General features: G+C 34.5%; 1 protein-coding gene across 1 annotated transcript; it reads left to right on the top strand.

The window, feature by feature from the left end:
- Positions 1 to 24,847: 24,847 nt before the first annotated feature.
- On the top strand, positions 24,848 to 60,114 carry LOC142353249 (epithelial splicing regulatory protein 2-like). Its single transcript, XM_075405483.1, has 14 exons — positions 24,848 to 26,433; positions 27,082 to 27,210; positions 27,824 to 28,115; positions 29,215 to 29,307; positions 35,111 to 35,174; positions 41,956 to 42,069; positions 47,543 to 47,665; positions 48,104 to 48,251; positions 51,716 to 51,922; positions 52,670 to 52,984; positions 53,361 to 53,511; positions 56,771 to 56,991; positions 57,560 to 57,793; positions 59,480 to 60,114. The coding sequence occupies exons 1-14, from the start codon at positions 26,170 to 26,172 to the stop codon at positions 59,636 to 59,638; spliced, it is 2,514 nt and encodes an 837-aa protein (XP_075261598.1). The 5' UTR covers positions 24,848 to 26,169; the 3' UTR covers positions 59,639 to 60,114.
- Positions 60,115 to 62,934: the final 2,820 nt, after the last annotated feature.

Genomic DNA, 62,934 nt, shown 5'->3' on the forward strand with positions numbered 1-62,934 from the left:
TCTAGATAAAAATGGTCCCTGATCACATAATCGCAGAAGATAATGATAGCTGAGCATAACATTTTGGATTAAAGCAAATTCTGATCAACCACTCCGAGGAGAAACTGGTCAATAATAACTTTGTCACAGACAAAAATTATATCTGATCTCAGTTTTCTAGCGCAAGTGATCTCTGAGAACACGATCCCCGACAAAAATGATCTCTGAACACACAATTCAACATCAAAATTATCTCTCATCACACCACCTCAGAACAAAAATATGTGATAATCTGTTATCAAACAATTACAGACCAAAAAATCTCCCAATCAGATAATCTCTTGTCAAAATGATCTCTGATCACCCCGTGTTAGAAAAAAACTGCCAATGGTCAAACCATAGCAGACAAAAATGATCAACTAAACAGTCCCTGATCAGCCAGTCTCAAAATAAAATGACCCAAAATAATCTCTAAAAATAGCGTCTTTCAAGAGAGAATAATATGATCTGTAAATCTATGATTGAATCGTTTTAGACCAAAAAGCCAGCCAATCATACTTTTTTTTAATCAAAACGATCTTTGGTCACCCCACTCTAGACAAAAACGATCTCTGATCATACTATCGCAAACCATAATGGTCTCTGAGCATACAGTTTAAGATCAAAGCCAACTCTGATCAATCAGTGTCAGAATAAATTGGTCCCTAATTACAACATCCCAGACCAAAACTATCTCTGTCCTCAACAATCCAGGGCAAAGAGTGTCTGAAAACACCATCCCCGACAAAAGTAATCTTTGAACACACAAATCCACATCAAAATCATCTCCTATCACACCACCCTAGAGCAAATTTATGTGAGAATCTGTGATTAAACAAATTCAGACCAAAAAATCCGAATCAGATAATCTCTTGTCAAAATGATCTCTGGTCACCCCGTGTGAAAGTAAACTGCCAATGATTACACCATAGCAGACAAAAATATCAGCTAAACAATCTCTGATCAGCCGGCCTCAGAATAAAACTACCCAAAAAGAAATATCTAATTACAGCGTTTTTGATCAGAATGATCACTGCAACTCTGATCAGGCAATTTCAGACCAAATTTTTTTTATCAGATCGTCCATGGTAAAACTGATCTCTAAATAACACCAGCCCAGACAAACATGATCTCTGAACACACATATCCACATCAAATTGATCTGTGATCACAGTAACTCAGAAAAAGTGATATGTTAATCTATGATGAAACCATTTCAGACTATAAAAAAACCACCAAATCAGACCTTCCCTGGTCAAAATGATCTCTGGTCACGCCATTCTAGACAAAAAGGATCTCTGATCACAACATCGCAGAAGATAAAGATCTCTGAGAATACAGTTACTGATCGAAGTAATCTCTGATCATCCAGTCTCAGACCAAATTATCACAGCTCTCCCACAAATGATCACTCTGATCACACAACCCCAGACAAATCCACAGAATAAATTATTTTTGAATCTCTGATGGAAGCGTTCCAGGATAAATAAACTACCCAATCAGACCTCTGATCTCTGATCATGCCATTCTAGACAAAAATGGTCCCTGATCACATAATCCCAGAAGATAATGATAGCTGAGCATACCATTTTGGATAAAAGCAAATTCTGATCAACCACTCCGAGGAGAAACTGGTCAATAATAACTTTGTCACAGACAAAAATTATATCTGATCTCAGTTTTCTAGCGCAAGTGATCTCTGAGAACACGATCCCCGACAAAAATGATCTCTGAACACACAATTCAACATCAAAATTATCTCTCATCACACCACCTCAGAACAAAAATATGTGATAATCAGTTATCAAACAATTACAGACCAAAAAATCTCCCAATCAGATAATCTCTTGTCAAAATGATCTCTGATCACCCCGTGTTAGAAAAAAACTGCCAATGGTCAAACCATAGCAGACAAAAATGATCAACTAAACAGTCCCTGATCAGCCAGTCTCAAAATAAAATGACCCAAAATAATCTCTAAAAATAGCGTCTTTCAAGAGAGAATAATATGATCTGTAAATCTATGATTGAATCGTTTTAGACCAAAAAGCCATCCAATCTTACTTTTTTTAATCAAAACGATCTTTGGTCACCCCACTCTATACAAAAACGATCTCTGATCACACTATCGCAAACCATAATGGTCTCTGAGCATACAGTTTAAGATCAAAGCCAACTCTTATCAATCAGTGTCAGAATAAATTGGTCCCTAATTACAACATCCCAGACCAAAACTATCTCTGTCCTCAACAATCCAGGGCAAAGAGTGTCTGAAAACACCATCCCCGACAAAAGTAATCTTTGAACACACAAATCCACATCAAAATCATCTCCTATCACACCACCCTAGAGCAAATTTATGTGAGAATCTGTGATTAAACAAATTCAGACCAAAAAATCCGAATCAGATAATCTCTTGTCAAAATGATCTCTGGTCACCCCGTGTGAAAGTAAACTGCCAATGATTACACCATAGCAGACAAAAATATCAGCTAAACAATCTCTGATCAGCCGGCCTCAGAATAAAACTACCCAAAAAGAAATATCTAATTACAGCGTTTTTGATCAGAATGATCACTGCAACTCTGATCAGGCAATTTCAGACCAAATTTTTTTTATCAGATCGTCCATGGTAAAACTGATCTCTAAATAACACCAGCCCAGACAAACATGATCTCTGAACACACATATCCACATCAAATTGATCTGTGATCACAGTAACTCAGAGAAAGTGATATGTTAATCTATGATGAAACCATTTCAGACTATAAAAAAAAACCACCAAATCAGACCTTCCCTGGTCAAAATGATCTCTGGTCACGCCATTCTAGACAAAAAGGATCTCTGATCACAACATCGCAGAAGATAATGATCTCTGAGAATACAGTTACTGATCGAAGTAATCTCTGATCATCCAGTCTCAGACCAAATTATCACAGCTCTCCCACAAATGATCTCTGATCACACAACCCCAGACAAATACACAGAATATATTATCTTTGAATCTCTGATGGAAGCGTTCCAGGCTAAATAAACTACCCAATCAGACCTCTGATCTCTGATCATGCCATTCTTGACAAAAATGGTCCCTGATCACATGCTCGCAGAAGATAATGATAGTGAGCATACCATTTTGGATCAAACCAAAGTTTTGATCAATAACTCTGCCACTAATAACTTTGTCGCAGACCGAAATTATATCTGATCTCAGCGTTCTAGAGCAAATGATCTCTGAGAACACAATCTCCGACAAAAATGATCTCTGAACACACCTTTCGACTTCAAAATTATCTCTCATCACACCACCTCAGAACAAAAATACGTGATAATCTGTGATCAAACAATTACAGAGCAAAAAATCTCCCAATCGGATGATCTCTCGTCAAAATGATCTCTGATCACCCCGTGTCAGAACAAAACTGTCAATGATTATACCATAGCAGACAAAAAGGATCAAAAAAACATTCTCAGATCAGCCAGTCTCAAATTAAAACGACCCAAAATAATCTCTAATCATAGCGTCTTTGAACAGAGAACAATATGATCTGTGAATCTATTAATAAAGCGTTCCAGACCAAAAAGCCAGCCAATCCTACTTTTTCTTATCATAATGATCTTTGGTCACCCCACTCTAGAAAAAAGCGATCTCTGATCACACAATCGCAAACCATTATGATCTCTGAGCATACTGTTTAAGATCAAAGCCAACTCTGATCAACAAGTGTCAGAATAAACTGGTCCCTAATAACAACATCCCAAACTAAAATTATCTCTGTCCTCAACATTCCAGAGCAAAGAGTCTCTGAGAACACCACCCCCGACAAAAGTCATCTTTAAACACTCAATTAAACATTAAAATCATCTCTTATTACAACATACCAGAGCAAATTTTTTGTGAGAATCTGAGATTAAACATTTCCAGATCGAAAAATCCCAATCACATATTCTCCTGTGAAAATGATCTCTGGTCACCCCGTGTCAAAGTAAACTGTCAATGATTACACAATAGCATGAAAAAATTATCATCTAAATAGACTCTGATCAGCCAGCCTCAGAATAAAACGACCCAAAAAATATTCTCTAATCACAGCGTTTTTGATCAGAATGATCAGTGCAACTCTGATCACACAATTTCAGACCAATTTTTTAAATCAGATCGTCCATGGTAAAACAGATACCTTATCACGCTGTCACAAGAAAGTTCCATGACCATGCATATCTCAAACAAAAATATATCTGATCGGAGTTACCCAGAAAAAATTTACCTTTATTCACAATACCTTAGAATGACCTCTTATCACCCCGTGTCAGAAGACATCTGTCAATGATCACACCATAGCACACAAAAGTGATCGGCTAAACAGTCTCTGATCAACCATCCTCTGATTAAAATGACCCAAAACATAGCGTCTTTGAAAAGAAATTAATATGATCTGTGAATCTATGATTAAAGCATTCCAGACCAAAAAGTCAGCCAATCATACCTTATTTTATCAAAATGACCTTTGGTCAAACCACTCTAGACAAAAATGATCGCTGATCACACCATCGCAAACAATAATGATCTCTGAGCATACAGTTTAAGATCAAAGCCAACTCTGATCAGTTAGTGTCAGAATAAACTGGTCCCTAATTACAACATCCCTGACCAAAATTATCTCTGTCCTAAACATTCCAGAGCAAAGAGTCTTTGATAACACCATCCCCGACAAAAGTAACTTTTGAACACACAATTCCACATCAAAATCATCTCCTATCACACCACTCTAGAGCAAATTTATGTGAGAATCTGTGATTAAACAAATTCAGACCAAAAAATCCGAATCAGATAATCTCTTGTCAAAATGATCTCTGGTCACCCCGTGTGAAAGTAAACTGCCAATGATTACACCATATCAGACAAAAATATCAGCTAAGCAATCTCTGATCAGCCTGCCTTAGAATAAAACGACCCAAAAAGTAATGTCTAATTAGAGCGTTTTTGATCAGAATGATCACTGCAACTCTGATCAGACAATTTCAGACCAATTTTTTTTATCAGATCGTCCATGGTAAAACTGATCTCTGAATAACACCAGCCTAGACAAACATGATCTCTGAACACACATATCCACATCAAATTGATCTGTGATCACACCAGCTCAGAAAAAGTGATATGTTAATCTATGATGAAAACTTTTCAGACTATAAAAACCACCAAATCAGACCTTCCCTGATCAAAATGATCTCTGGTCACGCCATTCTAGACAAAAAGGATCTCTGATCACAACATCGCAGAAGATAATGATCTCTGAGAATGCAGTTACTGATCGAAGCAATCTCTGATCATCCAGTCTCAGACCAAATTATCACAGCTCTCCCACAAATGATCTCTGATCACACAACCCCAGACAAATACACAGAATAAATTATTTTTGAATCTCTTATGGAAGCGTTTCAGGCTAAATAAACTACCCAATCAGACCTCTGATCTCTGATCATGCCATTCTAGACAAAATGGTCCCTGATAACATGCTCGCAGAAGATAATGATAGTGAGCATACCATTTTGGTTCAAAACAAAATTTTGATCAACAACTCTGCCACTAATAACTTTGTCGCAGACCGAAATTATATCTGATCTCAGCGTTCTAGAGCAAATGATCTCTGAGAACACAATCTCCGACAAAAATGATCTCTGAACACACCTTTCGACTTCAAAATTATCTCTCATCACACCACCTCAGAACAAAAATACGTGATAATCTGTGATCAAACAATTACAGAGCAAAAATCTCCCAATCGGATGATCTCTCGTCAAAATGATCTCTGATCACCCCGTGTCAGAACAAAACTGTCAATGATTATACCATAGCAGACAAAAATGATCAAAAAAACATTCTCAGATCAGCCAGTCTCAAATTAAAACGACCCAAAATAATCTCTAATCATAGCGTCTTTGAACAGAGGACAATATGATCTGTGAATCTATTAATAAAGCGTTCCAGACCAAAAAGCCAGCCAATCCTACTTTTTCTTATCATAATGATCTTTGGTCACCCCACTCTAGAAAAAAGCGATCTCTGATCACACAATCGCAAACCATTATGATCTCTGAGCATACTGTTTAAGATCAAAGCCAACTCTGATCAACAAGTGTCAGAATAAACTGGTCCCTAATAACAACATCCCAGACCAAAATTATCTCTGTCCTCAACATTCCAGAGCAAAGATTCTCTGAGAACACCACCCCCGACAGAAGTCATCTTTACACACTCAATTAAACATTAAAATCATCTCTTATCACACCATACCAGAGCAAATTTTTGTGAGAATCTGAGATTAAACATTTCCAGATCGAAAAATCCCAATCACATATTCTCCTGTGAAAATGATCTCTGGTCACCCCGTGTCAAAGTAAACTGTCAATGATTACACAATAGCAAGAAAAAATTATCATCTAAATAGGCTCTGATCAGCCAGCCTCAGAATAAAACGACCCAAAAAATAATCTCTAATCACAGCGTTTTTGATCAGAATGATCAGTGCAACTCTGATCACACAATTTCAGACCAATTTTTAAATCAGATCGTCCATGGTAAAACAGATACCTTATCACGCTGTCACAAGAAAGTTCCATGACCATGCATATCTCAAACAAAAATATATCTGATCGGAGTTACCCAGAAAAAATTTACCTTTATTCACAATACCTTAGAATGACCTCTTAACACCCCGTGTCAGAAGACATCTGTCAATGATCACACCATAGCACACAAAAGTGATCGGCTAAACAGTCTCTGATCAACCATTCTCCGATTAAAATGACCCAAAACATAGCGTCTTTGAAAAGAAATTAATATGATCTGTGAATCTATGATTAAAGCATTCCAGATCAAAAAGTCAGCCAATCATACCTTATTTTATCAAAATGACCTTTGGTCAAACCACTCTAGACAAAAATGATCGCTGATCACACCATCGCAAACAATAATGATCTCTGAGCATACAGTTTAAGATCAAAGCCAACTCTGATCAGTCAGTGTCAGAATAAACTGGTCCCTAATTACAACATCCCTGACCAAAATTATCTCTGTACTCAAAACTCCAGAGCAAAGAGTCTTTGATAACACCATCCCCGACAAAAGGCATCTGTCACTGTCACAAGAATGATCCACGACCATACAGATCTAGTTCAAAAATGTATCTGATCCGAGTCACCCAAAAAATTTATTTTTTTTTAGAAAACTCTTTAGTAAAATATCTTGGAATGATCTCTGAGCACACTGTTTCACATCAAAACAATCTCCAATCAACTAGTATGAGAAAATAATGACTCCGGGCTACATCATTGCAGAACAAACTTCCTCTGATCTCTCCATCACAGAGAAAATGATCCCTGATAACACCATCCCCAACAAAAAAATACCTCCGAACATACACAATTGAACATCAAAATGATATCTGATATCACGAGCCCGGAAACAAACAATCCATCAATATATTACGACACAGTTCTGGACCAAGAATTATCCCGATTGGACCAGCTCTGGTCGAATAGATATCTGATCATACCCTCTCAAAGAATAAAAAAACTTTCTTCACATCTCAGACAAAAAAGATCACTGAGCACACGGTTCCACACCAAAACCATATATGATTAATCAGTGTCAGAGCAAGGTGCTCCCTATATGCATCGACCCTGATCTTACAATCCCAGAAAAAAAGAGCTCTGATAACAACATCACCGACAAAATGATCTCTGAACTCACACTTACGCATCCAAATGGTCTCTTATCACGCCACCCAAAAAATTATGATCTACGAATGTATTATAAAAGCGTTCCATACTAAAAAGCCAGTCGACCAGACCTTCTTTGGTCAAATTTAAATTTGGTCATCCCTTTCTAGACAAAATGATCTCTGAACACGCCATTGCAGACACAATGGTCTCGGGTCACACAGTTTTAGGTCAAAACAAACTCAAACTCAAACAAAATCAACCGGTGTCAGAATAAACTGGTCCTTAATCACATCGTCCCAGACGAAAAATATCTCTGACCTCAACATTCCAGAGCAAATGGTCTCTGAGAACACCATCGCCGACACAAATCATCTTGGAACACACAATTCAACTTCAAAATGATCTCTTATCACACCACCCCAGATTAAATTGATGTGAGAATCTCTGATCAAACAATTGCAGACCAAAATATTTCCCGATCAGATCATGGTCTCTGGTAAGCCAATCTCAGAGTAAAACGAATCAAAAATAATCTCTGCTCATAGCGTCTTCGAATAGAATAATCAGTGCAACTCCGATCACACAATTCCAGACCTAAATCTTTTTTTTGATCAGATCGTCCATGGTAAAAGTGATCTCTGATCACACTGTCACAAGAATGATACATAAGCTTACATTTCCAGATGAAATTTATTTCTGCTGAGAACGACCCACAAAAAATTAATCTTTCTTCACAATATCCTAAAATAATCTCTGAGCACACAGTTTCACATTAAAACAATCTCCGATCAACCAGTATGAGAAAAAATGACTCCTGATCAGACTAAATGTCCTCTGATCTCTCCATCAAAGAGCAAATGATCTCTGATAACACAATCCCCAACAAAAATGACATCCGAACATACACATTTGAAAATCAAAATGATATCTGATCTCACGAGCCCGGAACAAAGAAAAATCTGTCAATATCTTATGACACCGTTCCAGACCAAAATTTTTCTCGATAGGACCGGCTCTGGTCGAATAGTATCTGATCATACCCTTCCAGAGAATAATAATCTTTCTTCACACATCTCAGACGAAAATGATTCTCCACACATCTCAGACAGCACACAGTTACACATCAAAACCATATATGATTAACCAGTTTCAGAGCAAGATGCTCCCTAATTACATCGTCCCGCCCCAAAGTAGTTCTGATCTCGCCATCCCAGAAGAAGTGAGCTCTAATAACAACAGCCCCGACGAAAAATATCTCTGAACACACAGTTCAACATCAAAATAATCTATGATGGCACCGTCCCAGAAATAAATCATCTCTGAATCTGATCACAGTTCCAGAAAAAAATGATATATGATCGAAGAGAGCTAGACCAAAATGATCTCTGATTACCTGTCTCAGACCAAACAGGTCTCTGATTACACCATTCCACAACATAATAACACCGTTCCATGTCAAAATGGTTCCCGATCAGACCGTCTCTGTGCAAAAAGATCTCTGATCACACCGTCCCAGAAAATTATCTTGCTTCACAATATCGCAGAGGAAAATGATCTCTGAGTGCACAATTCCACAACAAAACAATCTCTGATCAACCAGTCTCAGAACAAAATGATTCCTGATCACAATGTTGCAGACCAAAATGATCCTTGATCACAAAATGATCGCTGAATCTGATCACACCATTCCACAAAATAATAAGCCGTAAATTTCTGAAACCTTTTGGCTGAAGGTTGGAGATAAACTATAAACAGCGCACAACGAAGTTGCCACCTCTTTTTCAAATTTTTCAGTTTTTTCTCTTCAATGGGGACTTCCGGAAATAATTTTCTATATAATGGATTTTTCTGGTTCGGCACAAAACATATCTATTGTAGGCTTATCTTTATCATTTTTAAAGGAGAATCTACTTGCTAGATTCAAACACGACAAGATGCAAACATAAACTCAGTCACACACACGCACACATCTCTTTTTTCTATTTATAGGCTCACGAACAAGCAAGAGTTGGTGTGTTATAATTATTACTTTGATAATCCAATGCAATTTTCTGTATGCCTGATTGAAAACAAAACTTTAAAAACTCTTATGACCAAAAGAGCATTAATTTGATGCTCATTATGAGGCTGTAATAATAATATGAAATTGGTTAATTTACTACACAAAAACTTCGTAGTTTTTCTTCTACTAACCAATGTTAAGCATGTTGGACGAGAGCAAAAGTTTTTGTTTATAAAACCATTGAAAATGCCATAATGACAGTACTGCGTACTTCACGTTTTCCGCCTTACAATGAAAGCTTTACAAAAACTAATATTGATCAACTTAGATATCATGAACAAACACCAAACTATTCTTCACAATGAAAAATCAAACTGAATCGGTCTGAGGCCAAAAAGTTATTCTGCCGACAACAGTTGCATAATTATCTGATCGGATTCATTCCCCTTTATTGTGAAAATTGTGATTTTTTTGTAAGACAAGTGGTCTTTAGCGGTAACAATTTTCACGGCTTAAGCATAGTCAAGAGTTTTTGCCTCTGCCACGGAAAACTGTGAAAATAATAATTAATCGGTTGGAGCAACAATTCTCAGAAAAACAACAAAAGTTTGCCAAGAACTGCTTTTGCAACGTAATTTTTGCAACCTTTAAAACGTAATTTTTGCAACCTTTAATCGCAATCTTTGCATTACTTACTTTTTAAAAAAAAGTCAGCTTTGACACCTTGACCAGAGAAAGTAGCAGTAAATCTTATGCTGTTGAACCGCGATGCGTTAACCGCTGGCATCATTTAAACAAAAAGAACCGCTCAAAACATTTATTACTTGTTCCGAACCACTTTAGTGGAGAGGAAATATTTTTTTGCCTATCAACATATTCATCGTACATAGTTGTGAGTGATATCATTAGAAAGTCTGTCAGGCGAAGAATATCAATTGAAGCTTTTTTGAATTTTGTTTTTTCCGAGGAACTGCGTAGTTTTAAGGTTTCGTAAAAGCTAGACCCACTTCAGTTCTTCGGTTTACACTTTCGTAATTTTTGCTAGAATTTTGGTCAATTTTGTAAAAAAATATGATAAAATGTTAAGGATAGTCTCACTATTTTTACGTTTCAAAACAAAAAAGAGTTGCTGAATTGTTTGAACCGGTTTCTTTGGGTAAAAGTTAACCTTAATTTTTGAGTTCAACATTTTTTAGCTTTTTTTTTCAAAAAAGCATCAAATATGCTCACTTGGTCTAAAATGACCCGTTTGTCAAAAAATGACTGGTAGTCCAGACATAAACACTGCTAACACAAGGTTGGTTTATTCAGATGACTGTTTTCAACTGAAGTTACTAAGATGTTTTTTGATCAAAAATTTGGCAGCCTCTCGTATAATAAAAAGCTATCTATATCAAAAACACGCAATTCAATTCTGTTCTTTTAATACTTATGCTTGTCAAAATATCTATTACACAATTTTTTGGAAATTTTCTGGAGCAAATGAGTTTCGTAACAGTCGTGCAGCGATAGCAGTGCCAGGGACTCATCGTTGATTTTCTGAAAAGCAAAAAATTCAGATCGAAATTTGGTTTTGTTCCTTTTGCTGTTTTTTTTTCAGAGCAATTGTACATCAGTCCGTTTTCAAGTTGACATTTAACTGTTGATGTATATCTTTAAATGAATCCTAATGAAAAAAATCCCATGTTTTTTGAGTAAAGCTCTTCTTTAATCTTCAACATATTATTTGCTTGAATTTTTATCGAGTTCTCGAGTTTTGCCGGCAATCACTGGTTGTTTTGTAGTCTTATGATTTAATCAATTTCACCATAGGTTCAATTTTTAACAAGGGAGAGGTTAATGATTAACTTACTCGTTCGCTAACAATTGGTACCAGTTTCTATATAAGAGGACGAGCAGCAAGAACAAGACTTTTTTGGTGTATTCGTGGAATTTTGCAAAATTGAAAATTTTTAAATCAAAATCGTAAGCTGTCTTGTTTATGAGCTATATTTTATGTTAATTACAGTGCACAATGAGTTCAAACCAAATTTCAATTTTTCCCAATAAATATCGTTCATATGAATGCAAATTAACTTACATTATAATTTCAGTGAAAGAGATGGTACTCAAAAAAGATTAAGGTCATTTCACATTTTGCCACTTTTTTCTTATATCTGTCACCTTGACGCAGAAATCAACAGAAAAATGTTTTCATCTCTTTTCAATCAAGTGAATTGAGCATTTTTTTTGTTTACTGTTCTATTTTTTAAATTGCGGTTTTTTTTTAGCTGAGATAAAACAAGTTGTCACAGGTTTTTTGGTTTTTGGACATTTTCGTTTCTTGAGCTCCTTTTACATTATCTTGTTAATGGACAACTTTACAGACAAGTCTAAAATCTCAATAGTGACACTTAAAACGGCCAGATTTAATACTTCTAATTGTTCTAGTGAATAGATTACAATCTTATCCTCTTCGACGCTGCTTCTCCGCAAAACTTATTTGACTTTTCATTTCTTCCAGTATCTGTTCTCTTTTTGCTGTACGACATTCAGAATTATGACAGGTCTCAATGGCTCCCTAAGGAAGCATAAGTGGAGCTATTTAATGATTTCAGTTGACAGATAAAGCTTTCCTTAGCTTTGAAGTTAAAAGTTTTCTTTAAGCATAAGCGTTTTTTATTTTTGCCTTTTTAGTTTTTCTTTTGTCTACTTGATAAAAGTTCTCAAATTCTCAATAACTATAATTCTCGAAATAAGTAAAATAGCTGGTTATAATTTTTATCTGATGCTATTTCGACTTGGTTTTTAATTTTTTGTAAAAAAAAGGCAGACACTGAGTTTTGGTCGTAGCCTATGCTTGCTTTCTGACTGGTTGCCTGAGTTTTTTAAAATCATCAATAATGGTAGGTATCATCGGCGTTCAAGTCAAGCATTATTCTATTTATTTAGCTGTTCGAATTTCCATCGATTTTTGAAATCTTTACAACAATCTTTTTTGAATAATAAGTAAATTTTTTAAAGTTTTCTACCTTTTCCTCTTGCTCATTCCTTTTCTCTACAATACCCCCCAATACCTCTTAAACTTACATCGTTTTACCCCCTGAAATTACTCCCTACATTACACCCTCTATCGGGTTAATTATGGGTGGCATAGTCTAAAATTTGGAGGGCAAAATCTAAAATTTCCCCCAATTACCCCCATTATCCCCCATTACCACCCTAATCCTACATCACTTTCCCCCCTAATATTACCCCCTAATCTTACAACTGTTTGGAAGGTATTTTTTGGGAGATAAAATTTAACCCCTCCCCCCATTATCCCCCAATAACCCTTAACATTACATCGTTTTACCACCTAAAATTACCCGCCTAACCTTACTTCTTTCTGTGGGTAATTTTTGGGGGGTGAAATACAAAAAATCCCCCACAACCCCCCTATTACCCCTCATTACCCTCCTAATCCTACACAGTTTTAACCCCCCATAGATAATTACCCACTAATCCTACATCATTTTGGGGATAAACAGAGAAGTAATATCGACAAGGGTCACATGCCTTATAGAACGTTTGGAAGTATAGAAAGTAGAAAACTTATAAGTTAGAAAGGAAAGTTATAAAGGAAGTGTAAAAAGTTGAAAACCAATTAGAAAATGGTTGATGAGATCAATAAAGAAGTCAGGAAAGTGTTCAGCGGTGGATCTGAGATGATGCTTTGGTTGCAAAGTAGTCTCACAATTTCCTGACCTGCGAATTGCTTCGATCGGATATGGTTTGGCTTGAAATGTTTAGGAGAAGATATGCGTCAAACTAAGATCTCAATTAGTCTTTGATTACAACTTTTTCTTATCGGAGGTTTTTTTTGCATCTAGGAACGAACTCAGCGGCCATTGCCAGAATCGCGCCTAATAATTTCAACTCAGATCTCCCCTTAAAAAAAGTGTATTAGGTCTAAATCTAGTCAACAGTGAAGCAAAAAAGCAATGAGCATTTTCCTTACCTTGTGGCCACACCCAATGAGAGAGGAGATTGAAGTTTACTACCAAACTACAAGATCAGACAGGTTATGCGGACCATTTGGCAGAATTGAAAACTCGATTGTGTGGGTTACAATATCAAGTTTACTCCCAATGACAAAATGATCTGTTCAGTATTTGAACTGATCAGATTAACTAAGACTCCATACATAGATGTCTAAAAAAGAATTTTTTAAGATATTCTACAAAACGAGCCGAATGTCGTGTCTATTTATTACGCACACAACAGAATCAAATTCTAAATGTACAAAAATTAACAATATCTCGAATAGCAACTGGGCTCGATTTTGACTTTCAAGTGTGTGTGTGTGTGTGTGTGTGTATGTATGTATGTTTGTGTGTGTCTGTCTGTGTGTGTGTGTGAGCGTCTGAGTTTATGCGTGTATTTATATGTTTTTATAAAAAAAACCTCACAATCTTTAATAAAAAATCTCACAATTTATATATAGGTACATATAATGTATTGGCAGCCTTTGGTTGCTCGGGAAAGAATCTCCGTTTATTTGATTTACAATGTTTGTTTTTTTTAATGAAGAGTACCCTCAAGGAAAATAAGTAAATCAGTTTCAGTTTCTTTGCTTTTATATTCAATACCGACGAGGATAGTTTTTGATTTATCTTTCCCTACTCTTAACCATTGAAGGTCTGTTTCGAGCATATAGACCCAATAACGAATAGGTTCTCCAATGAGATGGCATCAGCGATGCCTTGATAGCATAGCTGGACCCGTTTGCAGGATTGTAAAGAAGAGGCAACTCAGTCCATAAAATTAGAGACACGTTTAACAATTCGAATGAACAAGTTTACTAATTCGAATGAACGTTTTTTGCAACGTTAAAGGAAAGTCCGTGACACGAAAGCTTTTAATAAAGTGAAATAAGTAAAAGAAAAAGAAAAATTAATATAAAACTTTTTCAAAAGCGCCAATTCAAAATTAAGTTCAAAGAGGATGAAAAAAATAGCTATACAAATATTCTGAGAAGAGTGAAAATTGCCATGGCCTAGCATTTCTTACATGCGCAGAAAAATAGAATGTTTCGAAATTTTTATGGATAATGTCCATTTCCTGATACCGGGCCTAAATAAGGAAGTGGACCTTTCGAATGAGAGTTGGAACCGAATACCTTGCCAAAAGTCTACCATAACCGTTATATTACCACTCCTTATAAAACTCTCACGTTACTAAAAAAGGCCGCTGAAAATTAGTGTAACGGTGTACCTACCAAAATTAAACTTCATCAAGCGAAGCCTACTCCATACCACTACCAAAATCTTTTGCCACCAAAAACCTGGTGGCAACCAATAGTCAAAGTTAAATTTATTGCGATTATCTAAAAATTGACAAAAGGAAACTTCTCCTCGGCTTCCATTGATCTTGGAAGCAGGCAGAGAAATTGAGTAAATTTTGTGGTCTTTAAGAATTTTAATCCTTAAAGTTGTGTGTTTGAAACAACAAACGTTTTGCTTCATTTAATTAATGAGGCTAGGTATGGGAAAAAATAGGGATAAATTTTTAATCAGATAGACCTCTGCATAGTTTAGCAACAAGTTGCTTTTTTTGCCATAAGGTTTTTCTGATTTTACCGGATCTCACACGTGAGTCTAAACTAGGATAAACTTCTAGTACTGTGACAAGTGTCAAGGTCCCAGGGGCGTAATATCCCTTATATTCCAAATTAAGATTGTTTACCCTCATATTGAGATGAGTAGTTTAACTTCATTAAAATCACTTTTACAGATTCTGGAGATATTTCCCAAGGCATCTGTAAAAAGAATGTTGGACAACCAATTGTTGTGAAAATCTCTAAGACTTTGACGTGGAGATATTTTACTCGGAGAAAACATCGAGTGGAAAATTGACAGATGCTTTAACCATTTATCTAACTTCGCATGTGAAAGTAGACATCTTTTTTTCTTTTAATGTACTCGATCCAATGACTTTGTACATTTTCAATACTTGAATTAACCTTTCCCAACTATCACAAAACTTTGGGGCAAGAGGAGGTTTGAATTTCCATTCAAATTGAATGCTAATTATATTGAGTTTTGGTGGCAAATTCTTCTGACGCCCTAATTTCTTCAAAAAACATTCTTCGGTTCGTAACAAGAGCTGACATAAGATCCTTGATTGTCGGATAGTGTTTTCATAACATGAACATTAATGCTTCTGCGGTTGACACTGACTGTTGAGTCTGTTTTACTGCAATCTCCAATTGAATCACTCTTACCACCAAGTAAGTGAAAAGACGTAGGTTGGAATTTTTGCCTTTCTGTTGGCAACGAAAGTTCAATGACGTATTTTGGGAAATCTCAGCCAATGTAGTGCGGTTTTAATAACGGACCAGAAGAGCTACTTTGCATCTTTTTTCGCAAAAATTGAGCAATCTGTGAAGCTTGTAGTTCCAGGATTTGCATTGTCAACCTCTTCTTTGTAGCTATTCTACTTTTGCCTAACACAAACACTACATCAGCATTTTTGTCAACTTGCTGAAATCTTAGATAAGAAAAACCTAAAATTATGAACTCCGAGTTGTCTGTGCAAGTGTGAATATCTACCAAAAATGCACAAAGAATGTTGACATTTTGGTGGAATGGAGGTTTGTTTTTAAAATGGGCAATGTTTGAGATCCTCTGAATATGTAGAGGCGCGTCCGTTTCAGAACTTTGATTCCAGGCTGCTTTCAACATTTTTCTCCCCTAAATAATAATTGAAGGAAGTAACCTGAATAGATGGCTTTGTGTTGTGTTGCTAAATTGTCTATTAGAAAATTTTTCAAAAACTTTTCTTCAATTTTGTCAACATAACCAGTTAGGAAATCTTTTTGAATCGTCTCCAATTATTTGTTTTGGACGTTTGGTTTTGTTGAGAGCTTTTTATTTAGTTGCTTTAGCCGTTTTTTTTTCTAGTCAACTGATGATAAATAACTTGTCGTCTTCCTTCAAAAAAGCGCCATTCAAGGTTTTTACAGAATTTTTCAGCATTTATCGTCATTTTTGGAAATCCCAGAGAACGCATTTATTGGTGAAGCTCTAACATAATTTCGATCCACTGTTAAATTTTTCTGAACAGTCTATTATCCAGATGAGGATGAGAACTTACTCATTTTTTAAACTCAAATATTGTTCAGGTGCAACGAATCTAATATTACTTGCGCAAGTTCATCCTCAAGGAATTTCTTCAGCTCCAGGAGTGAATTTGAGGCTTTACTGTAAAGGATTGCTTCCAGTCTGTCAACGCCGATAATTATTGGGAATTATTGTCATCAACATAAAGCAAAAAATCTGCATGAGATGTTAATTTTTCCTGGAAGACTTGTTCAGCTCAATAATGCTTACAGGGATCACATTCATATTGGAAACGCTAAGAACTGGTTTATGAAGACCGGGATTTTGTTAGACAAATAAGATTCGGATTTTGATGACACTTAATTCTATCTAATCTGTCTCTTTTGCTGTGTGATCGCCACTGATTGGCAGTTTAACAGAAGCGATCAAATCAATACACAAATTCAGAGCTGCCGATTGAAAAAGGCAGCTTTCCTAACTTCCCTTGTCGAAAAAAGCATTCGTCTCAAGTGTTTTCTCAGTTAGACAATGGAACTGGTAAAATAAGCTACTTGAACTGAGCCATGAAATTCAATAGACTAATAGTTGACGAGCGTTTTATTGCTCTTTTTTTGCAATAGAACTTTCTGGAGCGTTATTAGCTGTTTTGTCGCATCCTGCTGGGCAACCAACACTTTTTGCTATACACCATTGTACTTGTTCTTAAACAAAAAATTAAAACCTATTTTCATTTTTCTCACATCTCAAAAAAATTACGTTGATTTCTGGAACTTTTCGCGTTAAAAAATGCTACTCGAAAAAATATTTGAAAATTTTTTTAAAAAACGCAATCCCAAAACGTGCTCCTTCTGTTCCAAGCGGCCTGGTGTTGGAGGCTGTTTAAGGCTTGATTGACAATTTTTGTGGAATGTATGTCATGGTCGAATCCAAATTGTTGGAATGTGTGCAACACAAACAGGAGGAAAGCCAAAATTTGCGTGTAACTGTCTGGGATTGTCACGTTATGGGGTCAATTATGTGGCTTTTTTCTAGGAAGGCATGACAGTCCTGTTCGGAGTACCTAAATCATCTTCGAGACGTGCCAAAGCAGATCTACGGAGACGGCTTTTGCAGCCATATCAGTACGCCAGGGATTTTGTTTCATCAATCAAAATGTCTGGAAATGAAACCTTTGAGGACTGAAGTAACTTGAAAAATATGATGAATCTTCAAAAAAAATTCGCTGAAGTTTGAGAATCAAATTTTGAAATCAAAACAGCTTGATGTATGAGTCAGTGGCATTATATCATCTCGCCTGAAATTTAATTGACTGTTGCGTATTTTTTATTGATGGTTTCACTTAAGAAGTTTTTGTTGACTGTTAAGTCTCATAGAAAGGAGGAATCGGAACGTCAGCTGTTGCTGAGGTGGTATTGAAACCACTAAAGGTAAGTCGAGAAGTTATGACATTATTATTGGGGTTGACACTTGACACGCTAGCAGATGTGTTAATGATCTGTTGAGCTGAATTTGCTGGCTGCAAAATTAATTGTAACCTTCCAATTACTTTGTGCATTTTTTTAAAGGAGTGATTCGATAAAAGACACATTTTTAGCGGATGCTTAGAAAATAGTGGTTGGTAAGGAGTCTTTAGTATCAGTTTGTTTCCTGCTGTTCTCAAGGGTCATACTTTGGATGTCATTTGCTTGACTGCTTTGTTTTGTACACACATGTCTCGTTGGGTGTTTTTGGAATACTTGAATTAGCTTTTCCTAACTATCACAAATTTTGATGCTAGAGGAGTTTTGAAATTCAATTCAAATTGAAAACCAATAATATGGAGTTTTGGGGCAAATTTTTTTAAAGCCTTTATTTCTTCAAAAACATTCTTCAGTTCTTAACAAGAGTTGACAAAAGTCTGCGATTGTCGGGAAAAATTTTTCTTATTATGGCAACTAATGCATCTGCGGATGAAGCTCATTGTCGAGTTTGTAGACAGTTTTGCTGCAATCTCCATCTGAACCACTTTTATCACCAAGCAAGTCAACAAAGGTAGTTTGGAATTTTTGCCATTTTGTTTGCAACGAAAAATCGATGACGTAATTCGGGAATTCTCAACCAATGGAGTGTGGTTTTAATACCGGACCAATTGAGCTACTTTCCAATTTTTTTCGCAAAAATTGAGCAACCTGTGCGCGATACACTACAGCTTGAGGTTCCAGATTCGAAATTGTCACCCTCATTTTTGTAGCTACTCTACCTCTGCCTAGCACAAACACTATGTCAGCATTTTTGTCAACCTGCTAAAATCTTGAATGAAAAGGCTAAAATTATGAACTCCGAGTTGTCTGTGCAAGTCTGAATAGCTACAAAAAAGCACGAAGAATGTTGACCTTTTGGTGGAATGGAGGTTCGTTTTTAAAATGGACAAAGTCTAAGAACCTCAGTATGTCAAGAGGTGCGTTCTTTTCTGGAACTTAATTCCAGTCTGTTTTCAACCTTTTCCTCACCTTAATATTGAAAAGCTGTAGCGCCGTGAGGATCAAAAATTAAAGGAACTAATTCTTGGATAAGTAAAGGCTTATTTTAAGAACTCTGAGTTGTCTGTACAAGTCTGAATAGCTCTTGACCAAAATTTCCTGTTCCTAGAAAAAGAAGCACTAAGAATATTGACATTTTGGTGGAATGGATTTTTTTAAAGCGGAAAAAGTCTGAGAATCTCTGAATGTCTAGAGGTACGTCCTTTTCTGGACTTTGATTCCAGGCTGCTTTAAAAATTTTTCTCCCCTAATTATTGAGGTGCTGTAGCGCCAAGGGGATCAAAAATTGAAGGACGTAACCTGAATAGAAACTTTTGTGTTCTGTTGCTAAATTGTCTATTGGGAAATTTTCGAAAAACGTCCTTTCAACTTTGTCAATATATCCAGTTCGTAGGTCTTTTTGAACCATCTCCGCGTATTTGTTTTTAACGTTTGGTTTTGTTGAGAGCTTTTTATTTAATTGCTTTAGCCGTTTTTTCTCTAGTAAACTGTTGATAAATAACTTTTTTCGTTTAGGGCTTGATTGACATTTTTTGTGGAATGTATGTGATGGTTGTATCCAAATTGTTGGAGTGTGTCCACCACAAACAGAAGGAAAACAAAAATTTGCGCCTAACAGTCTTGGACTGTTACCTTATTGGGTCAATTATGTGACATTTTCTCCAGGAAGGCATGACGATCCAGTTCGGAGTACCTAATTCTTCTTCGAGACGAGCCAAAGCCGATCCATGGAGACGGCAGTTGCATCCATATCAGTCTGCCAAGGATTTTACTTCTTCAATCGAAATGGCTGGAAATGAATTCTTTGAAGACTGAAGTGCCTTAATTAATTTGATGAAACTTCAAAAAAAAATTGGCTGAGGTTTGAGAACCAAATTTTGAAATCAAAGCAGCTTGTTATAAGAGTCAGTGGCATTATATCAACTCGTCTGAAGTGTAATTGACTGTTGCGTAGTTTTTATTGATGGTTTCAATTATGAAGTTTTGCTGACTGATGAGTCTCGTAGAATGGAAGAAACGGACAGTCAATTAGACAGTGTTAATGAGTTGTTGAGCCAAATTTGCCGGCTGCAGAGTTAATTGTAAGCTTCCAATTACTTCGTGCGTTATTGTAAAGGAGTGGTTCGCTAAAAGACGCAGTTTTAGCGGATGCTTAGAAAATAGTGGTCGGTAACGGTAATCAGTTTCGGTTTGCTGCCTGTTTGCTGCTCCCCCCCCCCCCCCCCCCCCCCAATGTTTTACGCCCCCACCCCCATCCAGTTACAAATTATATGTACTTATATAGCACGTTACTATGTAAAAAAATAGAGAACATTACAATCGAATTCACTGGAGTTCATAGAAGTTTTGGATTTTTTTTGTCAAAATTCAACATAATTTTCAGAATCACGGAGACAGTGCTGTGCGGAATAATCGCCCTCTTCCACTTGAGTACTGCAATATCTCTTTTTCCTCAACTTTGAGGTGTATTGTCACTACTGCTGTATCAAATAATAGCTTCAGGGTCAGAGATTGATGGTTTGTCCAAAGGATGGAGGGTCAATAATGAACGCGGACTCACATATCTCGATCTGACACCTCTCGTACCTAATTTATGGTGAACTTTTTTATCAACTAGAAGACATAGTGAGACATTTTGAAAAAATGAGAAACATGGGGGGGGGGGGGGGAGATAACCTGAATTCCCTGACAAAAATGTTCAATTTAGTATCTGGTATTCGCATATGTATATGGTAACACTTTTTTTAATTTTTAAATTTTTGTTGCCATTTGCACAAAAGCGGAAAAATTCAGTTCTTGAAACAAAATCTGATATTTTTCATAAGTACTCAACTCTGAAACAAAGTATACCATTAAACTGTTCTATTCATTGTATCAAAAGCGAATATTACTAGAGTTTGCACAGACGTTACAATAAATGTGAAGGAATTTAGGAAAACTTGAAACCTCGAAACTGTCTGTATCCATTGGTGAACTCTCGTTAGTTTTGTTTTAATTTTTTACAAGACAAATCAAAGCAGAAAAAAGTGAAATAGCTAGAGCTACTTCCTGATACTAAAGATAGAAACTACTTTCAAATGTGTAACATTACCGAAATACGGAAGGCAACGTCAGTCCACTTATTTTTAGCTATACCTCTGCGATGCATACCTGGGCACACACACTGCTAAGTAATTGTCATGAAAAGATGACCGATGGTTGACTAACTACCCGGGTGGAGGGCTATGGGTGAAATTTTGTAAGAAATGCGGTGATTGCGGTGAAAAAAATTATTTCACCGCATTTCACCGCATTTCATCGCACTTCTTAAAAATTCACCGCGAAATACACCGCATTTTTTACAAAAATTCACCGCATTTTCTTTCCAACGTTTATTGAAAACGACTTAAACTCACACGAAATAGCATAAAAGCAAGTGACAGTTGAAGCAGTGGAATAAGACGTCGAAGGCATGCAGGAGGTAACGGTTTCAAACCGGTCTAACGAAGTTCCTTTTTCGTAAGAATACTGAGAACGCGTTGAAAATAAATAATACACCGCATTTTTTACGAAAATTCTCCGACAAATCTCGACCCGGGTATATCAGGAGCGAGTATTTCATATTCTGCATTAAATCAAGTTATGAAACACTTCCTTCATGGACAACGAAGGGTTTCTGTTCCGAGGATTGGCTCTAGACGTCCTTATTTTTGCGGTGAATAATCTGAAGACAAAATCAAACCAACACACATCCAATAAGAAATTCTACCACACATCCAGTAAGAAATTAAGTTTGCCACGCGCAAAATAAATGTGAGAAAGACAAGTTATTCATTGGAGAGGTGCAAAAAGTGTTGAAAAAAGTTCTGCACCTACAGTCTGAATTAACTTAAATTTTATTTAAAAACGGATTGAAAATGGTTAGTAAGTGTAATAATTGGGCAAAAAGAATAAAAGGGAAAATATGGGTTCAGAAAGCTGTTCACTATTTGACCGGTTTGATGCCTGATTGATCCATGAATAAGTGTAAAAATAGTTCTACTATCAATGACAATTAAAACTTTACACCGACCAACCAATTCGCTTCGGTGTTAAATCTGTTGGGACATAATGTTTTTGCAAGCAATTTTTCGTGAACTGTATTATCCCAATACATAGTAGATCATCGTTGCATTACATGATACTCAATTGGTCACAATAAACAGTGGTTCAGCTTTGCTCTTCAGCAAAATTGCTAATCGCCGAATACAAACAACCCAAGTAAAAACAATCAAACTTTTTTGGGAGGTGTTAAAAACTCTAAACCCAAATAGAAATCGGAGTTTCTAAACCCAGTAAACCGTAACGTTATAATTTGGCCACGGCTATGCAAAGTTTACAAAAATATACAAAAATTCAGTAACGCAACCACCATCAAAATTTTCTAACCATAATGGTCGCGAGTCTCTCTGTTGGTTTCAATAACATGAATGTCGGACTAGAGCACGCTTCGTATGTTTTGATCTTCAGAAGGAAATATTGAGAACATCAAAGTTAAACCCCTTGGAAAAAAGCAAGTCAAAGCAATGTTAACCTATACAATCATTATGATGATATACTAAAACAAGATACAGTAACAAATAATTAAACGCACCAAGAATGTGCTTCAATTTGCACTGCATCTACGTTTAAAAGAACAAAATTAACGAGTTTGGCCTGAAATCTAGTACTTCTTCCAGCTTCTTCTTGCCACTAGTCAGGTGGTTTTATATGTCAAAGTCGCATCGTTGATTGGTTGTAGATAGGAAAGTCAGCACAATGTGAATTTTTGTATAACGTCACTCTTTCAGTGTATATAGGATTGCATAAGAAATTTTTCAAGCGTATAGAAGCTTTGACAAATAATCTTTTTCAGCAACAGGCTGATTCGTAAATCAATTGTTAAAAATTTGATGCAATTTTGTAATGAATAATTCAAAACATTCACACGTTGGAGAACGGTTTTGTTGATTGAAAGCAGTTCGAGTTTCAAATTGAGTTTCTGTTCATGCATGATAGTTTTGTACTAATAATAGTGTCTAAACATGTATGCTGACAAAGTGAACGAATCAATTTGGAATCCCTAGAATGTAGCTCCGATTTTCACTTGTCGAGCAATTCTAAATTCACCGCTTGATTTGGACTTGAGTTCGTTGGATTAATCATTTTAAAAGCTAGGCTTAAACAATAGGTATCCCACTGAAGGAGACCAGGTTCAAGTTCAAAGGATAATGGAATGTACACACATAAACATATATAAATATATATATATATATATATATATATATATATATATATAGAAAAAGTTCAACTGAGAAATCTCTGGTAAATATCTTTCTCGTGTTTCAAAAACCGGCGCAATTTTCGAAAAGAAACGTTGAAAACTTTAAGTTAGCGAATATCCACAAGAGATTTGTCCTCCACGAGTTTTTTTTCAGTGGCTTCCAGAGTTTTTCCTACATTATTTTTGACGACTTTGTACTGGTAAACGTTTGCAATCTCTGGTGATGATAATTGCGCTTACAGTCTCCTCACTATGAAGGAAGCAATGTGGAAGAATGTAAATGAAAAATTTCCTTCTGTTCGCGAATGCATTCTATCAGTCAGCAATCGATCGCCAAAATTACGATCCTCTTGAAGCAAACAATTGAACCCCGGGACAATCTGGTTCGGAGCAAAAGAAATTTGAATGAAAATTAGTGTCCACGAACATTTTCTCAATGCCCATGCCAATGGCTGCCTCTCTTCTGAATCGAAGTTTCTTTGTTTAGTTAGATTTGTTTACATCCAAACTCTCAAAGTTCATTGCCATAGGTTCATAATTCCCTCTCTGGGAAAGTTAATTTCATCATCACTATATATCACACCTAAAACGCAAACAACAGATGCTTTTAGATATCAATTTTGATAAACAAATTTTATTTTAATTTTATTTTAGTTTAAACTCTCTCTATTGTTTTAAACAATGCTGTCAATCGCATTCCATTTTGTTCGAAATAATAACTTCTTAAAATCCAACATGTCAGTTATAGATGTGAGCAGATATGTTATACTAACCAATAAGTTAGTTGTTTGTGAAATGTGTTATTAAAACTTTTGCGATGCGCAGCAGTTGGCAATATGTGTTATTATAAACTTCTAATAGTTTATAAAAAGTTAAGCTCCCCAATGGATTATAACTAAAAAGATTCCATTAAATATGTATATCATTATGTATAGCTATCATAGATAACTTTTAATATATAACAATAGCGCTAGAGCACACTTGTGTATATATGGAAAATATAATTCAATGTTCGTTTTGTATTTAATTGTTTTTTATTTCAATAATCGCAACAACTGCTCCCAATAAATTCCCCCTCCGAGTTTGCACTGCTGTAATAATGGCAACAGATGACGCGCATTACTAAGCTAACACATTACTAAACTAACTTGGTTATAAGTATTAATCTGTAATAAATTCCATTCTGAAATTTTACAGTCATAATTTTTATTGTGATATCGGCGGCCGGTTGTGTTTTGTTTGGTTTTACTTATTTATAATTTCTTTTAAAACTTTCTTTTCCTTGTTTCGGTTTTCGGGAAAAGCTATTTTTGGAAAGTAGCTTTCGGAGTTGGGAAAACTTGCAGTCGTATTGTGATTGGCTCGGAACTTTCTGTTGTCGGAATTTTGGGATTCAAAATTATCGCTTGATTGCAAATTAACTAACGCCTGCAAAATTCGGTTACTTTCGGATTCTTTGGGTTAAGTTACACATTTTTGGGTTACAAGTTCAATTTTTACTTGGGTTACAGACCAAAAACATCAAACGTTCTAAATTTGGAACTGTTTTCACGAATCAATTGAAAATTGCAACCGTTTTGAAAATTTTCAAGTTGGTTAATTCCATCAAAATTGGCAGCCGCTTGTACATATCGCGCCGTACAATAATTCGAGGAAAGGAAAATTGATAATTTCCCAGAAAAAATCTGAAAATCAAATAGTGGAGTTTTGTGTTTTGCGAAAGAAGTTCAATTTGAAGAATAATAAGAAACAAGACCGACAATCGGTGCAATATAGAAGCTGCAGATTGGTACGCATTGTCGTAAATCATCGTATCATAGCACTATCAGAATTGACCGTCAAATAAACCCCACAAATTTCAGCTTCAACAGATTCGGCGCGACAAACAGAGGCTGAAAAGTTATAACTATCTTAGAGATTACAAAGTCTGAACAAAATAACCCTATAATTAATTGCGTGAATCGGGTAATCGAACGCTAATTTTCTCGACGAAATTGATTAATTGACTTCAAATTAACTTCATTTGGGTTTAAAGTGAAGTTTATTTCGTTTATTCACAATAACTGTGTGCGTTTTGAAAGCTAGCCTTCAAAGGGGTTCTTTATATTTGCATACAATTGTTCGGAAAGCAAGGGGGTTAATCATCGTGGGTTTAGCATACGAGTTAAAACCACTAAAATTGACAAAATTTACTTCTATTCATTACTAAATTAAATTTGGTGAAACTAGACAACCAAAAAAGCAGCAACTAATTTTTAACTAATATAGTTACATTACAATTTATAACTGATATAGTGGTTTTAGTAGCGTGCTATCAAATTTCAAATAATTAACAATTTCTGGAATAACTATTTGGTTAAATTATTAAATTGCTAATTTCTCAAACTTCTAAATTATAGCTGCTGTTAAATTGATTGAACTTACGACGACTGAAAACTGGAATATCCAGAAATCGTTGGGAATTCAGAACTGACTGAAAATTCAGCACTGACTCAGAAATAATTAAGACTGATTCAGCCCAATTCATACTGAACTACACTGAACATGGAACAAGCATCAACGCCTATGAACGAAGATACAATCCAAGTCCAGGCCAATCCAGCGTCCGGTGAAAATGGGGTGGTTTCCGCAGCGTCTCAAGCCAACGGGGGCTCGTCGACTCTTGCTTCGGGTGCGGGGGGTGAAGTTCCGCATACAATATTTCTTTGTTATCACTGTGCGACTCCTGGGTCCCCTGAGGAGTGGGGTTCGGAGGCCGAGGAGTTGGTTGCGGTATCGTGGACTTGTGTTGATTCGGCTTTGAACCAGGTAATTATTGTTCTTTTTTGAAGATTTATTGGTGAAGCAAAATAATAAATTTGCTTTGCAATAAGTTTAAAAACGGTAAAAGCTTTCTGTAAGATTTTTGCTTATAAATTATATTTTTCCATCTAAATGATATGTGATATATCTGAACGTTGTTAGGTTTTATAAATAGAGCTTATCAGCCCTATTTCCACAAAATTAAACGTTACTGCACTTTATGTAGCACTTTGTTTCTGATTTGACCAAACATTTATTTATTTAGCTTTTCTTGAAGTGACTTTCTTATCTTTACACTATAATCGAACTGAAATAGTAAGTTGAAAATGTGGAAAAGTGGTGAATCTTGGATGAGAATTTGGCGGAAATTTAGAGCCTTTACTTTTTTCAATATGTTTTCGCTCTTTGTCCTTATTTCGTTTGTTCCATAAAACTTAACTATTTTCCTTCAAATAGATTTCTCGTAAATTTAGCTCTTTTAAATATGCAGCAACATAAATTATAATCTGCCTTCAACATTTTGATTACCACAAATAACCATCAATTTTCATTAACCAGTGTCAAATTGTTTTCTTCTGCCTTTCATCCTGTTTTGACTCCATAAATAACCCCCATTGGACTGGATAACTAAATAGTGGTGGGTAATTTGTTCAGGTCGTGGGCTCCAAACACCTGCCAATCAGGACAACAGTTAATGAGTTCTGTGTTGACAACTACCTGCAGTTTGGCTTCACTGAAGATGAGGCAGTGAGTGCAAAGCCATTGGCGGATATCCTCCGAGAGGTCAGTTTCAAATAATTATACCCTACTTCAAAATATTGGTCAAAAAAGAGCATTTTCAAAGATGAGCGCTGGAACACTTTTGACTGGCAATTTTAGGATATGGCTCGAGCTCTATGAACAATTTTAATCTGATTATTTTTTTATGTCTTAATTGAAGCAGAGCTATTGGACTCTGTACGGATGAGAGTTTTTGAAGCCTTAGATAATTTAAATCAAATTATGAAGAGATGAATCACAGTAAGCTTTATTTGATTCGAATGATAGAATTCGATACACAAATTAACCTAAAAACTCGAACCGAGTTAATATTATGTTACCAGTTTTGCTGAAAACAAAACATATCGGACATGACTATTCCTCGCAAAACAAATATTCATTTAACAAATTCCTTCAAATTAAACGGCTTTAAAGGCCATTATACGGCAAGGCTTGTTGTTCTTTAACTGTTTTTGTTTGATCTTTTTGACGTCAGGATCGATTCGTATTCGTTTAATAAAATGCTCGCTTCCGCAATAGTTTAATCTAACGTTCCCCAAATAGTACACGACAGAAAAAAATCAACATTTTGAACGAGTAACATCGAAATTGAATAATAAGATTAATTTTGTTTTAGCTGCACCAGTACATGATAACAGAGCTCCTGCCCGAATCGGCATCAAGGGAGTCCAAGACATCGGGCGCCAAAACCCTCAACGCCTCCTCCCCCACCAGTAACCCTCCCCACTCAATCATAGAGATAGTGCCAGTGACCCTGGGTCCCGGACCCATCCGCCAGGCATTGCATGCGGAGACCACTGGAAAAAACATGGATGTGCCGGAGTACTTTTACAGATATGTGGACATTTTGGACGAGTACAACCAGCAGTTTGGGTGCAACTTGACCAACGTTGTGGAATTGGCTCAAAGTAAGTAATTTCTCAGGTCAAGTTGGAGCCCTAGTCAAACTGACACGCTTCTCTTTACAAGAATTTTCAAATATTTTACAAAAAAGACACATGTAATGTCTCGCCATCTAAAAGCTAGTGAGGTGATTTCTGTGATCTGACTAAAATGAACAGTCAAAATGTACTACTGTATGAAAATGTAGACTTTGAGCAAAAACAGCAGCATACGTGTTCTGAACGCTCGCTCTTCAAAACCCTTTCCAATAGACTTATCCAATATGGCCAGTTAATGCCCGCTTTCCCTTTCGAAATGTTTGCCCCGATCCTGATCAAAGATGTTTTTTCAGCACTCATTTATCAGTCTCATCTTTTTTGACAAATGAGAAATCCTTAACTCAGTAATAAAAACCGTCTTAAACTCCAATTCACTCATAAGCACGCTTTGACGTGATCAAAAAATGAACAACCCCATCCCCCTAACCCACCCCCTTCCTAATCCGATCTTTCAGTCATCCACCTCGCATAAAAACCCACATTTGTTCATTAAGTTACTAAAAATAGACCCAACCCAAGCCGAAGGCCGCAGCGGGATTATAAATGGTTATTTAATGGAACATTGTCACTGTAATGGATCAGTAAAGAGCGGAACAGACAAAATAGCCCAACGCACGTATTCCTAGTTATCATAAACTAGTTATTCCATAAAAGGAGGGTCATAATTGCGTGCGAATTGATTAATATTTTTATTGCTGCCTTTTTTCCTACCAAAAGCTTTATATTTGCACTTGTTGCGTAATTTAGGTATCATTATTAATAAAATTTTGACCATTTGACATCTGCTTTTGTGCCTATTTTTATTTTAATGTCAAAATGACAACTTGTTCGTTTTATTTTTAGTTCACTTTTTTCGTCTCTGTATGAAACCTGTTAAAATATCACAGTGTATTCATTAATGGCGTTTATTTGAATACATTGATAATAAATTGATCGTTTTTTGTTACCATATTCAATACTCTAGTATCGTTATCAGTATTCAATTTGTATTGCCTGGCAGTGGTATTGGTTGTACTAACTTGGTAAAACTACGTCATATTATTACGCGACTGTGGTGTTGTTTCAGTGCTTAATTTCAACCTGAGTGAATTAAACGGAAGTGGACAGAACGAGAGCTACGTCATATCAATCGCAGTCTCCAAATTGCTCACTGAAAAATGTTAGTACGCCTTCTATACAAATTAATATGCATAAGTTAAAAGTTCATTTAGCATTTCACATCAATTTTGCCATAAGTCACTTGATTTGAATTTCAATAGGTTTGATAATTATTTGCAGCAGAAATTTTTAGATGATGAACAAAGTTTGGAACTGTAAGTTGTGTCAAAATTATCCGGAAAAAATATAACCAAAATTCTGTATGTAGAAAAACCGAAATGGTGGAAACTGCGAAAAAAAATTGAGCGTTGAACAACTCGCACTCTTCGTGAAATACGTTCGTACTTTCATTTTTTACTAGCAGTATTTAACTATAAATTTCCGATTAAACTTGATAAATAATTTTTGCCAATACAGCATGTGAGTGTTTGTCTTTCATTTCTTAGGTGAAATATACAAGTAATAGGAAATAACAAAATTACTCAAACTGTGGAAATTTAGATCCCAAAAAATTTTGAGAAAATATGAATCATTGATTTTTTTGGAATTTTTCAAAGCAAAAACATTCAAATTATGCCATATCTCCGTATTTTTGCTTCCCTCTGTCGAGATTAGTTGAAAGTCTTCAAGAGATCGTTTCAAGTTTTAACCAACGAACAATTTCGCCATTTTTGTTTTTTTTTGGAGGTGCCAAAAACCTAACAAACAATTTTGAAAAATTTAAGCACTCATACTTTTTTCCCAAAACCTCATAACAAAACCTGAAAATAAAAACAAAATGATAAAAAATGAAAATAATAACATTTTAATTGGAAAAATTTACAAAATCATTTTTGAGGTTGTTCGCAACTAACGAAAAGCAAACCAAATCTGAGTAATTGTGAACTAGGAGGCTAGATAATATCTCCGATCCCCTCATTCAGATTTTTGAATTTTGAATTTAGTGACCTCCAAACTAGTCGAAGATGGGAAAGAGTCAAAAGAAAAGCAGCTAGATCAATCTTTGTAATCTAAAATGTATTCTCAAATTAGAACAGACATAATTACCAGAGAGGTTGATAACAGTCTGGTTATTTTTCTTACCAAAATTAAAAACTTAACTGATTAAACTATTTAAAATTTAGATGGAAAAACTAACTTTAATACAATTTCAAGTTTGTACAAAAACAAGGATTCGGTCAAGGAAGCACCTGATTTCATAAAACAAAAAACTCCTGAAAAACTTGCATTGCTCACTGCATTGCCCAAACAACATGCGTCAAGAAAATGAAGTCAAGAACACAAAATGAGCAGAGCAGCAGAGCGTAAGTGTTCTTTGAAAACAATGTTTTCTAACTTGATAAAACGCGATCGGATTGTCGTGACATAAACCGAGGCACACATTTAATGAAAAATGTAACAAATGTGAGGGAAAAACGAGCCCAGTTATCGAAATAAAGTGCAAAGATGAGACGTCGCTATTAAACCGACAAATTACAAAAATAACAAGGGGCAAGTAAAGGCTATAATCAGTAAATAATTTAGAGTTATCAAAAGTGAACAATGTTTTGGTCGCTAGTTCAAGCTACGAAACGAAACCACTATGTCATGCTGATTGCATTAGAAAGCCGATGAGTTCTGTTTATGAAGAGAGAAAAAGTTAAAAAAAGAACAAAAAAGGATTTTTGACAAAACACAACAAATGAAAAAAATGTGAAAAAACTAAAAATTGAACTTGAACCTTTTTCAGAAAATTTGAATCAGTATAAATATATCCGGTTGTGTCAAAACTATCCGGAAAAAATATAACCAAAATTCTGTATGTAGAAAAACCAAAATGGTGGAAACTGCGATAAAAAAATTGAGCGTTGAACAACTCGCACTCTTCGTGAAATGTGTTAGTACTCTCATTTCTTACTAGCAGTATTTAAATATAAATTTCCCTTTAGACTTGATAATTTTCGCCAATACAGCCAGTGAGTGTTTGTCTTTCATTTCTTAGGTGAAATATACGAGTAATAGGGAATAACAAGATTACTCAAACTGTGGAAAATCAGAACCAACAAAATTTTGAGAAAGTATGAATCATTATTTTTTTTGGAATTCTCAAAACAAAAACATTCAAATTATGGCATATCTCCATATTTTTGATTCCCTCTGTCGAGATTAGTTGAAAGTCTTCAAGAAATCGTTTCAAGTTTTAACCAACAAACAATTTTGCCATTTTTGTTTTTTGCAGGTGCCAAAAACCTGACAAACAATTTTTGAAAAATTTAAGCACTCTTACTTTTATCCCAAAACCTCATAACAAAACCTGAAAATAAAAACAAAATGATAAAAAAAAATAAAAATAATAACATTTTAATGGGAAAAATTTACAAAATCATTTTTGAGGTTGTTCGCAACTACTGAAAAGCAAACCAAATCTGCGTAATTGTGAGCTAGGAGGCTAGGTAACGTTTTCGACGCCCTCTTTTAGATTTTTGAATTAAATAACCTCCAAACCAGTCGAAGATGGGAAAGAGTCAAAAGAAAAACAGCTAGATCAATCTTTGTAATTTAAAATGTATTCTCCAGTTAGAACAGACATAATTACCAGAGAGGTTGATAACAGTCTGGTTTTTTTTCTTACCGAAATTAAATAACTTAACTGATTAACCCATTTCAAATTTAAATGGAAAAATTAACTTTAGTACAATTTCAAATTTATACAAAAACAAGGATTCGGCCAAGGAAGCACCTGACTTTATAAAACAAAAAACTCTTGAAAAACTTGCATTGGTCACTGCATTGCCCAAACAACATGCGTCAAGAAAATGAAGTCAAGATCACAAAATGAGCAGAGCAGCAGAGCGTAAGTGTTCTTTGAAAACAATGTTTTCTAACTTGATAAAACGCGATCGGATTGTCGTGACATAAACCGAGGCACACAATTAATGAAAAATGTAACAAATGTGAGGGAAAAACGAGCCCAATTATCGAAATAAAGTGCAAAGATGAGACGTCGCTATTAAACCGACAAATTACAAAAATAACAAGGGGCAAGTAAAGGCTATAATCAGTAAATAATTTAGAGTTATCAAAAGTGAACAATGTTTTGGTCGCTAGTTCAAGCTACGAAACGAAACCACTATGTCATGCTGATTGCATTAGAAAGCCGATGAGTTCTGTTTATGAAGAGAGAAAAAGTTAAAAAAAGAACAAAAAAGGATTTTTGACAAAACACAACAAATGAAAAAAATGTGAAAAAACTAAAAAATGAACTTGAACCTTTTGCAGAAAATTTTAATCAGTACAAATATTTAATTTCTCTATACTCAAGGTTTATGTCAACATTGATACTTAATGATAACATTCAAAACGAAAAACAAATAGAGGCAAAACTTTAAAAAAAAACACTCAAAGATCACGAAAGGGGGTCAGGAAACTACAATTTATTGACTATAAGCGCCATATGATTCTATTTGTCATCATTGGAATGCCAATTGATGCTTTAGCTTTTTTTGATAAGGCACCAAAAATACAAAGTTATACTAAAAACCAACAAAACTTTGCAAAATTCGAATGTTAAAAATATCAATTGAAATGAGCTGCTCAAAGAAGACATAGTTTGAGTGCAATAGGATTTTTTAAAAACTGTCAGATGTATCATATTTTCAGGAAAGTAACTGCCCAGACATTTTAAAATAAAAAAGAAACAAAAAACTGCAAAGATTTTTTTTCGAAACAAATTAGAACTTTCATATTTGCCGATCAATTCTATTTGCTGATTTAGCTTATTTCGTAAGATTTATCATTTTGCTGATGAAATCTTTTTTTTTATAAATGCTGATAAATCATATTTGCTTCAGATAAATCCATTTGCTGTCCAATGATTTTAATCGCACATCTAAGTGCCATAAGAACAAATGTCTCAGAATTAAAGGCTTCTTAAAATAGTCTGAAAATTCGGCAGTCAAAAAGCCCAGGTTAAATACCCAGAAAGCCAAAAAAATATATAGAAACATTGTCCAAAATTACGCTTAATTGAATAATATGTCGAATGTTCACAAAGAATGTTAACATGGATAACTTCCTGAAAAAGACGAAACTTGAACTCTGTTTAAATTTAAGCATTTTTCGCCAATGTGCTTTCTAAAGATATAATTTATGTCTTTCTACGTCAAAAAGAATTGATCAGCCAAAATTGCTTTAAAAAACTGCATATACTCCTAAAAAATTAGCAGGAACACGAAAACTGTCAAAACATTATTTTGGGCTCAAATAACAAACAAAATTTTCACTTCTTTGTAGTCATATCTGCAGAAATTGCTAGTGAAAATCAAGATGTTCCGTAAAATGCAATAACGCAGCTCAAAAACACTTTTCTCAGATCAAGACTAACAAATTTGTTCTATAATAGATCAATCGCAAGCACATCAATACGTCTGCACAGTATAGTTTTTTCTGCTTTCGTCGAAACATAATTTGGTATCGATGTCACCCAACAGCAGAAAAGTGATCATATAGACTCAATTTCTTTTATCTCATATTTTATTAATTCATATCTCGTTTCTTTTATCTTACTCTCTTGTTCTTGAGGAAGGTTACATTTTGGGTGAGCTGTTTGGTTTTCCATTGATGATATAATTGCAGCACCAATTGTAAAAAAAAACACTTTAACGAAAAAAAATGTTTATGAATCTTAGCAACCATAGAATGATCATATATGATTTATTACTAACCATAAAAAGATCATATATGATTCTTACTAATCCTTGCAAGATCATACTTAGAAATTATGTATGTTTCTCATTTGATTTCGCAAAAAAGTATTTTTCAAAATAAATCTTCCCACTGGCCAGTCGAATTTTGTTTTATTAGGTACTCTGTTTTGAAGATATTTATAGGATGTATGGGTTTCACTTTAAAAAAGAACTATACATCAAAATAGCTTTATTTCTCACTCGGTTCGTGCATCGGCAGCTAGTGGTCTGCGGTTTATTATTTGATGCGGTATGTAATGGTAGTCACAATACTATTTCACCAACATTCGGCGTGTTTCAGCTCGATATAACAGAAGCCCGAGTTTTTTCGTTTTTACAAATGTCAGTTTCTTATGTTTTATTGAATAGAGCAAAATACTTCTTCAATGCAGAATTTATAATTTTTTATAACAATTTTTGTACACCATACCATACCATTATTTATTCGAACCTCTTCAATTTGACATTAAGGTTCAACGTGAGCTGTATAAGCACAATAACTTGTATCTTAGGAGACAATTACGATTATCTAATGAAAAATTTAAGGCATTTGATTTAATTCTCCTTAAAAAAGGCAAATATAGAAGCGCATCCTTTTTCAGATCGTGTCTTCAATTGACCCATTTCCTCAATTTGATGGCCCATTTTTCCCAATTAGCCCACAAAAAAACTCTTTTCCTGAAAAAAAAATTAACTGTTCAGATTATGTTCACGTTTATATAAAAAACGATTTACTTATTTAGCTCTATTGAGAATGCCTTTAGAAATTGATTTCCTGTTTTTGATTTACATTTTTTCAAAAAATTAAGCTGACATTAAAATTTTAATTTTAAACTGCTATGATGAGACAGGCATTAATGATTTTAGAGGTTTAATCTAAGCGAATTGAGAAATAAAAAAGAAACGTTGGTTTTTATTTCTATTTAAAATGCGTCTCTGCAATTAATTTCCTATTTCTTTGAAAAAATATTTAATTTAAACTTCAGATTAATCGTCAAGGTCGAACCACATTATTTTTAACAACAGTTCAATTTGTTCTGTATCAAAATTCAAAACTACAAAAACGATATTTTTTCACACTGTTATTCACATGGAGAGGAGGAAAAACAGCGTCTGTTTGATATGGTGTGTTTTCCTTAGGCCTGAAGATGGCTCCATTCCAGAAGAAACAGGTCATCAGCAAACGACTGGAAACTGTTCCCTGGTGAGTTTATCACACCCTTGGTTTGTATAGTCAAGTATATATAGTCGAAAGCAACTGCTTTGCATAATTTTGCATTGAACCAAAAACTATTTCAGACTAATTGCTGAGGAAGAAGGAACGATTGTTTCGCAAATTTCTGACGAAATAGCTTGTAGTGTAGATATAAGGGAGATGTAAAAGAGATATAAGGCTTCCGAGAAGTGCTTTCATTGCATTTTTAACAGGTAAATTTTTTGACGTTTAGTAATTTCGATGCAGAATTTGTAGCTGTGCCAACTTCCGAACGGCATTTTTGCACAAGGATACAAAATTTTGGTCATTGAAGAGCTTATAAGACCATTAATCGATTGGCGATGCAAAAATTTTATTTTTTAATAGCAATCAAGTATTTTAGTAGAAATCAAAGAACTGCTCGGTTCAAAATTGTATCTTTTTTCTGTTTTGTTTTCAAAACCTTCTGATATAGCGAGCATTCTAGAAACACGATTTAATATCAATATTTTTACAATGAATGACTTCTATGCTTCACAAAATTCTGTGCAGATTTTTCTGACTCTCACCAGAAAAAGTTGCATTTCCTATTTATCCATTCAGTTTTTTTTTCTAGAAAATTGCCCAATTTTTGCCCAAATAATTACGATGCAGAGGTATACCCCAAAATTTCCGCCTTAGTAAAATTGGCTCGAAAATTAGATACATACAATGAACGAAATTAGGAGACATCCTTTGTATCTTACTTTTCGCAAAAGGGGTTCCGCCAATTTTGCGAAATAAAAGAACATTCGGTGCGAAAAGTAGGTAAAAAAATCTTGTAGCACGTTTCCGCTCAATTTAGGTATCTATTATTCACGCGCATTTTGAGCATGCAATAAACACTTTAATAAAGATTTAATTAAAGCTTTCAAAGCTTTAAAAGTGCTTTAAATACATGCAACCACAAAAACTGATTTTTTTCCCGAAAAAACCCTCGCACATCAAAGGCTTTTTATATCAATGTGGGACTGGCCAAGTTTAATAAGTTGTAATAAGTAGTACTAATAAGTAGTAATAAGTAGTAATAAAGTACTACTAATAGTAAGGCTTAATTAAATTTAGCCTTACTATTAGTAGGCTTAATTAAATAAGTAGTAACTAAGTTAGGCTTAATTGCTGATTGTATGAGAAATCGAGCTACCTTGCGTGCGAAAAATCGATAAATAAAGGGAGTGGATGCGTGATACAACTCGCACAAAAAATAGGTTATTAAGTTTTTGCTCGTATTTGGCGGCTAAAATTAGGACACTTTTGAGAACACGGGATACGATATTCCCTTCAGTTTTTGCCGGTTTCTGCTAAAATAGCTATTTTCCGCAATATTGTTCCACTTTCAATGTGTTAACATAGTAAAAACGAACACAAGATACACGCATCGGGCATATCTGCCCGTGACGATTTGGGTATACATCTGCATCGTAATATTCTTGCAACGCATTTATTTGTCGTTGGTCTCTGTTTTTTAAAATTGTTTTCTTACCAAAATCAAAAGATATCGGATATTCCAGTAGTTGGGTGAACGTGCGAGTTTCCCAATTAGGCGTTGATATTTTTTATTTACGCAAAATTGAGACCCAGAAAAGTAGTGAGAGCTTTTTGCCTAAGATTTGGCTTGTGTTGCCACGTTGGTCTCCGTCTTACTCAAAAAGTCCTTAAAATATACTTCATTTGCAATTTAAACATTTTTTCTTTATAACAAACATCTGTTGATTTTTTAAATTAATAATGTCGCAAATTGTTAGGATATGGTTGAAAACTTGCAAATGACCTTTCCATCTTTATGACTATCAGATGGAATTTTCTTCTGAAGATGGGCGACGTTTATTTATGACGCAATCTTCAATATTTTAATGAAAAAACCTGCAAAAAAACTTAAATGACTCGTTTAGTCTGAAAAAATGCAAAAACTTTTTGAAATTTTAAAACACTTTGATGCTATGTTGATAGCTTTTTATAAACTGAGCCTGCTCTATGAAATTTTTCAGCTGTGGCTTTATGCATTTTTTTCATTTTCAGTGGACTTGTCCTTTGGAAGTTATTAAGTATATATAAGCTTTTTTAGAAAAATCAGTAATTTTTCTTACATATCAATTTGTTTCCGCCTATAATCTACCCTTGAACTAAATCGCGAAAACAAAAAAAAATACAGAAGAAAAGAAATGCTCTGAGAAAAACACATGAAGTCTTTTCTCCCGCTAACATTAGGCGTTTTTTTGGAAGTGTCTAAATTTTATTTGCTGCCAAAAATTGCCCATCCGTGATTATCGCCCCATGTCATGTTATCAATGACGGGCGTGACTTTTTATCTATTTTGGCAAACTGAATAATCGGAACTTACAGCTGATTATAGACTGCCCCGGTAATTTCAACGCATTATTTTTCTTACTTCCAAGATATCTGTTTAGAAATTTGCGGATCAGGACAAATGACGCCGCTGCATATAGTCCGTATTTAAAATAATAGTTTATTGTTTTTCGAATGATATAGATCTATTCGTTCATTTAAGATGACATGGCTCTCATGGTTTCTACAATTTAAATTTAAGCGTGAGATTTTCCGCTTTATTTTTTAGTTCAATAAAATTCAACTATTGTGACAAAGAAAAGGAACAAATGTTTTCTCCAAACAATTCTTCTGATGCTTCGTTCGCTCTTTTTAATGAAAATTTAACTGAGACCTATTTTAAAAATGTTGCATAGTTCACAGTCAGTTCTTCTCCCACACAAACTTTCATCAGCAATTCATAAATTGCAACAGATGTTGCATCGCAAATTTCTTAATTCAAATGTATTTGCAACATGTGGATAATAAGAGTGAAGCAAAATTGAAAAATATGTTAGAAGCAAATTTTATTATAACAGAAATGCACATAAACACAACAGAAAAAATACAGAATTTAAAAACAATGCACCATATTTTGCAATAATTCATGAAGACCAAAATTTAATATATATCCCTATAATTTTTCTCAAATATCGGAAATTTTTGTAATAAAAGCAACGGTTTTAGTTTTGCCGATGTAACACGTGTTCATTTCAGCAGTAACTCCAAATAATAAACTTCTTAAATGCAAACACTGAATTTGCTCAACACATTGTATCTATTTTAAAGATATGAAAGGCCTCAGGCCACATGGCGCAAAATGAGAATTATGTCTCTTTAATTTTTGCCTCTTTGAAAAGAATGCATGTAGTTCTGAATTTATGAAATTCAAAAATTTCTTGACGCCTAAAGAAATGGGCTCAAGAAACGGGCTATCAATCAAAATCCCGAGGTTTGTGCCTCAAAAAATATGCGGTTCATTTAAAACATCTTGATAACTCCTTCAAAATACGAAGTTTTTTTTCAAAAATTGAACAGATCTATCTGCACTGAACTTGTTTTCTTAGGATTTTTGTCAGTTAGTAGCCTCAATATATCTTTGAATTAGTTCTTTCAGTAATTTTCGTGTTATGGTTGTTGAAGAAACTATGTCAAAGTGTTCATTTTGTGAACTAATTTCACTATTTTTGTTCTAGTTTTGAGCGTAGTCCTAGTTTGATCACGAATCATGCGTGAAATAGTCTTCATTACGCGTACAGATGAGAGTAAGTTTCCGACTTTCAAACGTGAAGAGGGAACTAATTGGGATGGGGAATTAAACACGACTAGAAATCAAGAAACTAGTTATAGAAAAAATTGCTTCTCAAAAGATTAAATGTTTATTTAGCCGAAAATATTCAGGCCCACAATGCAATTAGCCGAAATATACCTCAGCTGTATACGTAGCAGAAATTTTAATCATTGAAATTTTGTGTTCAATTAATAGCAAAATCATCTAAAATATCAGTTGAGTTGTCTCAGCTCGTTTGATATTTAAGTAAATGATCCTCAGGAAGAGCTCATTTTCGGCTAATTGGCGTGTGGGCTAACTGTCGTGTGCTCCACTTGTTGGGTTGAGAACATTTGGTGAAGAGGTATCGCAGCCGCAATGTGCAATCATTTCCTAGGAAAAGGGACTTCGGGAACTGGGAAAAATAATTGGGCATTTAATCAATATACCCTAATTCATATTTAACAACTTCCTATGAAAAATTTACGCAATGTCTTTCATTCGGGGTTATTATTTATGCATTAGGGTATTAATTAATGCATTACGTGCAATTGTATACGGGTATAATTATTCTTTGGTGGGTTTGAGTTCTTTTTAATTTGGGTGAATTTGTGGTGTGTGTTGTTGTTTGACTAAAATGACTGCTTTAAATTTTCAGCCCTATATATAACATTGGCAAATTTTGCTATATTTTCAGGTTTCGCGATTTTATGGCGTACAGTTTTTGATTTTTTTGCTAAATTCATCGCCAGTGATCAAAACTGCAGAGTTATCTTAATACAAACTATAAACGAAATGTTCAAATGTTTGCAATTTTCTTTTGCTCATTAAACGGATATTTTTATAAGATGATCTGAAACGAGCTTGTGTGATTTAATCTCAAGTTGTTAAGAACGCTGACAGACAAGAACAGCAAGTGCAACTTCGTTGCTGAATTCCATAGTCAATAACTGAGCGAGAAAAACTATATTTGTGTTACTGCTCTTCAATTTGAAAAATATCCGACGCTCGCAATATAATAGTTTCTAGCCCTCCTCCCTCCACGAATCCAGGGTCACTGTAGGCTGTTGAAAATTTGATCGACTATAGTTGTTTATTTTGAACAAGTATTAATATTTTTGAACGGCAACCAAAAGGAAAAGGTGCAAAAGTATATTTTCACACTGACAATTTTTCTTCGTTCATACTTTTATTGAGAAAAAAAGAAGCTGTAGATGATAATTCTTGATATATGAACTGATATAAAAAGTTTTTTATATAACCAAAAGCGAACGAAAACTTATATTAGCCATTTTTATAATAGCCATTTTATAATAGCCATTTTTATAATAGCCATTTTATAATAGCCATTTTATAATAGCCATTTTATAATAGCCATTTTATAATAGCCATTTTTATAATAGCCATTTTTTATAGACTTTTAGAGCCACTTGACTTTTAGTGATATTCTTAGCTTCATGCAGCTCAATTGTTTCATACCCAAGGTGTTTATTTTTTGACGTTTAATCAGTTAGTCTTTTCAAAAACCGGGGAGAATCAGTGAACTTTAAATAGCTTTTTATACTGTCATAGGCAAACAGTAAAAATCTAGAATTTTCCAAACATAAATCTTTTTAGTCCAAATATTGGTCCCAATTTTCAATTTTTTTTTACTAATGGTTTATTTTTAAAATTTTGATATTTGAATTTTTTATTTTTTTTTATTTTAAACTTTTTACTTCAAATATGGGACGATGCACTGTTATTTTGTGAAATTTTGAGTTTACATGAACTCATTTAATTGGATTCATTTTATATATAATGATTTTTGTATGATTTTTAAGTTTTACTTAACATTTTTTCCTAAATATTACAACTGAGTGTTTTAAATATGTGTTTAAGGCTTAGTCAACTTTTCACAGAAAGTTGTTGCTTCTAAAGCTTTTTGTTATTTTTTGTCAAAGTGTTTACCCCTTGTTTTTTATCTGTTTTGTTTTTAATTTTTAAAGTTTTAATTAACAATTTTTTCTCGAAAAATAACATTTGACTGTGTTCTCTCAACTCTGCTTAGATATGCTTGGGCGACAAAAGCGCGAAGATTTTTGTTTTCATTTTTTTTGTAATTTCATAACAACGTTTTCTCCTCTTAAATCTAGCTGGTTTTTTAAAAATTTTTGATGGTTGCATATTTTACATTTTATAAAAGTTACATGTTGTATGTATACAACTAATTAAACGAAAAAAAATTTTATGGTACATTCTTGTAGAGAGACCTAATTAATATCGGTCCTATTATTTGAGGTAAGGATCACTCAAAGTTCAAATGATTCGCAAAAATAACCCATATTTTTTTTGTTATTGAAAAATAATTAAAGATTGCAGGAAAAAATTTGGAATTGGCGGATTTTTCTTGGAAGCAAAAGAATAATTCTGAAGCAAAATACGCGCGTTCAGTCTATAGTTTTCATTAGGCGTGGTTGTGTTGCGGCCAGACGTTATAGAACCAAGCTACCCAGTCACATCTGCTGGTGGTGTGGCAAAATCCTGGTATTCTACTCGTCCACCACTGTTGTTCTTTAGCAACGAATGAAAACTTTTGTTAGATTTGGTTTAAAAATCTCCATTTGCTACCAAGAAAAGTCATCATTCCAATTCAAAATGTTTGTAATTTAGAAAAATTAACATTAATACTTTATTCGAAGCTGCTAGGCTATAATATTATTCGTACCTCTGCGGGCACACAAGTTGAAATTATGAAGTGCTGGTTGACATCTTTGTTTTCCCACTAAGCTGTGTGGGAACGTGAACAAGCGGAAAAGTACCAAATTATGATAAAAACACCAACGTGTGCGTTATAAAATGCCGAAAGTCGGCAGCACCAGAAGTCAAGATGCCAGAAATTGCTGTATAAATAGTCAGAAATTGGCGTTCAAATGACGTGCAAGTTGCGTGTTTTAAGCAAGGTTATGTAAATCTGCAGAAGTGACTTTGAAATTCTGGCTTTACATCTGTAACCGCTACGCGGTTCTCGCTAAACGCCAGAATTTCTCAGTAACTTCAAGCAGCGTCACATAACCTATACTCAAGACTAGTTTGCGATTCTAACTGCGCACAATTATCACCGCTATTTTTTAATATAAAAAATAAGAGAACTTCATTTTCAGTTTTAAATTTCAGCACGAAAGATGAGATGGAGGAGTGTGAGGATACTGTGATCAAAGTGAGAGGATTACCCTGGCAAAGCTCAGACCAGGATGTTGCTCAGTTCTTCAGAGGTCTCGATATTGCAAGGTGACAAAATGTCATAACTTTTCTTAACATTTGGACCCCCTCCTTTCAACCCAAAACCCCCGTCACGACACGTACCATTGTTGTGTACTAATCCCTAAACTCTTCATCCTAACCCTTGGTTATTAATTTTACACATTATATGAAGAAATGAAAGCGCGAGTGGTGCTTTTCACGAGCTTGCTTCAGGTTGAACTTTAACCAAAACATTTTACTATAGTCTATGATTTTAAGAGATTTCAAAAACTGATAATAACTTGAAGTTTCAGTGGTCAGCCACTCAGGAATAACTGACAAGGGCAATAATATTATGAGCTTAGAGCTTACATCATATCAAAATAAAACATTTTTTTAAAAAAAAAATAGTCAGTGAGTATGCTGATGTAGGTTTTTTGTGTAGCAAGTGACACACTTCAAATATAAAAACAGCACACAATTTGGGTGAGTCAATTTTGATTTTAATGATAACATTACTTGCACATTTTCAATTAATGTTCCCGAAATGTCTAGTAAACGGTAATATTTACTCTAGAAATTTTAAGACTTCAAGAGGTAATCAAAATGGAGAAAATGTTACAGCAGATAACTCGATTAAAAAACGCATGCTTTCGTTGGTAGTATTTTAAAAAAGAAAATTTGGGTGACGCCTTAACAAATAAACGTACCAAATTGTAGGAATTTCAATTAATGTGATTGGTTGAGAAATTTAAAACACTGTACTGTTATGCGTTCAATTAGCTTAAATTGGACATAACCTATTTATAGATCATATTTTTACCGCATCTGGTCATGCCTCGCGGGGCGTGACCATGCCTCAGTGGCCCGTGAGACCTGATATGAATCTATCACAACCGAACGTGAGAGCATTTTCCTCCCGAAAAAAAAAGTTTTTTTCTCTTTCGGTTTTTCGCGATTTCTGAGCAAAATTAAGTTAACATTCATATTATATTTTAAAACATGGAAAATTTGTTGAGCAAGATGCCAATCAGAAAAAAAATCTCATGTTCTCAATTGTGATTAGCCAACAATAAAATTTCTATATTTTTATACGTCTGTCACTTTTACTAGCGCCAAAAATCTGAATTTAAACGGTTTTCTTTAAACGGTTTTTGAAAAAAAAAATACAATAAGATATGTTATATAAGAAGAAATAGACCAAAATCTACGCCTAATCAAAACGCAAATAGACTGAAAGAGCAGCAGCGTAGTTTTTGCCCATTTCTAAAGAAATCGCAGAAATGATCAAAACTGAGGCACTGAGCTACATGATTTATTTTTAAGACCACGAATAAGTAAAGCAGAGCGTGAAAATATAAAAATAATTTTTGTTATTTGTCTTCAATGTTGTTTTTTTATATATGAAATGTTTACGCAAGTCGGACACTTTTAAATTTTGTCCAAATGCTTTTGTTTCAATCTCAAGGTTCTTAGTTGCGTATTTAAGTGGGGGTTATTCGTGGGTACTTTTCGTGGGGGTTTAATTCATATCAGAATCAGATTGGGTAATTTTGGTGACAGTTTTTTTTGCTAGACCTTTTCTTCAAAATCTGCCATTATAAAATTTTGCATTGCAAAAATTTTATTTAAAACTTGCAGGTGAGCATTTTAATGAAAATTGAACTCATACTCATTAAGTCCAATGAGTTTTGTGGTCTGTATTGCTATTGATAGCTTGCGAAATAGCTACTGTTTTTTGAATTATCCAACAATTTTTTGCATGTTATTTTCTAAGCTGGTTTCATTTTGTAGCTCATGATAATGACAAAACACAATGAAGTAACTTATTTTTACGCCTTATAATAATCAAGCTTGATTGACCTCTGCTCAATTCAAAATTTATTAATTTTAGATTTAACAAGGAAGCTCGGTAATTTGCATTTGCACATAATGTTCCGAACCCGTTCAACAACCTTTCAAAAATTAAAATACTGTTAAAATTAATCGACTTAAATGACTTAATAAAGTAAAGAAGTCTGTCAATTTTTAGTCTACGGGACAAGAAAAAAAACAAACTCAGATAGCAACGACAAGCATTATTTACATCTACAAAACAATTTTTTTTTGAAAAAAGTACTTAATAACAAAGTCTAAATAGCCCCCAAAGAAAACCTAAAATAAACAACAAAAATATGTATTTTACAAGACAAAACTTGTAACCAATCTTTAAATTGGCAAGAACTTGCGTAAGAATACTGAAAATGTGAACAAAAACAACGGTCCGACAAATTCGGTCAAATGATTGCAAAATTTTGAACCCCGAGAACTGCATGGAAGAACGAAATTCACAAAAAAACTTAAATTATATATTTTACGTTGGACGGGCTTTCTAATGATAACGCTCACAAAACCCTTTACTATGAATACATTGATCGGTCATAATTGACTGAGCAAAAAACCCATTTGATTATATAGTTCCTCCCCCACTAAAGTGGGGCGGAACAATTAAAGCAATCTTTATTAGGGCTTTGTTTTTTTGACTAAATTTTCTTTTTCGTTTGCCAGATTTTGGTCAGATATAATTGAATTCGTGACTTAACCTGTTGCCAGTTATTTTTGCATCGTGTTCACTGCAGTTAAATACATATTGAACACTCGATGAAAAATACAGACAAAGTCATTTATGTATTTATGCATCTTTATGTATTCTAACATCGAATTTGAATTAGTTTCCATAATTTTGCCATCATTTGTATAAAAACATGAACAATTAGTGGAAAGTAAACAGATGGCCCGATATTGTTTATTTTGAGACTGGAATGAAAAAGGTTAAGGTGTTTGCACTGTTCCCTTTTGTTCAACCTCCCCTCATAAAAATGTGCCCTCCCCTCTTGCTCTCCCTGTTCCAAATGATAAATCTATCAGCAGAGAAGCAATATATTTTGCAATTTTCTCTATCACCAATTTAATCAGATACTAAGAGACAAGGAAATGAGAAAAATGAGAGGATTATTGCCTTTCAGACATTTTTACCAATAATTTCTATGTCCCACAATCATATCCAACCAACACCCCTCCCCCACAACCCCTTTACTTTTATATATACACAGACACATAATGCACTTTTACCTATATACACGTTAGCCGTTTTTTTTCTGATGAAATTTTTATCATCTATATGTAAATTAAATGTTAATCCTCATGTCAGCTTGAAAATTTTTATTCAAATTGAGAGTTTACCGAACCAAAAACGGCCCAAAAAGAAACGATTTATTTTTAGCAGCACTTTTTGTTCCTAAGTTTAATCGAAATTTTTTTATTATCATTATTTCTTTGCCGATTTACTCAAAGTTGTTTTATAGTATCAAAAATCTGCTGACGTAAATTGGAAACTTAAAAGTTCTATAAAACGTGACATTTGCCCTTATTTAGTCGCGTCTTTTATAACCATAAAAATTAAGCCCCATTTTACCCCGGTACAAAGTTACAATTCGAGCGTCATAAAATTTTACCAAAATAAGGTGGGTGTATATTATTTTTTTGCCCATTTTCTGTTTAAAATTTGGAAATACGAGAGGTATTAGAAAACAAATCCGTATACCCAACAAATGACGCGTGTAAAACGCCAACCTGTACAGAAAACTTTTTTGTTTACCTGTTTTATTTTTGTTGTTTTTCGTTTATATTTAGCTAACTAGTTGAGACGGGACTATTTTGGTTTTCATTGACATATGGAAAAGTTGTTCCTTGAAGTTAGGAAAAATTTACTCGCTCCAGTTATTCTAATACCGAAATTATCCTACAGAGTCTGTTATTTTAGTCGTTAAAATATTAAATCGTCTATTGCCGTATACCTATTTGTCAAAAATAAACTGAACAATTTCCTCTGAATTTTCAAAATTTTTCCCAATTTTCTTTCAACTCTTTGTTATTCAAACTTGTTGAAAACTTCATCGTTTGTTCATTAAACAAAAGGTGAGAGCGTTTTTATTGATAGAAATCAATTATCAATTTACTATTTAAACGTGTGCTTTTTAAAACAATATAGAACATTTGAAATTTTGATGAAATATTAAATAATGTAACTACAAATTTTTGTCAGATTCAGCAATTTCATGGACATCAAGTCCCATAATAAAAACAAGCAAATATTTCTACTGAGGGAATTTTGGAAATTTGCAAGGCAAGTAGATTTTCTGTGTCCCAATTTTTTCAAGTTTCTGAGCAATTTAACTTTTTATTTAGCAGTTTTTTATAAAACTTTACACTTTATAAGAAATTTTTGAATAATTTTGGCAAAAATGCGACCATTCTTTCTTCAGCAAGTATTTTTCATTAAATATTTCGAGAATTATGCTATAATTAACAGCATTACTGTAAAAATAACTAATCAGCAAGTTCATTTTTGTTTTTGGCGAAGCAACAGAAGCAATTTTCACGCTAAACTCGAATCACTTTTAATTTGTGATCGGATTATTGAATGAACAAAAGATCACAGGGAGTAAATTGGGTGTTATATGACACAGGGTATTTTTGCACTGGGTATATTATGTTACCAAATTTTATAGGGATGGGGAGGGTGTGTTAAACATTTATAGGGCAAACTTCCTGAGCCATTAGTTAAAACAATCAAAGTGGGGTGGGTGTTCTTTTTTCTTTTTTCAAGGAAATTTACAATCGATATTACAATTAGATAAGAGAAACACATTTTTACTGTCTTGCACTTTTGTTGCTCTTTGTAACACTAAAGCAACTTATACTTTCGATGCTTTTTCTTACATCTCTTTTTACAACTCTTAATTGCTTTTACTTTTTATCTCTTTTACCGCTTTTTGCTTAAAATCTCTTTTTCTTGCTCTTTTGTAACTCTATATAGTCGAATTATATTGTATTCTTGTCTTGAACGTGTGTACAGTTTTAGTTAGAAATCAAATACATTAAAGTCGGTTCTGTTTAAAACATTTAACATTTCGGGTGGGGTGAAAAAGTCAGACAGATTAGATGCTTAAGACGGTCTAGAATTTCTGTTTTACCGGGAGTCCTTCTTGGGTAAAAGGAATTGGGCTAATTTCATTCGATTGCTTTTAAGTTGTCCCAATTTCTGTAATGAATTCTTCAACTTATTTTATTGTGAAGGAACTGCAAAAATGTTGCTGCTTCAAAGGTTTGTCAATTCAAATATTTTCCATAGCTTTTACTATAAACTTTTTCAAGTTAGGGTGAGGATAATTGTTTGTTCTTTCGATTTTATCTAAATCATTATCATACACACACTGTTTGCTGCTAGGAAATTGCTGATTAAGATATTGATCATGATTCTTTTTAAAAAAGTTGTTTTTGTAGATTAACAACTTAATCGTAACGACTATTTAAAAGACATCAAACAAAAATTGTTCACTAAAACATCCAAACTGGAAAATTTCAATGCTTTCACAGAGCAGTCTGTCATATTTTTTAAAGAAATTAAACCCGTTATTTTATATCGATGTTTACTTGTTTATAGGAAATTGTTTATGGGTTTGTGTTTGTGTTTGAGCAGAGGTGGAGTGGCACTGTGTCTGAATCCACAAGGGAGGAGGAACGGAGAGGCTCTGGTGAGGTTCTCATCCACTCAACACAGAGACATGGCACTCATGAGACACAAGAGGCATATGGGGAACAGGTTAATACACCCACACATACATACATACACATAAATGCATACACACACATACACACATACACACACACACACACACACACACACACACACACACATACACACACGCGCGCGCGCACACACGCACATACACACACACACACACACACACACACACACACACACACACACAACACACTTTAGGAGTTAACTTTGGGACTTGGCGCTAGCCCGAGTCGAAAATAAAAATGAATCTAGATGACATTTCGCTCGAGATAACACGATTCTTCTCAGGAGCTTCTTTTAGGTGTTTTTCAAGCAATTCAAGGATTTCTGTTCATAGGTGTAAAAGAATAACGAACAAACTACAAACAAAGTTTTGAAATTAGATCACGCTCTATTCCATTTCATCATAAAGTGCATTAATTTGGATATAAAATGATAAGAATGGTCAATGTTTAGGTACATAGAAGTTTACAAGAGCAGTGGGGAGGACTTCATGAAGATAGCGGCAGATCCGAACAACGAAGCCATTGGTTTCCTATCACACGGAGACAATATCATCATCAAAATGAGGGGACTCCCCTTCACTGCTACAGCTGAGGATGTGGTTAGTTTCATTTAAGTTTGTCTCGGCTGTCGTTTACTTTTTGTTCATACAAAAATTAAGAAAAATTCTTCATAGTGAAAATCATTTTGAAATTTCGATTTATGCCAACATGATATTAGAAAAAACGCGACATTATCTGATCGAGGAACATTTTTTTTGCTAATAATAGCTAAACTTGAATATGCGTGATTGCGAAACAAAATTGAATAATAATGAAACAATAATTTCTTTGCTATATTTCACACGAGACTTCTTGTCGTTACTTTTGTGTACTTAAATAAAGCAAAATGAGCATAAAGTAACAACAAAAAATCAATCTTCTCTAATTTATTCACACGGGTTCCCTTCTTCAGATCTTGTTATTTTGCCTCGGAATTGTTTTTATTCAAATGCAAAACTTCAACTGCTTGTCGTTTAAGACTGTAAAACGTTGATAGCCTTTTGAGCTGGCGTTGAAATACATTCTTTTTGCCATACCTTAACAAAAATACTTATTTTGCAAAGTGAAATTGAACTTACGTCAGAATTGTCTTTACAAAATTAGGTTTAACAGGATAGGTTGCAAATAATTTTTAAAATCTTTGAAAAAATTGAATACAATTTTATTTTTGATATGAACATAAGCAAAAAATGATTATTTTTAAAGATCTGAGGTTTAGTTAATGTGAAATATCTAATGAATTAAAAGAGTTTTTTGCTACTCAACTAATTTTCGTTTATATGTATGAAGCAGTTTTGAAAATCTTTCAAACTGAGTTTTTCATTATAAATTTTTATTTAGTTACGAGAAAATAAAAAGTCAACGGGGAAATTCAACAGCCCGCCATAATTGATCGATAAATTTGGTATTATAGTGATCTTTTTGTAGCTGCTTATTTCCTGCTCTGTTTCGGAATTTATCATTGTGACACCAAAAAAATGAGATTACAACAGTTTTGGAAAAAATGTTGGAGCTCTTAGAAGAGGATAGATGCAAATGATTGTCGTGGTCTCAAGCACGAGTAACAAAAACTTTATTATTTAAATAATTGAATTCAAAAGGGCCTAAATGTACAAAATTTCACGGGTATTTATAGTCCGTATATGGCAAGTACTAGTGCAGTTTTTTTGTACTTAACACATTGTTCTCCCTACCCGAGAGCATGCCATTTCTGATCATGGCGGAGAGTTGGTTTCTAATCATATCTGGTGGTGGGAAGGTCGAATCTATCACACAAATTTATGGTTTATGTACACTGATAAACTTGTGGTATGAACAAAATTGAATCGATGATTAGATTCAAATTAGAAGCCATTATTCAATTTCACTTCACCAAACATCAGGTAAGAAAGTTTTCTTTATATATCGAAGTTTTAACTTAGGTTGCTAAGTTCGCCACTTCCCGATATATCACATCCTCCCTCCTTTTTTAAGCAAGTTTGTAGGAATAGCTTCTCCAAGTCTTTCTGGTTTTTTTACTTTGCTTGAAGTTCTCGTGGCCACTGAAGGTTGTTCCCCTTCAAATACTGAGGTTTCTTCAGTAGAGTTGGGTGATGCCACGTCTACGTCGTCCCTACTGCTCTCAGACTGTGAGTCAGTAGATTCAGTCTTGATGTCGTCAGGTTCCAGCCGTGCAATTTGGTTGTCACTAACAAGCACTGTCTTGTTTGAATTCTCCGGCTGAATGAACGAAGTGTTCATTCCTGTACAGATAATGAAAGTAGCTGGAATCGTTGTTGAACTGTTCGTCGGTTTGAAAAAGACTCGTTCACACAGATCAAAATCAGTGACTGGTGGAAGTCTTACTTTGCGTCCCAGTAGCAGTTCTACAGGAGTTTTGCCCCGCGTCTTGGAATTGTTCCGATGTGTCATCAAAGCCCGCTGTAGGAAATCGTCGAATGACACATTCAGATTTGGACTCCAGGCTTGAATAGTCCGTTTCACTGTTTGGACCGCTCGTTCAGCAATACCATTTGCTCTTGGATGGTAGATGGGAGATTCCATCTTTTTAATCCCCAGTGATTCACACCATTGCTTTAGGTCACTGCTCACAAACTCAGGACCATTGTCTGATAGTAATATTCTTGGTATCCCAAATCTTGCAAAGATTTGACTCAATCGCACCTTCACTGTTTGTGAGGTTCAATTTCCCACAGGGAAGGCTTCTATCCAACCTGATCCCGCGTCTACTATCCCTAAGATATTACCTTGATCCTTAACGTAGCCCCAGTCCATGTGGAGTCTTTCCCAAACTTCAGTTTCCCGCCAAGTAGATACTGTTTTCCCCTGGCTAGGACTGTTTTCTTGGCATTCCTTACATTTACTAACATATTGAAGAACATCTTGACTGATGGCGGGCCACCAAGCCATCATTCGAACCGCTGTTTCAGTTGCATTTTTGCCTGGGTGAGTCTCATGAGCTTTGGCTATCACCATGGGTCTTAGTTTGGGTGGAATGAAAGGCACAACTCCTCGAAAGAGGAATTTAATTTTTTAGTAACACAAAGAAAATTAAATTAATTATGAAAATGATATAATTTAAATGCGATACTGAGCTCAAAAAATCAATTTTATTTGGTTCGTTCAAATTTCACGAGCGTTGATACCTGACAACAAAAAACTTCTAATGTTCTAAAACAAAGAATGACTTGTTTTAAATGTTTAAAAGGATTTGTGAAAACATCTTTTTGCCATTTATTTTTCTAATATGTTGTCATTGTCCTATAGCTACTTATTAAATTACCTGGACTTTTTTAAACGACTTTTTTAAATCAATTTGACAAAAATCAGATTTTTGCGTGCTCAAATAGATCACTATGCAAACCACCTTCTTACAGACCGTCGAACCAGTTTCTGAGAATGCGATTCACCAAATCCACCAAAAATGTTACGGTGCAAAGTGCGGTTCTTAATCTTAAAAGTTTGCACCCCCCATCGCTGAACCCCCCCCCCACTCCGCCCCCTCACAGTGCAAACCACTGAGACCCAGCTGGGTACTACCGAAGCCAAATAATCGCCGGTCGTTTGATAGCAATTCGCCCGACGTTAGTCGGTTATGTTTGAATTGGTTCTAATCAGAATGTATTCTGGTCTTGACCGTAAGCTAGGATATTTTTTAATTATGAAACAAACATTTCAAGAGGAGCCAAGATTTGCATATTATCGTGCCAACAGTTATTCTGGCGTTGTAATAATGCAATTTTGAGAAATCACTCCTCTGATTTAATTGAATCATCTTTTCTCAATTCAAAAATGTTTCCATTGCTCACACTAATTCATATTCTGTCCTATTTAATTAACTGCAAAATTCGAATAATTAACTGTTCCTGCAATGGACAACTTCGAGTTAGATAACCTTGGCTTGTAAAATTAAGATGTTATTTTACAAAATCCGAAATTTTTCACTTTGCTCCACATCCTTTACCCGTAATTCACATTTCAATGAAATTGAAAAAAAAAGATTTTTGATTCGCTCTATTTCCAGACCGAGTTCTTCGGAGAAGACTTGCCAATAGTAGGAGAAAAAGAGGGCATCCTTTTCGTGAAGTACCCAGATGGCAGGTCCACAGGGGACGCCTTTGTCCAGTTCACTTCAGAGGAGCTGGCCAAGGAGGCTCTCAAACTGCACAAGACTAATATCAGAGACAGATACATTGAACTCTTCAGGTCAACTGCAGCTGAAGTTGTTCAGGTCAGAATAAATTGGAATAAATATGTTCGCAAATTCTGCTCGTTTCTTTCTCAAACTCGTCGCTTTTCATCGCATTATTGTGTAAAGATTTTTTTGAGGTAAAATTTTTGCAGCATTTTAGTCTAATTTGTTAATAAGATTCAGAAAATTTCTCAACCCGGATGCTGGGTTGTCACTGATTAGTTGGTTGATCACCAACAATTTAAGTTCGCATATTGAACTGAATCTGAGTTTTAGCTTCTCAATCACAAAACGCCATCAAGTTCCATCAAAAAGGCCTTAAATCCAACACTTCTTTCAAGGCGTGTATGGGTGGATAACAAGTCAAAACTATTCTCAGAACTCTAAAAAAACTTTTCATTACATCTAAGACTGTTAGAGTATACACTCTAGTTAGTAAGTTGTGATCATAAGATGGAGCTTGAAATGATAGCTCAATAAAAGAGAGCATAGTAAGACTCTCGCAATGTGGAACAGTTGGATCAGTGGAGAGTACAGGATTGCAATCAATTAAGAAATTGTGAGGGTCCCAATTTTTACTCTCACTATAATGGTGTTGACATAGAATCAACATAACGAGCAAAGAGTTGCTCTAATAAAGACAACCCGACAAAAACTGTGACACTAAATTGACTGACATCAAATTTTTGTTACTGTGTGTGAGTAATTGTACCAAATTTTGCCCTAAATGACTACTTTCTACTTCGATGTACTGAATAGCAAATTTTTATTCAATTACCATTTCAGGTCATGAAACGCTTCTCAAACCCCCCGTTGCTTCCAAATGGCCCCCCACACATGAATGGGGCAAACCTACCCCAAATACACAATCTCAATTCCCCCCACCATATGGCACACCTGGGCGGAATGGGTGGATTGAATCCACCGAACCTTGCGGCGCTCCACAATCTGTTGCCCCTTTTGATTCCACCCTCCTCCAAAAGCTGTCTTCTGTTGAGGAACCTGCCACTGACTGTGAAGGTGGAGGACATCATTGCGTTTCTGGGTGATCACGCCGAGTGGATACGACCTGCTGGAATACATATGGTGCTTAACCAACAAGTAAGTGCCCAGTGAAACAAAACAACCCAGTAAAAAAAAGATTGATAATGTCTGCTCATATTGACATTATCAAAAAAAGTTTGATAATGTCTGCGTCCTTGATAAGATGCTTAGTATCTTTTCCGTTTGTGCCTCCCAGCACTAACCCAACCCCCCCCCCCCCTCAAAGTGTACGTGCCATAATGAGTTATCATGTAATTTGTAAGTTATATCTGAGAGTGCATAATGACAGGGGGACGGGGCGGAATCCGTTCTTTCTTTCTCTTCCATTTCAATGCCTATTTAAGCTTGGAATCTGGCCGTGCTAATAATGTGCCCAAAATGTATTACTTTAGAAAGGTTATAAATTCTGAACTGTTAATTTTGTGCATCTCAGGGTCGACCGAGTGGCGACTGTTTCATCCAAATGCACTCCGATGTCAAGGCAGCCGCGGCCGCCCTCGCCACCAACTGCAAACCCATGAATGACCTCAAAGTACAAGTGACCCAGTGCTCACCTGATGAAATGAACACTTTCTTTGTCGAAGGTGCGTCCTTGACCCTTGACCTACTACTGAACAAACAACTGGCAGCTTCTTCTGGTTTGGGTTCTGCTGCTAGTCTGGGCTCTCTTAATCATCACCATATTTCACCCTCTTCTCTTGCAAATTGTCATTATAACCCACAACCACCAAATGCAAACGCTTTCCCTTCTATGCTTATTCCCGCTCCCATTTCCATCCAAAATAGTCTCAACAATATCAACAACCCGTTAACCACAAACTCACTAATTGCACAACAACACCTTTTGACATCTGGCACTGCTGCTAACAACCTCAATGGTTGCGGGAACCTAGTGACGTCACCAATTGTAGCCCCCGGGGGTCACGCTATGGACTGCAGTGGGTACCAAACCATAGATCATGGTTCCTCGTCAACTGCGACACTTATGGCCATGGGGGGTGTTTTGTGCCCAACTGCGTTTGCTACAAGCACCCCACCCTCCTCCCCCCAACAGAATGGAACCCTGACAACCACAACTACAACTGCGGGTGCTTCGACTGCTGTGGTTCCTCCGGGTTCTATTGGTACGAGGGTTTCTAGCTACTCTTTCGCTTCCCTTTTCTCTAAATACCTCTTTCACTTGCTTTCTTCACTTTCCTTTATTGACTGAAACTATTTCCTCATATTTAGCCTATCTTCACCAAGCTCTGATCTTCCGATCTAAAATAGCCCATGTAATCCGAGATGTTATCTTTTCGACGTTTGAGAGGTACCGACAGACTACAGAACATTGTGGCTTTTAGAGCTCCCTTAAGAGGAGTTGTGAAGTGGTTATTAAAGCCATAGTGTTGTTAAACTAATTTTCGTAGGCTATATTTTTACAAAAAGAAACTGTTTCCTTTTTCGCCGTGAACCACTGTTTTTAAACCATATGTTGTGCTAACAGACTAATGCTTGCCTTTGAACTGAAATTGATTGGTATAGCAAATAGCCTAATACAAGCTGGCCACTCTCTAAAAGTTAAATATACCACAATTTACAAAAGTTATGGACACTAGCAAAATTTTGTTTGGATGTAAATGTATTCTGGCAATTTTACCGTTCTCTAGGAAGCATGATCTGAAAAAATTCCAAAAACAACAATAATTTTTGCCTTGTGACATATTTGAGATAAATATTTAGGACTAAGAAGACTTCGTGTATAAAATTTACGGACTGATGGTGAACTCAATTTTCCCAGTGAAAATTCATTGGGTTTTTGTTGCCATAGTTTTCTCAGGTAGATTTTCCTCAAAGTTTAATTAACTTTTAAAAAAGTCAAAAACCTAATATTCAAAAAAATTAAAATGCCTTTACGGTTTTAAAAACAGTTTTCACTTCAGTTATAAATTAGAATTTTTCTTAATTTTAAACAAAAATTTAAATATGGTATATTAATTTTTGTATAGGATTATTTATTTTGGACGTGTTACCCTAATAGATTAATACTTGCTCGCTGATAGTCTCAGTAAATATTCAACAATACACGTGACAGTATTACATACGTAATTTTTTCAGAGAAATTGTTGATTGCCATTGCTTTTTTGGCCCGGTGTTTTGCTCTTAATACTTTGGTGAATCTGGGAAGAAAGTTTGCTAGTAGTTCAATTCAATTTCAAATTCGTTATCGAGAAAATGTAGGGATAATTTTTTTTAAAACGTCGTTTTTTGCTATTTGAATCAGTGTTTTAAAAATTTTGGTAGTAAGTTCTAACAAAAGAACTGAAGACTAAAATTTTTGTCGCTACAAACTACAATCATATTTTATAATACTTCTTTCTTGTAACATTATAGTAGTTACTGTCTCAGTTCTCAAGAAACAGAAAACACTCTTTCGGGAGTTTTAAGAAAAAAAATTCACTGCAAGAAGAATGGAAATTATTTTTTTTGCTACAGAATTTATTGTACAATGCTTCAAAATTATAATTGCTTTTTTCTGTAGTTTTTATTTGGAAATATTAGCATCATTTGTTCATTTATAGGACGAGTGAATTTACTTGGACTGGCTATTCATATCCGTTTTTGATCTTAATAGTGTGGAGGACGAGTTTCCAAACTGATTTCCTTTTCGCTGTAATTTTTTGCGGCGTTTTAACGATTTAAGGTTATTGAAAAAAAATCATTTATGTTTTTGCAAGGAAAATTTAAAAATGGACTGTGAAAATAGTCTGTGATGCCTCATTACTCGGCCAATGTCGAAAAATGATATATATATATATATATATATATATATATATATATATATACTCAATTTTGTCACTTTTTTAGTACTCAAGTTTTAAGATTAGAGCTCTGAGTCTGAGTGGAAACTAGTCACACTAAGCAAATTTAGTTTTCCTCGGATACAGTATCTAATTACCAAAATGAAAAAAAAACCTAATTGGTGATTAATTCCATAATAAATGTCCGTTTGGATAATAATTGCGGATTACGAAGACAATTAGCGGTTTTGTAATTACCCATAGCATTATTCACAAAAGCAGTTAAATCTTTGCATTTGGTTGCAAGTAGCTACTTAAAATTGGGGCAATAAATTTTTAGGCTAATTAGATGCTCAAAACTATTTCCTTTCAACAGAACGCAAACTTTATTGAGTTTTGTTTTTTTCCCATTTATAATTCACCAAGATGAAAAAATGATTGACAAAAATTATTGCTACATTTTTCCACCTCTAATCGAAACTCACTCTCACGAACTAGCCAATAGCAAAACAAAAAGCATTACGTGGTAAATGTGCGGAAATAAACAAATTTCACTAAGTTTTGCGTTTTGTTGAAAGGAAATTGTTTTGAGCATCTAATAATCATCTTCATTTCTGAAACAAATTTTTGCCAATTACTATTCCAAATGAAAACATGATTGATTAAGTTTTTTTATTTATGAGTTTTTATTCTTACCTGACCAAATTGGGGAGAATAGAAACATATATTTCATATCTGGAAAACTGAAATGAACTGTTGAAAATTGATTTGTTAAACTGGTGATCTGCTGTTTTATAAACCTAGTCATGGTAACCAAGTTAATTGTTAATTCAAATTTGTATTTCTTTAAAAAATTTTAGGGATAAGTCTGACTTGGACAATTCAGTGCTTCAAATTTGTCTTTTGTTAAGTTGGCTTTTAACGCATCAGCGTTCTCGTGGGCATTCTTTTTGTACATTATTTATACAACGTGTTCCTAAATATTTCTAGATTCCATAAATGTCGAAAAACTCAAACATTTTTGGGAGAAATCATCTGTGTTAGCATACTTGAATTATTTTAGGTACAATTTCGCCGCCCTCTGCTCTCGCAGCTCCACACTTGTTCCCTTTTCCTCATCTCTTCCCAAATCTGTTCAACCCAAACACAGCTGCCGCTGCCAATGTACCCGCCCAGCTGGCAGCCGCCAATGCCCTTCTTTCGTCCTCCGCCTCCTCCCCCGCAGCCCTAAAAGCGCAACAGGCAGCAGTTACCAATGCACACCTAAACCCAAATCACCACTTGGTAAGATTTTTGTTTTGTTTTTATCACGACGTTAATTGTTCGATCGTGATACCGAATTGAGATAGTCATGATCAGGAGTGAATAATTTGAACTGTCACGTATAAATGGTAAAATCCTGGTTCACGACCAATCATTGTTATTAGTATTAAATTGTTGTTAGTAGTAAATTTTTCTTGCCACTGATTTATGAACCGTACAATGAGACGTAAAATTTTGAAATTAATTTTGAAATTTAATGTGGAAATTATATTTTCGTTCATTATTTTGCGATTAATTATTCTTTTTTAATTAAAAAATAGCGAAATTGACTTCAATCAAAATTTTGATGAATCATAAATTACTAAATTGTGAACTATACTCCCCAATGATCCAGAATTGCTTATCATGCAAGATCTTATAAGGGTTCATCAAAATTTTTTACCATGTAAGATCTTATGAGTCCTGTTGCCAATATTTTTTACCATGAAATATCTTATAAGTCAGTGTACGATTTGAAGATTTGATAATAAATAAAAATTGCAATATCACTGAGGTAAGCTTTCATGTGGAAATCAAAGTGTTTTTATAGATACCTCCGAATGCAAATGCAGTAGCAGCAGCCGCGGCCGCCATGTTTGGAATGAACCCACCGACAGGGGCGGGAGGGGCTGCAACCACAACCCCCTTCCACCAACAGCTCACTCCCCCGGTCTCACCCCACAGCTCCATATATGGTCAGCCCAACTTCACAGCTGTCAAGATGAAAGGTTTGCCCAGTGATGCCACTGTGCAAGATGTGATGAACTTCTTCAGTGATTATATTGTGAGTTGTATTCTGTTTCAGAAATGTGTCATTATATCCATATACGATAAAATGTTTAAAAAATAAATTTGGCCTGTCGACTAACAAGCAGTTAGTCCATCACTTCACTTATTTCATAATTTCAATTTCAATGTTCATATATTCCGCGTGCTCAAATTTTCATATAGCGGAAGACAGAACTTTGAATGCGTGATTTTTACGCAAATGCTTCTATTACTAAATCTGAAAATAACTTGAAAGACGGCGGTTTAATTGTTTCTGGAAACCGTTCTTGGGACTGTCATCTTGACAATAAAATTTAAAAAGGGTTTCAGAAAATGAAGCAATTGAGAAGAGCAAACCTGCGGTCCACAAAAATACCTATGAAGTATAATTTAGTGAAATCTTATGTCTTTCTAACAGTTTTTTATGCATCAAACGTTTGTCACCCAAGATCGAAACGTCTAGAGAATCTTCACTGGGTATGCAAGTGGATTAAAGGGCAATGAGATCTGAAAGACAGTTAAAACATTGAAATAGTTATATTTCACCGTTTTCTACCACCTAGGTATTACTTAATTCACTTTAACTCGTATTATGTATAGTGTGTATAATTGCGAAGGAGACGCTTTGACGGCCGTCCGAAGTTGATTATTTTTATTCGAGTTATTGAATATTACAATTATTATTTGACGCAATCAAATCATCTGCTTGGTTACTCGCCATATAAACACCCCCTATTATTCAAAAATGAAATTCCAGATTACTTAGAATCCAAACTTTAGATTTTAGTGCTGTTTTACAGTCACTCAATTCTCAACTACCGTTGAAAAAATGATTTTGAAATACGCTCCCATAAAATGTAGCGCTGCCAAAATCATGGATTATAAATATTAAATTCCATCAGTTCTCCGAGTTTTTTCAAATAAAACAAAGGTTTCAGAAATATTTGAGTTCATATTTACGAAAAATAGTTTTTTTCTTGATATAATTAGGCAGGTAGAGAAAATTAGCTTTATCGATTGACAGCTGGAACTTCAAGTGTCATTTTTTGTCAAAAAAAAACAAAATGCACTATGGTTTACTCATATGTTCCGTTTACTAACGCCCCATTTTTAAATAGCTGTTACTGCTAATCGCCATATTGCATTAGAAACAGTTTATATCAAAAAGCCTATCAACTATCTTTTTCGATCAGTTGGAGTAAATATTTAACTAACATTGTCCCTTAATAAATATATATATTGCTGGTTTTTAACAAGCAATATCAGAAGCAGAAACAGATGTACCCATATAATTTTTTATTCGATTATAAACAATACATTTAATAAAAATTAAAATTTTCAACTAACATTTATAATACTATTTTTTTTCTTTTTGGCTCTAAATTTGTTTTGGCCTCCGTTTGCGATTTTTCACTTTTTAATTTTTTGTCTGAATTTTTTTTCAATCATTCAGCTTGTTGTAATCAAAAATCATTTATTGCAATTTGTTATTAACGCATCTGTACGTAGTTTTAGCTGGTGATGTCCTAGAAAAATCATTGCAAAATTCATTATTTGTTGCAATGAAATTGGAATCGTTTTTCAGAAATTTGTTGATCCACAGAAAAGGGTTGTCCTGATTAACACTAAATTGGTTTTCGTTAAAAACTTAAAATTAATTCTAATTCCAAACTAAACCTAATAAATTTTGTTATTTTTTCAGATTCCGGAACACGCGATTCAACCAGTAATCAACCAGCAAGGAAAAGCCACGGGCGAATGTTCTGTCACTTTCTGGTCACCCGAGATTGCCAAGCAGGTCGTGGCTGAGAAAAACAAGTTGCAAATCCGAAACAACGTCATTGAATTGGGCATTATATAAAAAAGAAACTATTGCGCAACCCATTACTCAATCACTTTTAATTGGTCATGAAAATGTAACAAGACTGGCTGTCGTGCTTCCTGTTATGTAACATAATATCTGAGCTTAATATTACGTAATAGCTCTGCAAAATTCTGCTATGAAAAATAAACTGGAATTGAAATGCGTGGAATGATTGAATTCACTCTAATTGGTTTTCTATTTGCTATTTTGAAACTGTTTATCTTATCACTGATTGCGTATTTATTTGTGCAATAATGATAATAGCTGAATATTTTCAAGAGTGTGATCATTAGTTAATAATTTGGATTGCTGTTTATTTATAACCTTTGAGGTTTATAACTTCATTATATAGCTATCTATGTCATGTATTAAAATTTCTCTGCCTGAAAGCGTCGATTTTAAAAGCGTTTTTAGACCTCGGTTTCAAAAACTCGCGCTAGTTATCCAAAAACCTGACATTTCACCTTCACTTTTGCACAAAAAATAATTCTACCAACAGTTATTTTCGTGCTCACCTATCACCTACAATGACAATGCGTTTATTCTCCTAAAACTGCTAATTAGCAGTTGAAAATGCTGTTGAAATTCGAAAGTTTTAAGTTTTGGGTCCTTGCGGGGTTCGAACCCGGGCGCTCAGGAAAAGACAAAAACGCAAATGGACACTTTCATTTCTTGAATGCGACCAACTCTCAACCCTCTGTTCTCTATTCAAAAATGCATCCGTGTATTAATAATATCTATCTCTCCTCTTCTGGTGCAAATATAGCTAGTGTTCGTCGGTTATGTAATATGATTACGTAACAGTTATGTAACCACCTCTGTCGCCTGTCCTGCATATCTGCATGTTATTATTACGTAACACTTCCGTCTTCTCTACTAACATTGCGTCACACTTTTAAAACATTGGGTCGCCTCTTTACAAACCCAAGTCTAGTGATAGAAATGCCGAAAAAAATAATTATGAATGATTTCATTGTTTTGTCAAATTGTATCATTTTTAGAAAAAATACAAAACATTCCATGATATATTCGATGTTCATATTTAAAATCATAGCTTCATCTTCTATATAATCGTTTTGCAGTTTACTCGCCGTATTTAGCATGATAAACTGTCTTGTAGAAAAATGTAGTTGTGTTTTTGTTTTTATTTAGACTCAATGAAAACTTATCTCAATATTGTATCAATATTGTAAACAATCAACCCCCCCCCCCCCCCTTGAACTATCACAAGAACTAGAAAATTTTTTTGTTCAACAGAAAACTTTAAAACCTTTAATGCTGGAGAAGGTCAACAATTGTTTACAATATCATTTAACCACAAATTGTGTCGATAATCTCAAATTTATCTCAAAATTTACAAAAATTATAAATTTGTCTCTCAATGTTTTGCTTCTGCCATTTTGCTCCAAAATGCATGCAATCAGTCATCATTACCTGTGTTCCATGCTTAAGTGCAGTTTATATGTCATATTGCATTGCGTAGCATTTTTTTCTATTATAGACCAAATACCGCTAGTGCCTTAATACGCTTTTTGCTTAATGTATAGTTAAGGCGCACAACAAAAATAGCATAATTAACTCTAAATGTGCAATATTTGTTATTAGTTTTTGTATTCCTAATATACAAATTTGATTATAAATGAAACACTTTTTGTTTCAATATTATGAAACTGAATTGCTTGAATCTTATGTAAAGTTAAAAAAAAACTTTGCCCAAACCAATCAAAATAAACAAAGAATGATTTTATTATGTTGGCAATTGAAATTGCCGTCGTCTTTTTTCTTCAGATTTTAATTCGCTCAAAGTAAATAAAAACTATTTATTGCTCTGATAAATTAAGTGAATAATGTATTACATTTTTAAATTTAAGTTCATGCTACATTTTGTGACCGTTTTATTGATATAAAAGGTAGTGCCTGTGTAGTTGAAGATGAAGATAGACGATGAGCATGTCGACAAATTTGGTCCTCATTTTCAATTCTGTGACCTTTTGTGACTATTGGGGCCATGTTGTTCATTGTGAGTTTTAAAAACAGACGCATAAACACACCCAAACATAGGCACTTCACACCCACCCGGCCTGACACTGACAAATACAGACATATACGCATACACACACAACTAAAATTTATTACAGTTATGGAAATTTTACAGGTTTCGCTTAAAATTTTGATATCGTGAATAGCTGAACAAATTGGGTCAATGTGTGGATATCACAAGTTTTCAGCAATTATTTTCTCAAAAACTCATCAAAGTGTAATAATTTCCGTGTTGAATTATAATTTGCGCATCATAGTTTCCAGAAATAGAAATTCGCGATAGCCAACGACGGATGAAAAACGATCCACGCATCTTTTTGAACGTACAAAATATAAAAAGAAAATTTTGGAAAAAAACCAAAACAGAAGATTGTCATTGAATTTTCTACAAATACGCAATTGAGCTCTCATATAATTTTAGCAATTTGAACACAATTTTGTTAGAAAGTTATTACAAATTCTCAAAAAAAATTCATAACTACTAATTGTGGTAAAATTCAATAACGTCAAAAGTTTTGTTGTCGACTTCAAAGCTCGCAAACGAAAATTTTTGAAATGAATGGTGCCTCAAAAAATTTTAAAAGAGTTTTCACCATCTGTCTATCTAAAAACAACGTTTCATTAACAACAATTTTCATAAATTGCATTAATGTTAAATTTCTCTATTTCAATTTTAAGCATATTTTTGCGTAAAGCATCGTGAAAATGTCCAAGATAGCATAACTTTCAGAATTTTCAATTATTATATAGCTTTAGCAGTATTTGTCTGCTCGAAGGCAATTGAAAAAAAGGAAAACTTTTGTTTCACCAATCGAAAATTTTGCAACAACGAACTTCTACAGACTTATAAAAATTTCTTTAGACTACTCCAGCTCTTTTCTTCAAAATTTTCAATGGAACTCCGATTACTGATTTGGCACCATTTGTCCCTTGTTCAAATAAAAGGGAAATTTGCAAAAACAGATTTTATGAAAACTTGAACAGTGTAATCACAACAGCATATGGACCATAAAACAGCAACTGCATTTAATGATACGCTTTTTTGAAAAATTTTTGAGGCTAGCGTCTAGAGCCAAATTCATTTTTTTAACTGAATGTTGGATACTGCCTACAAACTTGTCATGCTTTTTCTAAAAAGCATTGCAATGTTTTTTTTTATTATGAAGAGAGGAAGACTAAAGCAACTAAAGTGAAATATATTGAGCATTATTGTCATATTTACTAAAAGTTCACTTTACTTTTGCCGGTTTTTA

The sequence above is a fragment of the Convolutriloba macropyga genome, chromosome 14 (genome assembly GCF_964194025.1).
Source record: "Convolutriloba macropyga chromosome 14, txConMacr16.3, whole genome shotgun sequence".
Classification (NCBI taxonomy): domain Eukaryota; kingdom Metazoa; phylum Xenacoelomorpha; order Acoela; family Convolutidae; genus Convolutriloba; species Convolutriloba macropyga.

Coding starts and splice junctions, on each gene's coding strand:
- LOC142353249 (XM_075405483.1), top strand. CDS start 26,170: ATGGAACAAGCATCAACGCCTATGAACGAAGATACAATCCAAGTCCAG. Junction 29,308..35,110: donor CAAATTGCTCACTGAAAAAT/GTTAGTACGCCT, acceptor TGTTTTCCTTAG/GCCTGAAGATGGCTCCATTC. Junction 48,252..51,715: donor CTGCTACAGCTGAGGATGTG/GTTAGTTTCATT, acceptor CTCTATTTCCAG/ACCGAGTTCTTCGGAGAAGA.